The sequence below is a fragment of the Lucilia sericata genome, unplaced genomic scaffold (assembly GCF_015586225.1).
Source record: "Lucilia sericata isolate MDLA Ls3-8-SP2 unplaced genomic scaffold, ASM1558622v1 Contig001273F_arrow, whole genome shotgun sequence".
Lineage (NCBI taxonomy): Eukaryota > Metazoa > Arthropoda > Insecta > Diptera > Calliphoridae > Lucilia > Lucilia sericata.
The window spans coordinates 5379-77467 of NW_023995224.1; the positions used below are offsets into that span (position 1 = coordinate 5379).

General features: G+C 30.8%; 3 protein-coding genes across 3 annotated transcripts in view; 2 read left to right on the plus strand and 1 right to left on the minus strand.

Annotated features, from left to right (window-relative positions):
- LOC119610771 (dynein heavy chain 8, axonemal-like) overlaps positions 1 to 6754 on the plus strand; it is an 11954-nt gene extending 5200 nt beyond the window's left edge. Inside the window, exon 2 of the mRNA XM_037966120.1 lies at positions 6360 to 6754. Within this exon, the coding sequence (XP_037822048.1) occupies positions 6360 to 6613 (254 nt within the window). The 3' untranslated portion in view covers positions 6614 to 6754. The remainder of the gene's footprint in view (positions 1 to 6359) is intronic.
- Positions 6755 to 16098: 9344 nt separating this feature from the next.
- Positions 16099 to 58612, minus strand: LOC119610773 (serum response factor homolog A). Its single transcript, XM_037966123.1, has 4 exons — positions 57823 to 58612; positions 36658 to 36787; positions 25424 to 25546; positions 16099 to 17195 (listed from the first exon to the last, which is right to left on the minus strand). The coding sequence occupies exons 2-4, from the start codon at positions 36781 to 36783 to the stop codon at positions 16515 to 16517; spliced, it is 930 nt and encodes a 309-aa protein (XP_037822051.1). The 5' UTR covers positions 36784 to 36787; positions 57823 to 58612; the 3' UTR covers positions 16099 to 16514.
- Positions 58613 to 68451: 9839 nt separating this feature from the next.
- LOC119610772 (polycomb protein Scm) overlaps positions 68452 to 72089 on the plus strand; it is a 5887-nt gene continuing 2249 nt past the window's right edge. The window contains exons 1-3 of the mRNA XM_037966122.1: positions 68452 to 69644; positions 69709 to 70626; positions 71551 to 72089. The exon at positions 71551 to 72089 is cut by the window's right edge and continues 142 nt beyond it. Coding sequence (XP_037822050.1) covers positions 69132 to 69644; positions 69709 to 70626; positions 71551 to 72089 — 1970 coding nt within the window. The 5' untranslated portion in view covers positions 68452 to 69131. The remainder of the gene's footprint in view (positions 69645 to 69708; positions 70627 to 71550) is intronic.

A 72089-nucleotide genomic window follows, 5' to 3' on the forward strand; every position in this document is an offset into this window, starting at 1 on the left:
TACTTATACATATACAAATATATAGCAACAGGTGTATCAATAAATGAATAGGAATAAAAACCCGTATATATTCCTTCTGAAAACTCATGAAATGTATAATTGGATATAAATATCATAGACTGGTCCCAAACGTTATGTCTAAATTACAAAAATCGAATCAAACTTAAGTATGTTTAGAGCTCTGCTAAAAGTTTCCTTAATTTAAAATGTCAAACTGTCACTATATATTAAGAATATGTTTTCAGTTAGGTATATGCAGCAACTAGATTATAAATTAGTTTTTTTTTACCAGTCTAATGTAGACACTTACGTATGTATATGTATTAATAAAACCACACTAAATGTTTTTATGTATTAAAATGACACCCACACAGAGAACTAACATTAAAGTAGAATGTGATTTCTAATGTATGTTTTTATTTTGTTGCGTGTGTGTGTATATATGTTTTATTAAAGCCCTGTTATGTCACAAGAAAATAAACGATAATGTAAGTTCGAATAAAACTAAATAAATATATATTTATTTTTACATATAAACTCACACATGTTTGTATGTAAATATACATACATAAAGTTTTTATTGAATTTTTGTTAAGGTGGATTTAACTGATTAATAAACTAACATTTTGGTTATATAGTTTTTCAGCAAAATTGTGTTTACTGCAAAGATACTGAGCTTTATTATTTTTAATGCCATAAGTTTGTGCTAAGCTCTTTATATTAATTAATAGAGATTTTTTTGGTAAGAGTTAAAAAATCTTCAAAGTATTTTTGTTGTAAATAACAACCTAACATGATCTTCAATGGTGGTATATTGATTTTTTAGGTCTACAAAAGTATATTTTCTTGATCCTTATAAAATATTAAGACGATAAATATACATACATACGTCTGTTGAAAGAATAATAGGACCGAAACAGTTAGAGGCTTGAAAACTACAATTATTCCCTTTTGTTTGGGAATGGTTAAAATGTTCAATATTTTTCCTTGATTTCACCTCCCCCCACACCCCAAGAATGCTGTTTAAATACTCATAAATATGTATGTAAGTTATTACCCAGCAAAATCTTTGCTTACAATGATTACCATTAAGTACTTTATTAATGACTTACTTTGTATGTAAAGTCTAAAAAAAAATCAAAATAAAGAAACAAACAAACATAAAACAGTTACTTTTTCTTTTTTTTTTTTTTCTTTTTTGTGCACACGATATCAAATATCTATCTTTAGACAAACAGAAAATAAAATAGTATTTGTGTGTGAAAACTATTATTTGACGCACAATAAAACAGCTAAGCAGTGGTGTAGTGAGTGGAGCATCCAACTGGCAGACGGAAGGTATTGAGTTCAACCCCAGTCTGTGTCGACTTTTTATTTTTATTTTTTCATAAATATTCTATAAATAACTCTACTAAAAAAACAACTTATTTCCAACCAAATAATATTGACTTACTTTTGGAACATCTCAAACAAAAATAAGTACTTTTTCTAGTAGAAGTGTAAGCACTTTACTCGATAAATTCTGGTGATTTTTCTAGTGAATTTGTAAGCAAATATTTTGCTGGGTATGTAGCATTCATGATAAAATTTTCGACAATAATATAATAAACATCGGGTCATTTCGGAAATTATCAATGATCGGTACGTAATTATCCAAAATTGGTACTTTTTGTCATAATATTTAAAATTTCATATAAGGATGATTTGGACTCTAATTTGATTAGTCGAATGAGTAAGACACTATGTGACAAAAATACTTTTGGAAAGTGATAATGCTTTATACTTTGCATTGTACACACAGCTTAAAACAGAGCTATGTTGAAACCAAATCACAAGGTCTTTAACGTCAACGTCTCAAACTAGCCTGTAAGTAATGCTAGATGTAACAGACCTGCCAGCAATGAAAGCCTGTGCTGCAAACAATTTTCTTCGGGACGACGCGATCTCGGTAGAAAACAGTCATTGTTATTACAAGGTCTGTGAGCTTAATGTCTTAGACCTGTCTTAAGGCAATGCCCTCTTATCAATGGAAGCCAGGGTTGCAAGCACTCTTCTTTTACACGACGCGACCTCAATACAAATCCGGTCGAACAGTCTGAAGGCATTTCTAAATGTATACCAATAGTATATGACTGGGCTGAAAGAAATTCTTCATCAGGATGATGCGATCTCAGCCTACACTGACGGCTCATTATATTGTCTGATGCCTGCAGTTTTTAGGCTTTAAGTTACGCTATTGATAGAGCTGCGTGAAATATCTGAGAACAAAGTCTCGTGATGAGGTCGAAAGTTACTCTTAATTACATTCACTCACCGCATCAATTTATAAACAGTTTAGGTTTTAGGGAAAATGAAATTGCGCAATAAACAGATCGTCCTTGTCCAAAACAATTTCACAAAAGTATATTTATATTACTATGGCTGCGGTGTAGAATACGATCGACAAATAGGTGCCAGAAAAATCGAAACTCGGATGTGTTACTGTTAGATGTTGTTTAGACGAAGAAGATTACAATAGTTTAGACTGATGATATAAGACATATGAAGCCAATAGACCAGTCCATTGACTAGTTAACAGAATGTTCCACAGACTAGTTAATAGACAAGTCCATAGACTAGTGTATAGAATAGTGTAAACATAGACTAGCAAAAAGACTTGCCAATTAACTAGCCAATAGATTAGTCATTTGACTAGTCAATAAATTGTCAATATAGTGGCCAACAGAGTAGTGAATTGACTTGTCCATAGACTAGTCCAAATATTAGACAGTAGAGTAGTTAAAATAGACTAGATAAAATATTATATTCCATGAAGATTAGACCATTAGATTAGTTCATAGACTAGTCAACTGACTATATAGTCCATAGACTTGTTAATAAACTAATTAGAAGACTAGTCCATAGGCAATAGCTAAAAGGCCTCTCAAATTATATAAAACATCCCAGCAAAAACTCGGTAATGGGTTGAACTTACATAACTACTTACCGCCTGTATTACTTAGAAGTACTCTAGTATTGTCTTTATTATAATCTTATATAGAAGTACTTTATTTTCGGCTTTGTCATTTTGTTTAAAAATTTTATTTGATTGCGTGTTAAGAATTGTGTTTTACAACAAAGAAAACAAAATTTAGTTTGTATGTGAAAACCTCGCAATAAAGTGGCTAAGTAATGATGCAGTGAGTAGAACATTTGATTAACAAATCGAAGTCCCTGGATCGTATTTTCGCTGGCTCTTTTTCTTCTTCTTTGTAAGATAAATTGCAAGTTCTTCTTTAACTCCCTATTTGTAAGCGAGCGTGCAAGTACTTGCCTCCAATGACATCACCGTGTTAAAATAATGACTTAAAATGGTAATGAAGAAGTAGTGAAAAGTGGTTTTATTAGCTTTTTATACCCTCCACCACCATCAGTGGTGATAGAGGGTATATATAACTTTGTCATTCCGTGTGTAACACCAAGAAATATTCATCTGAGACCCAACAAAGTATATATATTCTGGGTCCTTATGAAATTCTGAGTCGATTTAGCTATGTCCGTCTGTCCGTCCGTCCGTCCGTCCGTCCCTCCGTCCGTCTGTCTGTCTGTCTGTGTAAAACACGCTCACGTTAAAACGAAGCAATATAATTTAACAAAATTCACCCAAAACATTCATTATTATCCGGTACAGTTTGGTATTGAAAATGAGCAAAATCGGCTCACATCGGGAAAAGTTATGAATCAAAATTTAAAACAACTCCGAAAAAAATAAGCATTTTTTACACATTTTGATGTAATTTTCTCGAAAACTATGCAAGATAATTTCATGAAAGTCATCATACATTCGTTTCTACACAAGGTCGTGATTCTTGCTGAAAATTTCCAGAATCGGTCCATAATTTCATATACCTCCCATACAAAAGTACATATTCCCGGAAAATGAGTTTTTTGTTAATAACTTCCGTCAGAATGCTGATATCTTCACAAAATTTTACAAATTAAAATCTTATGTCAATAGAATTCATCTAAAGAAAAAATTTTCTGGATCGGTTCATAATTGGACATAGCTCCCATACAAGGTCCCCTCCCAAAAATCACTTAAACGCGCATAACTCACTACTAAATTAAGATATCCATATAAAATTTGGAATAAGTATTGCTCATATGCACAGAAATATTACTGTGAAAGTTTTTTCCGATCGGTTCATAATTGGACATAGCTCCCATACAAGGACCCTTCCCGAAAATCACTTAAACGCGCATAACTCATTATTAAATTAAGATATCCATATAAAATTTGGTACAAGTTTGCTCTCATATACAAAAATATTTCTGTGCAATTTTTTGCGATCGGTCCATAATTGGTCATAGCTCCCATACAAGGTCCCTTCCCGAAAATTAATTAAACGCACATAACTCATTACTAAATAAAAATATCCATATAAAGTTTGGTACAAGTATAGATCTCACATATAAAAATATTACTATGAATTTTTTTCCCGATCGGTCCATAATTGGTCATAGCTCCCGTACAAGGTCCCCTCCCGAAAATCACTTAAACGCACATAACTCATTACTAAATTAAGATATCCATATAAAATTTGGTACAAGTATTGCTCACATATACAGAAATATTATTATGGAAGTTTTTTCCGATCGGTCCATAATTGGTCATAGCTCCCATACAAAGTCACCTCCCAAAAATCACTTAAACGCACATAACTCATTACAAAATATTGATATCCATACATTTAGCACAAATATTGCTCTTATATACATAAATTACACTATAAAATTGCTTTGCAATCGGTCCATATTTGGTCATAGGTCTCATACTAGGTCCCCTCCAGAATATCACTTAAATGCACAATATTCATTGCCAAATAATGATATAGATACAGAATTTTGAAATTTTGTCTTTATATACATAATTGGTCATAGCTCCCATACAAGGTCCTTTTACGAAAATCCCTTAAACGCACAATACTCATTACCAAGTAAAGCTATTGATTCAAAATTTGGCACAAATATTAGTTTGGTATACAAAAATTCTATTTCAAGATTTTTTCACGATCGGTCCATAACATGGGTGCGGTCGGTCCCATGCAAGTGTCCCTTCAGAAAATCACTTGAACACACATTACTTATTACTAAATTACGATATAGATACAAAATTTGACTGAAATATAGCTTTTATGTACAGAAATTTAGCTTCCCATACTATGTCCTGCCCCTAAAAACAATTTGTGTAGAACAAAATTATATATATGTATTTTGAAAATCCTTAAATCTTTCACACACATGCATACATGCACATTATTAAATATCGTTAAAGCATATCTAAGGGCGCTATAAAATATAAAAGAAAATGGGGTTTGTAATGTTCAGCAAATCTTGGAATTGTAACAGATTTAAGCTGTTTAAATCTTTGGGTTTTTCTATTTAAGACATGAGAAAACTTATTTTTACAAATATTTGATCAATTAAAAAAGTATTAATATAAAAGTAGCTGGTGGAGGGTATTTAAGATTCGGCTCAGCCGAATATAGCACTCTAACTTGTTAACTCATTACTTTTCAATTCCTGGGATGTTAACGATCGTTTTAAAAGCCGAAAGATAATTCTAATTCTATAAAATTACTCTTCAATTTTCCAAGCCTGTTCTAAATCGTTTTAAGTATGTGTCACTAACTTATCTAAATAAACTTGTAAGATTTATTTCAGGAATCTCCTGCCTAAATTAGGGAGGAATAATTTTAAGGACCAAAGTTTTATCACAAAAGTGAGATGTATAAGTGTTGAAAATTTTTGATTTTGTATCTTAAAATCCTTCATATCCTTTAAGAGCTTAGATTGCAACAAAAAGATAATAATTTTATATTTGCTTTTAGTTTTTTTTTTTTCATGTCACACTCTAATAAGTGTACGTGGGCATTGGATGCTTTTTTAACTGTCGATTTTAATTGCTTTTCTTTTCATTTTTTTCCTCTAGTATCATTTGCAAATGTATTAAATAAATGTATCCTAAGAGATTAATACTTTTATATGTATTGTGTTTTTGCATTAATATTCTAAATGGTCATTATTCTAAAAGGTTCTATTAAAAATCGTTGTATTTTTTAGTTGCTATTTATAAAGAAAGGAAAAAATGAATGAATGTAAGTTTTTGCGGTTAGTTTTGTTAAAACAATGAATTAAGGACAAATGCCTTAAAAACAAATGACCCACGTTATTAACGTTTGACTTATTTTTTGAAATTATTACTTAGAGAAAGTAATCGTACTTAGTGGTGTAAGAGCATTTCTATATTTATTTATAAATAACTAATATTTTAATGGATATCTTTAAGTTTCATTTACATTTTCATGTTTCTATTACAGGTGCTTCTTTGGATCGTCGCAGTGGAAAATTAATTGAATCGAAAATGAAAGTTTTATACGAACAAATGCCGGTGATATATATTTATGCTATAAATACTACCGCCGGTAAAGATCCCAAATTATACGAATGTCCCATTTATCGTAAACCACAACGTACCGATTTGAAATATGTGGGCTCAATAGATTTTGAAACCGATTTCAATCCCAAACACTGGACACTGCGTGGTGTTGCTTTACTGTGTGATATTAAGTGAATCCTAGAGTTTTGTATCTTATCCATCAAATGTGTGGGATTATTTGAAAAACGTGTATTTAAAATTCTGTTTTAACTAATTGGAACTAGAGTATATGTATGTATGTGTGTATCTTTGACTATTTATGTGTGTCCTTTTCATTTGCCTTTTTATCATGTTGTATCATTTTTCTAAGAATATATTATTAGTATTAGTATCCTTATATTAATTTCTAGTTTGTTAAATTAACTCCTGTAGGCATATTAATTATGCTTCCGTTTTCAGATGCAAGTTTAACATTGCTGATAATCTTTATGGAAATCTTTAATGAAATTAGTCTTAGTAATAGTATTATAGTGGGAGGTAAACATTAACATACCTACATATTAATAGTATAAATATATTTAGTAATAAATATTAGTGCTACTTAGTAGCATGTTAGTAGCATACATATAACGTATAGAATATGGAAATATATTAAGTTGGCCAATATACGTGTTATTATAGAATTTCAATCAGAGTTCTTTTCCTTTCAAATGAATGCCATTTTAATCTTATTTACATGTTCTTAGTTTTCTTCCTTTAAGTTATGTTCATGTGTCTAACAAAATGGGTAAGTATGTGGAAATAATATTGTGATTGATGTTCACAAAAATCATTTTAAATTGTATATTTTAGCAATTTTAACAATTACTTTATTGTATTATGTAAAGCATAATCCTTATTTCCTTTTAGGAAAAAAGATAGGTGCAATTATAGGACAATTATTATATTTTAAACAATAAACCATTTAAGTTGTTTATTGCCTTAATTCCGAAATATGTTAACAATTCGTTGACAAAATTTTGAATTTCTGAAAGATAGGTTATAGGGCGGCAAGGACAAATATGGACCTATCCTTATAAATTTTGGTAGACAGACATACAGACAGACAGACAAACAGATAGACAGACAGACAGACAGACAAACAGATAGACAGACAGACCGACGGAGAGACGGACATAGCTTAATCGACTGAGAAAGTGATTCCGATTCGATTAGTATAAGTACTTTAAGATGAGTGTAGGATCAATATTTTTGGATGTTACAAACATCAGCACAAACGCATAATACCCTTCTCACTATTAGTATAGTATTATATGAGTTATGATAAATTTTGTGGCTTTATTTGAAATTTATTTTTTTGAAATTTTAACCAGTAACAAGTAAGAATTTGTAGTCGAACGTGGCCGACACCCTACACCAGTTTTGAGAATAAAATTTGATTTATCATTCACAACAAAGCATTAATGTTGATTTTTTTAAATATTTTCAATTCGCCCCTGGGACTATAGAAAATCATGTACCAAATTTCCTTGAGTTATTGACAAAATTGTGACTTGCAGTTTATTAGAAGGTTTACATGGACGGACGGACATAGCTAAATAGACTCAAAAAATGTTTCTAAGATGTTTGACTTTAAGGTGGATGCGTTACAAACATACAAAACAAATCCATTATACCCTCCTTAAGTGATGTAGGGTATCATAATTTTATAAACTTGATAAAAAGTGAAGTAAATATATTTCTAGGGTTACTATTTCTCGAACAAACTAGTGTACGAAAATTTTGAAAAGACTTTATTTTAAATTGGGCAAGGCCGTTTATAGCACTCTTACTTGTTGAATTGTTTAACTTCTCTCTTTTTTGATAAACTCAATTCTTTAAAAATAAAAATGTAAATATCCATTCAAACAATAATTTAGATGTCTCTACATTATTCACACATCTATGTATTTTATGTTTGAGTGAAAAACGATTTCTTTTTTATACCCACCATCAAAAAAGATGGGGGGTATATTGTTTTTGTCATTCCGTTTGTAACACATTGAAATATTCGTCTAAGACACATAAAATTATTTATATTCTGGGTCCTTATTAGATTCTAAGACGATCTAGCCATGTCCGTCCGTCTGTCCGTCTGTCTGTTGAAAACACGATAGAGTCTGAAATTTTGCATAGATACATTTGGTTTATGCAGTTTGTTTGGTATTGAAAATGGGCAATATCGGTCCACGATTTCGCCTAGTCCCCATATAAGGTTCCCTTCAGAAAATGACTTTAAAGCTCATAACTGTCCTTGTACATGTGCTATGACTTATTATGGACCGATCTTGCCGATGCCAAAAAGAGAATGATTTCTATATTTACAAACATATTCCTGTTGAGTTTTACTCCGATCTAATACCAATTATGGATCGATCCAGAAAAAATTTCGTAAAGTGATTCATATAAAAACAAAACAGATTTATGTCGAACTTTATGAAGGCAGCATTATTTGTGATGATTTTATATGCGTTTAAGTGATTTTCAGAAGTGGACGTTATATGGGGGGCTATGACCAATTATGGGCCTATTCGGAAAAAAAATCGTAAAGTGATTCATATGTACACACAACATATTTGTGTAGAATTTTATCGAAAAAGCTTTTTTTGACAATGAAATATTTTCGTTTATGTGATTTTTGGAAGTGGACCTTATATGGGAGCTATGACTAATAATAGACCGATCCGGAAAAAATTTCGTAAAATGATTTATATGTACACAGAACATATTCATGTCGAATTTTATACCGATAGCTTTATAATACAAAGAAATATATGCGTTTAAGTGATTTTCGGAAGTGGACCTTATATGGGAGCTATGACAAATTGTGGACCGATACAGATCTACGTTGGTTGTATGATTTCTGTTCACACAATTTTGTGTTGATACTGATATATTTGAGGGAGTTATTAACGATAAACAAATTTCCGGGAATATATACCTTTGTGTGGGGGCTATGGAAAATTTTGGATCGATTGTAATAATTGATTGATGCCTGCCTTAAAAAAATAATGTGTGAAAAAATGCATCGAAATATATTTGTTAGTTTCTGAAAAAAACTTCTTAAGAATTGGGAAAAAACTTAATTGTTTTCGAGGTAGTCTGAAATTTTTACTCATAACTTTTTAAGTTATGAACCGATTTTGCTGATTTTCAATACCAAACTGTTTATCACAATAATAAATATTTTGAGTAAATTTTGTTGATTTCCTTTGTGTAGTTTTAACGTGAGCGTGTTTTAAATCGACTCAGATTTTCACAAGGACCCACAATATATACACTTTGTTGGGTTTTAGATAAATATTTCTTGGTGTTACACACGGAACGACAAACTTATATATACAGCGTTTGGCTTAAGTTGTTTTTTATCGTTTTGTCGGTATAGTCGGAAAATTTTAAATAAATTTATTTTTTTTAATTATTGGTAATTATGGTGTAGGGTATATAAGGTTCGGCAAAAGCGAATATAGAACTCTTACGTATTGTTGGAATTGTTTTATGTCACAATAAATCAGAAATTTTACAGATGACTTTTTGTATGGCAATTTTAACAAACATACTATCCCAGTCAACATTTGGAAAATCGTTTAATGACTAATCATCACACTGAATTTTCTTCAACTACATTTACACCCGTATTAAGTATCTCGAAGGGAAATTTTATTTTCACAAATTCAAAAAAGAACTTTTAATTTTGGAAATAAAATTTTCCTTTGCGATACTGAATACGTTTATAACAAGTAATCACTTCACAAAATGCTAACTGGGATAAATCGGCATGTAAGCGATGCGTATTCATTGAGATGAATAGAATTCTTTTTTTTATCACATGTGACTCCCTGTGGACATTTTCTATTTCCTATACTCAAGTGAATTGGTGTCATAATGGAAATTTAAACAAAAATTGTTTTTATAGCTGTCATAAACAAAATAGACTAGTATGAATAAAAGCAATATTAAACAAATTTAATTTAAGAAAAGGTCATAGAGTTGCTGTGTAAAATATGTTTGATACACATACATACATAGTTAAAACTGATTTTTTAATTAAGACATAATTAAATATAAAGAAACATCATTTAATTAAACATTCTGTTAAACAAAAATTCTCTCACAATTTATAATGTAAAATTAGCATCAACAAGGCACATTGGTGCTGGGCGATATGTAGGAGAACTATGGGCATAAAATGCGATCTTAGTCCTACTATATCAAATTGGCTTTATAACAGTGGAATTAGAACAATTCTAGCTTGTGCTTCAATAATCTGGTGGACTGTTTTGGACAAAAAGTCTAATATCAAACTACTTCAGGGCATTCAGCATACATGCTGCTTGGGTATAAGTTCTGCCATATGTACTACTTTAACCAAGGTTCTGGAAATGTTGCTAGATATTCCACCCATTGAAACATACTTAAGATATGAGGCGGCGCTTACAGCCAGACACAAAATATGTCGAAAACTTTGGATTAGAATAAATATGGCTATATTTACCGACAGCCAGAAGGCAATTAGGGCGATATCAGGTGATAGAATTATATCTAAGACCGTATTGGATTGTAAGAAAGCTTTAACTGAATACTCTCCCAGAGTAAGGTTTACATCATATGGTTACTAAGCCACTCGGAAGTAGTCGGCAACGAAAAGGCGAATCTAATAGCTTTAAAGGCAAGTGAGCTCGAGTTAACATGATGAACACAAAACCTTTCGACGCAACAAAAGCTGAACAAAAATATGGGTGAGAGGATCCCATTAGGCTTTTTGGAATAATGAAACGGTGGGTAGAACCACAAAGATCCTATGGGGTGAACGTGATGAGAGCAAGACGAGAAATCTCCTCAAAATGAACAAATCTGAGGTTATTATGATGGTATTCTGAGTGGACACACAGGATTACGAACACATCTATACCAAATTGGACGTGCTGATTCAGACGAGTGTAGAGCATGTAGAGAGGACAGGGAATCTCTGAAGCACTTTCTTTGCCACTGTCAGGCATTCGTCGAAGTTAGATAAAAGTACCTTGGAAGTGATGTTAATCCGTAAATAACATTCCGGAATTGGAAAATTCTTAGGAATTAAGTCCAGGAGTTTCTGATAATTGAAAAATATTGTATAAAAAGCTTAAAACAGTCACAAATTTTTTGATTGTTTATTTACAATTGCTGCAAAATGTCGCATAAGTTAGTTTTCGAAATTGTTTGTTAAAATAGGACCATAATTTACCTTACCCCATATAAGGATCTCTGCAAGATTTCTAGGTATCGAAATCTTAGTTCTGAATCCTGAAGAAATGCATTAACACACATTACTGGCTTAAACGTTCATTACTGTCTTATAAATAACTATACTGCGATAAAATTCGACAGGAAAAGTTTTATGGGAACATAAATCTCTACACTAAGTTGTATGATGATCGGTCCACAATCGATCCATATAAGGTTGCTTCCAGAAAATTACTTTAACGCTCCTTAAAAGCACATAAATAACTCTACAGTCATGAAATTCGACATTAACATTGTATGATGAGCGGAACACATGCCCAAGGTGTCGTAGATTGCGAACCCCTTATTGGGCCCCTGGTGGGCCCATTAGATCCTAAATCAAAACCTAAATTCGACAACATTTCCTCTTTATACATGTAAAGTTTCATTAGAATCGTTCAGAAGAAAACATTTAGAAGTTACGGAGTTATTTATCTCATAATTATTTCTATACCACTGTAAGACGGACAGACAGATATAAATACATATGTATGTATGTAGCTTAATCCAGTCTGTTATTTATAAGGACTTTTTCGAGTAAATAATCGATATAATTCTAGTTCACACAAAGTTCAAAAAACGTGAATTTTAAGTTATGTTTTTATTCAAATATGCCAGTGATATATGTAAGGGATCACCATAGCGAATGATTAATATATGAAATTAAATATCACTTATACTTACATATCATTATTATTTATAATTCCACAATAACACATACTTGCTACGTATTTGTAATATGTTTTATAGCTTTATAGCGTTTATTTGTTTTAATATTTTTATTTAGTAATTTTAGTTTAAAATATTTTACATTGATAAGTAAATAAATAATTGGAAATCAATAATAAATACATATATGTAATATGTTTATAATTATAGTTTTTTTTTATATATATACTGAAGTATTTATGTGTATAATATAATTGTTAGTTGTTAGTACATTTTTTAGTTGAAGTACATAATTTTGAATTTTTTTTTTCATTTGTTATTTGTTTTTGGTATTTTTGTTCTCAGTTTAGATAAAATATTTACATATTATATATTTAGTTTAAAGATTTTTTTGTTAAATAAATAATTTTTTTAGACAAACAAATAAATTAATTTTTGTTTTAAATAACTTCACATAAAATATTTTAAGCTTGAAAATATAACTAAAAAAATAGTTTTAGTAATAGATATTTGCATTGACTTTAAAGTTTATGTTTTTCTACGTATTTTTGTGTATGAACAATTTCTTTTAACGTTTGTTTATCTTTAATAAGTTTTATTTATTTATAATAAATATTTTTAATACATTTTTTTTTCGTTATTTTAACAAACATTTATTTTTTTAATGTATATATAGTTTTATTTGATTTTTTTGGTTTAACTGCACATTTACAAACAACAGCTTTATAATATGGAACATTTTTTTTTTATCTTCTTTGATTTTTTTTTGTTTTTCATAAATTTACAATAAATAGTTTTTTAATTGTAAAACATAAATAAAATATATTGAAATTTATTTTAAAAATAAATTCATAAGTTTTGGTTTTTTTCTATATGTAATAAAATATATATACTTATATGAAAATAGTTTCGTTTTAAGTCATTATTATTTTGTACTGTAGAAGTTATATTTTGTTTGTAAAGAAAAAAAAGTTTTAAAAAGTATTTTGAACTCATAATATAATAAAAATTAGAAATATTTTAATTAAAAAATCGCATTATATAATTATTTGGAAGATATACTTTTCTTATACCATTAGGTTAACTCCTAAGAGTATGCTCTAATTTTATACTTTACTAGCAGAATTGGTACTCATTAAATTGAGAATAATAATCACGCTTAATGATCATTAAATCATTTTAAATATTTTTTTTTAATAATAATCATTTTTAAACGAAATACGAAATTTTGGAACTTCCTTTTATATAAAAGCTGTTATTGATCATTTTTAAACTAAACGATATAATGAGTCTTTCTTCCAAATTTTTGTCCAAATAAACGACTAAGTTGTTGTGCGATCTTTATAAAATAGATATATTATTAAATATAAATTGTAAAATTAAATTATATTATATAAACAATTAAATAAATCATCTTAATAATTAACAGCTGCCCATGAAGAGTCAAATTCTCTTTTTAGAAGGATAAATTTAGTTATGGGTTTTTGGGATAGAGCTCGCATTCAGTAAATTAATATTAATTTAAGATGTATGTGTGTGTTTTTAATCCGCCCGCGGAAAATTGTTCTGTATCTACTGATTTAATTATGGTAATTATAGACTTAATATAAAACAAGTAAGAAATTATAGTCGTGCGAGGCCGACCATATAATACCCTACACCAGTTATAAAAATAAAATGTGATTTAGTGTTCATAATAAAGCATTTAAGTTGAATTGTACATTGCCAGAGATATACTTAAGCCATTTATTGTTGAATAAAATTGTGTACACTTAAGTCATATTTCGAAGGAGGCTTTATAGGATCAAATGAGACCCTATCATCAAAAATTCATCAGAGAAATAAAGGCTAGTAAAGAACTTGGTTTTGCAGCTTTTTGTCAAGATACGAGTATAATGAACATTATTATGAACTTAAAAGTCCTATTCGGGGGGTTCAGTTGTATGGGGGCTAGGTCAAATGTTGGACCGATCTTACCCATTTTCAGTAGGATTCGTCTCTAGTACAATAGAAGATCATTTGTGAAATTTAATTGAATTATCTACAAAATTGCGACCTGTACTTTGATTACAAGGTTTACAAGCCCTTTTCGGGGGTTCAGTTATATAGGGGCTGGGTGAAATAATGGACCGATCATAACCATTTTCAATAGGCTTCGAAAAGAAGCTTCGAAAAGAATATATACCAAATTTCATTGATTTATCTTAAAAATGCGATAAATCAAGGTTTACTTGGACGGTCAGACGGACAAACAGACAGATAGACAGACAGACAGACAAACAGACAGACATAGATAAATCGGCTCAGAAAATGATTCTAAGCCGATTGGTATACTTTAAGGTGGGTATAGGACCAATATTATTGTGCGTTACAAGCAACAGCTTAAACCCTATATACCCTCCAGACTGGTGTAGGGTATAAAATGGCAATTTCGTTTAAAAGCTGAAAGGTAAATAATGTAATCGTTTTATGTTACGGAAAAAGTGCTACTAATCTCTGTGGAACAGTAAAAGAGGAAATATCTGTTCAATATATAGAATTAATAATAATAGCTGCATCTCCTATAACACTCAATACTCTTCTTTAAACTCGATCCAGCACTCCCCTTTTGAAACGAAATTAGGGAGGGAAACCATTCTCTCAACATAAGGGAATGACAATTCTAAGAGTATCACAATGGTCCACAAGACCTCCGAGAGAACTCGCTAACTAGAGAGCAACCCACGTAACCTAACCTCACCTAACCATGAAATCTGCATATGAGGACTTGTTCCCTTCGAGCTGCGACAAAACATTTTTAACTGTCCGTGTTTAGAAGAATATTTTACTCTTAGTATAGATGGCAAAATGACACAGTTAAGAAACTCCCCGGAAGATGGGAATTTGATGCAAAATTTTGTGTCATAATATTTGATTTCTCATTAACATCATGTGCTATTCTCTCCCTCTCTCACATGAAGGGATGGAATTGAGGTGCTGGAGATATACTACATATATGTTCTTTACGATGGACTACAATATCTTTCTATTCTTCGGAATATCAAATATTATAACACGAATGTGATGTTCATAGTTAATTTTTTCATGAATAATCAACTCAGAAAAAGATTTATATTTGGGATTGGATCAATTATGGACCCAATGCAATGGAATTGTATCTTATAGTAAGGCATGTCCAATACCGATATAATTCTGTGGAGTTTTGACAAAACCACTTATATGAAAAAAGTGACTGTTATAGGAGAGCGAAAATGCGTTCCAAATTTCTAAACAAGTTGATTTGACAGGTGCCATATCTCTGGATCTAAAAGGCATAGTCTTAGCAGAAGCTGACTAATGAATTAGAAAGTATCTTTATATAACACATTATTAATAAGACGTTATTAAAGTACTTCTATGTAATCAGAACGATATAGAGTAGTCATTGAAAAGTATGTTAATAGGTAAGTGGATCTGGACACTTTCCACTTCTTAAATCCGAGGATAAAAATACTTTTTTAACACAGAAACTCGTTTAAATGAAATTGTCTTTTTTAAAATAATTTATTAAGAAAAAAAACTTCGTTTATTTTAAAAATATTGTTTTCGAAAACATTTTAAGAATTTTGTTTTTAAATTTTGATTTAGTGTGTTTTTTTTTTAATATACATAATTAGTAAATATTTAATTAGTTACATTCACCATTGACTTCGTTTTTTTGTTTTAATGCAATTAATTATATTTTTGATTTTTTTTTTCTTTCTGTTTTAAAACATGTATTCCCTAGTTATAAATATTTATATGTTAGTTATTATAATATTTTCATAATGTTGTTGTTGTACAATTACTACTTAACACATTAAGCAATACAATACACTCAAAAAATTGTTTAATCGTTTATTCGTTATTAAGCCTTATAACATGGTTAGAATTAAGGTAATTTTACTTTTTTTTTTTTCTTTAATAATAATTGTCTTTAAGAGTTTAACAATAATGTCGAGTATTTATGTAAATTTATAGAAGGAATTTAACTTTTTTACTTTATCAATAAAATAAACATACCGTTTGGGGAGTAGGAGGGGGTGGAGTTAAAAAGCGTTGTTGTGGTTGTGTTGTGTTTGTGGGAAGTTTTGCTCAAATAAATTTACTTTCTCGTTAAATGATTTTGATTTTTATGCAAATGATACAAATAACGTTGTATCTGATAATCACCAGAATTATCATTTACTTCATTTTTAAAATCATTTGCATTTGGATTCGAAGATATTGGATTTGCATCATTAAGATCTAGGTTCAAATCATTCTTATGATGATGAAGTTGATGATTATTAATCAATGTTAAACGTTTTGTATTATCGTTACTGTTGCTATTGATTGATTTCTCAAATGTTGCCATTTCACGTGGCTCATTTGCTGGGGAGTTATGCCCATCATTTGATTGTTTTATATGTTTCAAGGAATGTTTGTCATTATTGCCCAATACCCCATTAAATAACATTATGTCCTGTTCACCATTCTCCTCACCAGTCCCTTCGTCAGCATCTGAGGATGATGAAGTAAGAGCATCGTTAATGTAATTGTTATCGAACGATGTTGCACTGGATTCGTATGGCAACCAAGGATGTCGTTGCTGCTGTTGTTGTAGATAATCAAAAATTAATGTTGTGGGTATTAATTCGTATTCATAGGGTGGCAAATGTTGCATTTGCTGTTGCCGCTGTTGTGTTTCATGTACATCATCGTAGAGTGCTGCAGTCAGTGGTGAAGCATATTTGTTAGCCATACGTTTGCCCACATTTTTCAATATGGCTCGATTCAATTCCACCTTTGGCGTGAAAAGAAATAAATTGAAAGAATGTATACAAAAAGAAATTAAGTGAAAAAAGTTTTTTTTGTACCAATAGGGAAATTAAAAAGTTTTAAATACTTTGTTTGCTACATATTTCAATTTGTTCTTTAAGAAAAACAATGTAGACAAACAAAAAAACCACCGTAAATAATGTGCTTGATTGAGCATAATTTCTTAGCTACAGTTCAGTTATTTGTTATATTTCCATTTCTAAAGAATACTTTGTATTCTTCAAACAAAAATTTTATTGAAAATTTCTTTGTTTGATACAATCAATAGTATCATTAGACATTAAAATTGCCTTTGAATAATAATACATACTTAAGAGTTTACATACCTAAGCGACTAAGTTATACATGTAACAGCATCTGATACCCTACACCAGCATACATGCTAAACTTTTAAATCACACAATATCTATAGACTTTATTTAGGCTTAAGTAAATCATGAGTTTATACGTGTTGCTATTTTGTGAACAAATAATTTTCCAATTTAATTATAAACAAAGTAATATATATTTACAATATAAATTTAACTTGACTTTTAGTATAAATACTTATGTACGAAACGTACATATGTTGTAAATTTTTTAAGCTGTAGTAAGCACAACATTATCATTAATCATATTTTATTTAATTTTTTAAATTACATTTCATTTTCTTGGCCTAAAAATGTATGCCAAAACCAATTTAAATTTATAATCTTTGAATGTTTCTTTCGCAAAATGTTAAACATTTCAAAACAGGCACGTAAATTTGATATTTATACGGTAGACTTAAATTTTAAAATCACTCTACTGTAAAAAATAATAAAAGTAAACTTTTCAAACGTTTGTCGTTTTAACACTTGTAATTTTTTTTTTTCATTTAATGATTAATGTATTCAATAAATTTGTTCATATCATTATTTTAATGAAATTTAGTTAAATAAATTATACCAAAACAAAAATTAACAAGAAAGAATATATGATACCCTACACCTTTTTTAAGAAGGTGGCCAATTACACAGGCCGACCATATTTGGAAAAAGTTTAAACCCTGAGAGCAAGTTATAGTTTTCTAAAGGATTGAGCAGCTCTAAATCTGACCTGAGATTTTCTCCATTACATTTGGGATTTGAGATATCGTGCCCTGAAGTTTGAAAAAACACAATTTTCCCTTTTCAAGAGCTTTAGATGAAGTTATCTCGAAGATGAAAGAATATATGTCAGATATAAATACTTTATTTTAAAATCGACAGAATAATGTCAAAAAATTGCGATTTTATACTATACATCACTTTAGTGGCCCTACACCCATCTTAAAGTATACCAATCGGCTCAGAATCGATTTAGCTATGTCCGCGTCTCCCCACGGGGGCATATTACCTTGATGAAAGATCCCATCTTGGTGTGAATGCAATCCCCGGGAAAAAAAGGTGCTACCAGTACCTCTAGTCTGCCGGGACTATAATGTATCCTCGGCCTTTCCTTGAAATGATTTGACATGGGGTCGAACCAGAGAAGCACATAATCTGGTACTACGGGTGGCCAGTAGTAGCTGTGGATTAAACCCAAATTCGTGGGGAGAGAATGATAGTTTAATGACTGATATATCCTATACCTAATGAGTTGCCGGTATGAGCATGAGAATTGTCAGGTTATCGTTCAGTGGTTGCCTGTCAATCCGTAGAGAGATCTTTATGATCAAGGGAATGGAACTGATGCAAAAATTGGCGAAAGATTGGGAAAGTCTCCATATACTGGAGATTAGTACTGATGTAGTTTGCCTTTTACGCTTCGGGAAAGTTCTCGACCATCTCAACAGGATATATTGATTTATACAACGCGACTAATTGTCGGGGCAATTATTTGGTTCAATAGACTTTGGAAATCCCTACATTCTTTGTCATATAGAGGGATACTGATCAATTATTCTGGGTATTTTGAACTACCCAATATGTCTCTAGGAGCTGTTGTCGAATCAACAGGGCCTCGTGATGTGGTTGTGCGACTAATGGTTGTAAATACCAATTGAGCGGATCGTAAGAGAATGAGGACGCTACGACGTTTTTCATGACTATGGACCTGTTGGTCCAGTTCGGTGTTTTTCCCGAGATTACGGATTCAGCAGTTGCGATGTTGGGGGTTTCGTTAACCCCTCTCTTTTAATTCGACTGCTGCTTCTCAGATTGTCGCGGTAGCAACGTGGTGATTAGATAGCTCGATTACTTCAGCAAAGTGCACGTCTACTGGGCCGGACATTCCATATACCAGAATTGTCACCTGCGTGTAAGATACACAATAGGGCGGTGGTGAGTCGTCATAGAATTTCACCCAGTGGCTGAAAAAGACCACCGTGAAATAAGGCCAACACGGCAGGTGTTCACTTAAAGCATTTCGACATTCATTGTCCGTCCGTCTGTATTGTAAATATATTAAATATTCTTGTATCACTAGATCTGCAAAACTTAGATTTATATAAGTCTTAATGATACTGGCGATTTTCGTAATGATCGGGCCTCATTTGACGCACATTAAAATAACTTAGCAGTGGCGTTGTAGCTAAGACCGTGTATTTTATAAGTGTATTTTTATGGGAATTGATATTTGAAAGGAAAAGTATATGGAAGGACAATTATATAGAAAATTGAGTCATCTAGCATGATTACAGGGTTTATATGGAAAGACCGACATGGCTTAATCAACCCCAAAAATAATAATGAGTCTTTGAGAAATGGTCAAACTAGCAGTAGCGTGGGTGTTTCAACTTCCATTCAAAGTTAAACATTACTATAACTTAGATACTAAAATACACTAGCCATGTTCCTTTGATGAACTTTCCCCATCAAAGTAAGATCTCTATTCTGCCGGAACTATAAACTGGTGATGTCAAATTGATCCTAGTTCTTTCCTTGGATTGACTAGACAACCTATCATGCGGACCAGTAGGCGTCAGGGCAGAGTTTCGGATTTTGTCTCGGCCCCGGTTATTGGTGTGGTGCCTTATGGATGCTCGTGGTGGCTGTGATTTAAACCCAAAATCGCCGGAAGATAATGTTGGTTAAAACTGTTGGATACACGGTAAAGTCTATAATTCTTGATAAGTTCGGTGCTATTGCCAAAACAACAGATATCTCACAGAGGAGTGACTGTGGGACTAAGCGTTGAAAATGAGTTTGTGTTCCTCATATACCTTTGTTTGCCTAGTTATTTCTTTGGATTTGATATTTAATATGCATCCTTCTATCAACCAAACCTAACTATGTTTCTGATATATATCATTTTTCATTTTAATAAGCGATATGTTTGTTCTACTTGTTGGAATCTTAAGCAGACCTGTAAAAACTTTTAACAAACTTAACTAGCACGACAAATCAATTTGTGTTTGCAACAATATTTGTCTACACGCACGAGTTTTTATACATTCTGTTAAACATCCTATATATAATCAGCTTTTGTGTGCAGTTTGTGGTGACATAAAAAAGCAGTAAATTTGTGTTCACAACCCATAATAGCCTAAGTCAAAAATTATCACATTTAATAATCAGATTCAACAAAAACTTTCACCTTAAAATCGTAAAATATTTGATGTCACAATCTATAAGTTTGCGGTGCAAACTAGAGGATATAGATTATAGTAATTGTCTACAAATACATAATCCTAGTTGATATGGTTTGTCATTGAAAATGTTCTGGAATAGAGGTGCAACTTTATCTTAAACTTCTCAAAATCATTTTAAATTTATTTAAAGCTGCGAGACATATTTTACCAATTTAGCCTATTTGTGTGAACATTTTATTCTCAATTTTCAAACCACTTTAACCATCACACAATTAACCACCATCCTAATGAGTAAAGATGTATGTATATGTATGTATGTGGAAAAACATTATGCGGTTGAATTGTGGAAAATACTGTAAAAAGTTGTTAGTGTCACTTGCTTTATGCAAACAACCCAATTGATGTAGTAAATATTAAAAAAAAAATCTTGCAAAAGAATTCTTTTAAATGTGTTTACCAAAGGAAGACATCCACTGCTACTGTTGACTGAGCATTTTTCAGTAAAGGAGTGTTGTTTGAAGAAAAGAAAACACCAGCACGCTTTAGGTATGAAGGAAAATTTTTGTTGAAAAACAAACAAGAAATAAGTGATGAAAATATGTTTACAAAATATCTGTAAACAGGAATGGATTCATTTTTTTAATATTTACTTCTACCAATACACAAATACACATACATTAACGTTTGTTACAAAATGCTTTGAGTTTTCCTACTCATACATACATAGGCAGAATGAAAAGTACACATATTGTCTTTGATAAGTTTGTACAATGTACATATTACCAGTAGTTATGGGTAACTGTCTTGAACGATATAGTATTTATAACCTACACCAGAGATCAATATATCTTTGTTGGAATTTTGGACTAGAAAGTAGTAATTTCAAAAGGATTAAAATGTTGCATCAACGCTACAAAAGAAAATAGAGTTTGCGCTATATCATCTAACCTTCACCGAAAGCAACTTATTCATCTGTAACGATAATTGGCCGAAAAAAACGCACAAAATGAAAGCATTGTATCATGACAACGTTCGCGTACCTTTTGCAAAACCTTTTGGAAACTTCCTTATAATCCAGACCTTGTCCCGTTCGACAAATATTTGTAAACGATGAGGAGTTTATTTGGCATGGAATCCATATTTTGCCAACAATGGCCAATATTTGGAATGATGCATATCATACAAATGTTTAGAATTTAAAGTTGAAGTGCTTTACCTGAACACCTGAAGTGTTGGCCTTATTTCAGAGTGATACTTTTACAAACGCGGGGTGAGCAGATTAGACGACTCTTATATGGGGGTTTCGTTCTTCCGATCCATGTACAAGTACTTTGCTCAAGAACACGAGCTATCTGATCTTTGATCATTAGTGCACCATTGCTTAACTTCCGAGATGCAAATAAACACAGATAAGATAGCTTCTGTTGAGTTGGCAACAGTACCTAGAAACGTTATTGGTTGTAGCGACAGTGATCGTTGAAGGGGAGCTCAAGCAGACTTGCATGTCTGCCTATCACCCAGTATCCTGTTATTACTGCTATCAGCCTCGATATGCCCCGCCTACTTACGTTTATAAGGTATCTTGCGCATTTCTTATTGAAGGAGGGCCACAATAACTTGGCCCTTTTACATGTGTCTAGGTTATTCCACCTATTTTCAGCCTTTTGAAGAAAGAAACTGAGAATACTGCTCTATAATAAAACCTAACGGAGTTGTTACTGAAACAGCGTTGGAAATATTAAGAGCAGATCCCGTTCTGGCAAGTTTATCTGCCTGTTCATTAGTGCAGGGACCCAAGCAAGGGTAATGTCACACAGGCGACCCAGCCTTGACAGATCCTTCTTGCATTGTCTAACTAATAGTTAAATGGTAGTATAAGAGTTTATTGAGAGAAGTGCCGCTTGACTATCGACAAAGATTCTTATGTTGCCGCGAATATTGAGGTCATTTAGTACCCTACAGGCTGACATTATCGCAAACATTTCAGCCTGAAAGTCACAACAGTTGTTGGGAAGACGATGAGATATACTTACCCCAGTTTCTTCACAGAAGACACCAGAACACCGCAGTTCATTTTAGAACCATATGTAAAGATTCTGGTGGTATATTTCCTCGTAGGTTACCTCTACACCTCTCGCTTCTGGAAGGAACTCTGACTTTGAAAACTCTATCAAAGTCCGTGTATGGGTTGGTTCAAGATTGGAGGTGATAGGCTTAAAATTAATATGTTCTTGATCTCCAATTTCTGAATGTGTTAAGCCTCGCTGCGCTGCATGCAGATATGGCCATTATATGCATATCTATTGGTAGGGAAATTCTTCTTACTCACGAAGAACAATCTGGCCATTATATGCATATCTATTAGTAGGGAAATTCTTCTTACTCACGAAGAACAAACTGTCACAAATCTAGTATGAACAGAGTAAACCCTAGGTATACCAGGACAAGGAGGAGCAATTCAATGGCATCACTTGTATAAGATACTTCACATCCATCACCATTCATTCCACCAAACTTCTCATTCAGCCGACACACTTATTGGGAAAAAGTGGTCTCCCGTAGGTTAGTGGTTAGTGTTCTAGTCTGATAGGCCGGAGGTGGTGGGTTCGATTCCCACCTGGGGCACTGGTTAAGGAGCGCACAACAGGCCCGATAGAGGCCTAGGTGTATTTCTTCAGATTTGATGTATATACATCCTCCTTTCAAACTAACTAACTATTGGGGAAAATATCCGACACACTCACTCTAGGTATACGGATGGGTAAGGCCCTAACATATATCACATATTATATACACTTAACACCAACTCATTTCCAATGCTTAGCCTCACAGTCACTACTCTCTCTAGACTTCGAAAAGAGCACGTGCATCAGTCCTTTAACCAACATTCTCTACCCGCGAATTTGGATTTAAATCACAGCCACCACATGCACTCTGAAGGGATCTCTCCAATAACTGGGACAAGACAAAGTCTTAAACTCTGTTCTGCGGGCCACGGGTTCCCGTTGTACCAGATTATATGTTTCTCTGTTTTGACCTCATGTCAAATTATTCCAAGGAAAGATCGAAGATACATTTGATCATCACTAATTTATAGTCCCGGCAAACTAGAGGCATTGTCAGCATCTTTTTTTCCGTCATTGCAATAACACCAAGATAGGGGAAGTTTGAACAAGGTAACATGTCACCGGGCGGGTTTTAAAATCTAAAGATAAACATTTTTAAAAATCACGCATTTTTGAGGTAAAATACCTTTCGAACATTTGCAGCCATGCCTAAACGAATCATATATAAATGGATACCTTGACTATTTGAGCAACTGCTGGGTAAAATGGAAAAACACACACATGAATATGTTCTTACATTTGTATATGTTTATATTTCTCACACAAATTGTCATTTGTAGAGTGTGTTTACACGATTGAGTAATCGAGCACAAAAATTTAAATTGTATATAAATTTTTTATATGTGTATTAGTTGCTATAACCCTACAGTACGAAATGAGCTTTACCCCTAAGTGGATAATTATCATACTTAACTTCAAATCTATAACAAATTGCTGCTTAATAATAACCAACTTTGAATGTCCCACGATTTCTTGGAGACATTAAAGTGATGACTAAATTCCTGTCAGATTACTTAGGGACACTAAAATGACGATTGTAATACTCTATATAAAACAAAGAGTTTATATTTGACAAATTATTTGGGAAAACATACTGCCTAAAAGGGATACGTGGACTTCTTGAAAAACTACTGGGCAGTTTTTACTCTATGTGTTAGAAAATACTATTAAAGGTGTATTAAATATATTTAGTTAAAGGCGTTTTAACATATTAAGTTATACAGACTTGTGGTAATAAGATTTTAGCTGATTGTCTGTCTCCTGTATAAATTGTAATATATTTATGTATTTTTCCTAAAAATTTTGTTTCTACATAAGGTAAAATTAAAAAAAAAAATAAAAATGTTAAGAAGAGGGTTTGTTAAATAATACCTTTAAAAATACGCATTGGTTTCCTTAAACTTCTTGAGGTTAAGAATTTCTCATATTTTTTTTAAGGAAAGTAATTTTAAATTTAACAAAATCTAAATGACATTTGGTGGGTATTTAAATTAAGTCAAAACTTTAAGAAAGGCTTTAATTATAAAGTGAGAGAGATAAATATTGTTTCGATTTCTCCTGGATAATAACTCCCTGTAGTAATAGTAATCATTTCAAAACTTCATAATTTTCTTTAATTTTCCTTTAGAACTACATGTAGTGTAAATATTATGTTTTTTTCAAAAATTTTTCTACCCAAAGAAATTTTCAAAAAGTTTAAGGCATTTTCTGTTCAAATAATATTATTATTTTGCACAAAAAAATCCTGCAAATAACTACATAAATTTTAACTTACTTCAACTACATACTGTGTTTAGCATGTTTTTTTTTTTTTGTTTATAATAAATATTGTTGTAAAAAGTTATTCTTTTGATGCGATTTCTTAGTATTTTGCATTTATACTCATTATTTGAATAATTTACATTTTTTTTTTCGCTTTTTACCACAAAATAACCAACATTATACATTTTATTGCAAACATAAGAATAAAATGTATATTGTTTTTTCTTATTATTAGTATTTGGGCAAAAAAAATATTTCTTTTGTGTAACTTACCTGTCTCGAATTCTCTTTCATTTGCCTACGAGCTATTTCCAGTAACAAACGTTGCCTCAAAACATCCAGTGGATTTACAATTGACAACGATGGTTTGTTACGTTTCGAACGGAAGTAGTCATTCTGCAAAGAAAGAAAGAAAGTAAGAGGAATATGAATAAAAAACTGTGAAATTTTCTTAAAATTAAGTTTTAGAGAAAAAATATTAAATTACAAAACGGTTGAGTATTAGATTTTTACGGTGAATGGACGTTTGGCAAGTGTTAAATAAGTTTATTATATTTTTTTCATAAATTAATTTATAAATATTAAAGATTTTATTAAAGTAATAAGAAAATATTACAATACACTTTTTAATTAAGCATTACAGCATTCATTGTGAAAGTGGTTTGTGATCCTTGTAATGTTTAAGAATCGGTTACGTCGTTACGGAATCATATCAGTCCTCATCCCAGAAACTAGATGCAGGAGAGCAGAGGTAGCTTCCAACACGGTTTTCGACTGTTCTCTACCAAAAGGGCTGGATGTCAACGCAACAAATACAAAAACATGGTCACTATGTGAAAATACCACATAGATGATAAAACCAACAAAATACACCATTATTGGACTCTATGTATTAGAACTATAGGTTAAAAATTTCTATTGTTTCTATATAGCACTTCTATAGTTCCCCCGGGGCATGTTACCTTGATGAACTTTCCCATATTGATGTTATTGCAATATCGGAACTATGGTGGTGTCAAATGAATAATCGTCCTTTCTTTGAAATGATTTCACCTGGGGGTACCACTGGAACCGATAGCCCAAAGGGCAGAGTTTCGGACTTTGCCTTGACCCGGTTACTGGAGAGGTCTTTTCGGAAAGCACGTAGTAGTTCAAGTTTAAAGCCAAATTCGCGGTTAAAGGACTAATGAACGGCAAGTCCATAATTCGGCATAAGTTCGGTGCTGTGGACGAGACAACAGATACCCCGCAGAGGAGTGACTGTAAGACTAAACGTTGGAAATGAGTGTATATAATGTTTGACATATATTTTCCTCAATGAGCATGTCAGATGAATTAGAAGTGTGCTGAGTTGAATGGTAAAGGATGTAAGGTATCTTATACAAGTGACACCATTGAATTTTCCTTCCGTGTCAGGGTACTTTCAAGGTTTACACTGCCCATACCACATTTACCGCAGTGTGTTCTATGTGAGTAAGAACAAAGTCTTTGGCTTATTTGATGGATTTGCATTTCGGTCTACCGATTACGCCTCTAGACGCTGTTGCCAAATGTACAGAGTCCATCCCATCTGCGTGATTATAAACTGAAGTGATGTTTTGCTTCTCGGAAGTTACGCAACTAGGCAGCAACGGTCAGAGATTACAGTACGCTTCTAGGTGCTGCTGCCGAATCAACAGAGCCCATTCCATCTGCGTGATTATAAACTAAAGTGATATGAGAAACTCCAATATGACCACTTGGAATAATAGAACGCTGGATAGGACCACTAAAATCCTATAGAGTGATCCCAACAATAGCGAAATGAAAAGCCTTCTCAGTATGAATAAGTCTAAAACTAAGTATGATGATATTCCCCTAAGAGTGTACACACAGGTTTACGAGCACAAGTAAAGAAAATTTGACGAAAATTTCAAACTAATGTAGAGCATGCGGAGAGGGCGCATGTTCCAGATATTAGGAACACAAGTTGGAAAATTCTAAGGAACTACGTCTAGGACACTGAATTTCTATACATTAGACAAATTCCACAAATAGTTTCCATATAAAGTAAGGCACAACGGGACCTATATCGACCATTTACTCTTTCTAAAACATCTCTTATGTATTATAACGCGCCTACATCATCTTTGAACAATACTGCATAGGGTCTAGGGTGACCAACTCGATTTTTACTAAATAATTAAAAAATATTACATTTTGATGGACATTTGTGCATAAAAATTTTTATTTCATAACAAAATATTTACAAGACATAACTTTTAATTACTAATTTTAAATGAATCTTAAAAAATAATAATAAATATTTATATATATTTTTTTTTTAATTTCCTGTCAACCTTGCAACAAATTGACAAGATATTTAATTTCACTTTATTTTCATTTTGTAAGCAACAATTTCTTGTTTTTAATAATTTAATTTTCTTATAAAATTGTTTGACATGCTAGTAGTTGATAAAATTAAAAGTTTATAAAATTTTCCATTTAACTAAGGGTTTATGCAAAGTTAAACATTCAAACACATACACACAATACGTATCTACATTATGTATGTAGTAAATTTCTATTGAAAATGTTGCTAATATTGTTGCAAGTACTACTGTCATTGCTGCTACTACTACCACTACTACTAGGTGTTACTGTTGATGTTACTGTTAATGTCACAACAAAATACATAATTTTTTATAAGCTTCATATTGAAAACTTTGACACCTGTGTCATTTGCTTTTTTATTTACTTTTATATACTTCGGTACTTATAGTCAGTCATTCATTTGTATTTTCTTTCTTTTGATTTTATTTTTCTTTTTTTTGTTTCTTAGATATTAGTTTTTTGTTGTTGTTTTTGCTATTGTTGTTTATTGTCAGTTTAGCTGCATGAAATAAGTATAAATTGTATTTATTTATTTATTCAGACTTTATAATAACACTTGTCTTTTAACTTCATTAGAGAAAGAAAAACTTTTTTCAAGTTTATTTGTATTGTTTAATTTTATGGAAAAGTATGAAGAAAATTATGATTATACCCTACATCACTGATATTTCCAGCACCTGTATGTAATGGAACTACTTTTTAAGATATACAGATATACTTTTACGATGTCCGTCAGTCCATATGTCCACTAAACTTTTTAGCCATAGTACAAGTCTGTATTTTGAAAATACACAGAAGGAGGATGAACCCTATTAATTTAGTTAAAATCAGTCTATGCCCCGCTAGCCTTTTTAAGATTGTTGGACGATTAATCAGTAAACTGAGTCTTTTTTGACTCTTTTTGATGGCCTAAAAGTGATTAATATGATTGTATATACATTTATTTTGTAATTATATATCTCTCAGTAGGAATATCAAAAATGTTTTCTGTATTATTGCATTTGCTAGTAACAGGCATAAAAATGACTCAGAAAAGACTCAAAAATGATTAAAATATAATTCGAAAAAGACTCTAAAATGACCAGTAGTTCGACTCAAAAAAGATTCAAAAGAAGAGTCGCGGCATTTTCTCCTGACGAAAGTAACATTTATGATCAGAAAATAAACGCATATATGATATTTTTAATCGTGTAGAAGTATCATAAATGACTCGAATATGATAAAAATTCCAAGAAATGCTAGATGGATTTTTTCAGATAGCTTCGATATAAACATTATCACACTCACAATATGTATACAATTCTAGGATTAAATAAGTACGAGTTTGGTTTTAAATCGAGTACATTTTGGGATTAAATCAATTAAATCAATTAAAATTAAGTTCAGACTTATTGAAATAACCTCGTAATAAAATCGAACTTAAACCAAGTTCGACTAGACTATAGTCTAGTCTATAGACTAGTCTATAGTCTAGTATATAGTCTAGTCTATAGTCTAATCTACAGTCTAGTCTATAGTCTAGTCTAGAACTTAAACCAAGTTCGACTAGACTATAGTCTAGTCTATAGACTAGTCTATAGTCTAGTCTAGTCTAGTCTAGTCTATAGTCTAGTCTAGTCTAGTCTAGTCTAGTCTAGTCTAGTCTATAGTCTAGTCTAGTCTAGTCTATAGTCTAGTCTAGTAGTCTAGTCTAGTCTATAGTCTAGTCTATAGTCTAGTCTAGTCTAGTCTATAGTCTAGTCTATAGTCTAGTCTATAGTCTAGTCTATAGTCTAGTCTATAGTCTAGTCTATAGTCTAGTCTATAGTCTAGTCTATAGTCTAGTCTATAGTCTAGTCTATAGTCTAGTCTATAGTCTAGTCTATAGTCTAGTCTATAGTCTAGTCTATAGTCTAGTCTATAGTCTAGTCTATAGTCTAGTCTATAGTCTAGTCTATAGTCTAGTCTATAGTCTAGTCTATAGTCTAGTCTATAGTCTAGTCTATAGTCTAGTCTATAGTCTAGTCTATAGTCTAGTCTATAGTCTAGTCTATAGTCTAGTCTATAGTCTAGTCTATAGTCTAGTCTATAGTCTAGTCTATAGTCTAGTCTATAGTCTAGTCTATAGTCTAGTCTATAGTCTAGTCTATAGTCTAGTCTATAGTCTAGTCTATAGTCTAGTCTATAGTCTAGTCTATAGTCTAGTCTATAGTCTAGTCTATAGTCTAGTCTATAGTCTAGTCTATAGTCTAGTCTAGTCTATAGTCTAGTCTATAGTCTAGTCTATAGTCTAGTCTATAGTCTAGTCTATAGTCTAGTCTATAGTCTAGTCTATAGTCTAGTCTATAGTCTAGTCTATAGTCTAGTCTATAGTCTAGTCTATAGTCTAGTCTATAGTCTAGTCTATAGTCTAGTCTATAGTCTAGTCTATAGTCTAGTCTATAGTCTAGTCTATAGTCTAGTCTATAGTCTAGTCTATAGTCTAGTCTATAGTATAGTCTATAGTCTAGTCTATAGTCTAGTCTATAGTCTAGTCTATAGTCTAGTCTATAGTCTAGTCTATAGTCTAGTCTATAGTCTAGTCTATAGTAGTCTATAGTCTAGTCTATAGTCTAGTCTATAGTCTAGTCTATAGTCTAGTCTACAGTCTAGTCTATAGTCTAGTCTATAGTCTAGTCTACAGTCTAGTCTATAGTCTAGTCTATAGTCTAGTCTATAGTCTAGTCTATAGTCTAGTCTATAGTCTAGTCTATAGTCTAGTCTATAGTCTAGTCTATAGTCTAGTCTATAGTCTAGTCTATAGTCTAGTCTATAGTCTAGTCTATAGTCTAGTCTATAGTATATTCTATAGTCTAGTCTATAGTCTAGTCTATAGTCTAGTCTATAGTCTATTCTATAGTCTAGTCTATAGTCTAGTCTATAGTTATTTAAGACTCTTTAAACTGAGATCCCTTGTATGAAGGCTAGTTTATATAGTAAACCGATATTGCTCACCTTATTAATAGAAAATATTTGTAAAAAATGTCAGCCCTCTTAACTCCACCCGTCTGACTGTATGCTTTAAACACACGGACCGACAGATAGACTGAAATTTCAAATATCATATTATTTGTTCTCAAAAATTGTTTAGCTAACTTTGGATTTCTCAACTTCTTAGACTACTTCCTCTTAATTAGATAACAAAAAAACTCATTTATTTCATGTAAATATTTTCATACATTTCCACTTAATAATAAAATGTCAATATTTTTATGAAAAAGTTTTTCTTTAATTTGTTTGAATTAGATTTTGTTTTGTTTTGGAAATAATTTAATATTAAAAGTAATATGTTTGTTTATTCTTTATTAAAAAATTACATCACGATAACTAGCAATTAATAGATCAATCGAAAAAATTATTAGTTAGAAATTACAAGGACATTTTAGTAAATGTCAAAAAGTTTTCTTGGTATATAAAATAGTGAGATGTGAGCTCCATTTGATAACTTTCGATACCTTTAGAGGGCAAAAATAGGAGTACATGAAAAGAATAGTGTCATTCTGTTCCATTTGGCAACATATTCATTTCATTCGAAATCTTGTTTTCAGAAATATGTTCTAAAATAAGGCGATATCATACGTGACAAAAAACGCAACTGTACATGAAAATATGATATTATTGTTTCATTAGTCCTTGAATGTCAAATAATGTTAAAAATTGCAACCTGTACAAAGTTTATATGGAAACACGGACGGTCAGATGGACGGACATCGTTGACACAGAAAGTGATTCTGAGTCAATCGGTATACTTTAAGGTGGGTACAGTACTAATATTTTTGTGCGTTATAAACATCAGAACAAATGCATGATATCCTTCCCACTATAGTGCTGTAGGATATAATGAATAGGAAAGTATATTCGGTCATATCCGAATGCTCATGTATAAGCAATAAAGTGGGCCAAATATTGACCAACCCTCATAAAATTTGGGGTGGTGTTTATGTTTATATTAACTTAATTTTGATAATCATAATACTACTAAAAATTACAACCTGTACTTTGATAATAACGTTTATATGGACAGTCGGACGGTAAGATGGACGGACATCGTTGACTCAGAAAGTGATTCTGAGTCAATCGGTATACTTTAAGAAGGGTATTGTAATAATATTTTAGTGCACAAATTCATAATATATGTACTTACCACTATAGTGCCGTAGGATATAAAGAATATGAAAGTGCGTTCGGACATGACCGACCTATATACATACATACATGTTTAAGCATTTTTTTGATGGACCTCTAAAGATTTGGGGCCTCAGTGTCACAACCGTTCGGAATTTCTATTTACTCTCTAAGGCAAAGTTGTAGCTCTTGTCACAATGAACAAAAATTTTAAACATATAAAATCAAAAAACTTCATCTTAATCTTCATATTTTCATTTCAAGTGGAAAGTTTTACATTTTGAAATTGCACTGCTTTTATTAACGACACCTGTACGTATACGTGTTAATGATTTGTTAATATTGCAAATATTAAGTATACTCCAAGCACACAATTTTTGTAAAATAAAAGTAAATATATGTAAGTAGCAATGTAAATATTAGGGAAATTTTGCGTCAAGTGGCCCAACTCAAAAAATCGATTTGGATGAAATTTGTTAGTTTTTTATTTTTTTTTTAAATTTTTTTCCAAAAAACTTCAAACTCCAATAGACGTTTGTCTGTGAAATAGACGACCATAACCTAATTTAAAATAATTTTAGTAGTTTACAAGTACATACATATATGGTTCTATTCAGTAAGTAAATATTATGATCCAATTGCTAAACTTAAAGAGGAGTGTGGGTATAAAAACCCCTCTTAGAGCATTGCCTTAAGAATTTTGTTTAAATACGTTTTAAAAATCAATCTAACACTAAATCAATGTCACTAATTAAATCAATTGTCTGTGGATTTTACTTTAATCTTTAAGCATTCAAATGTAAAATATTCACTTTAAATTAAAATTAGAATTAACATTAAAATTCCAAAGAAAAGAAACGAATATAAAAAAAACACATTAAAGTAAAAGCAATATCAAATAACGTAAATTTAAAATATAAATAAATTCCAAGTATATAGTTTAATTAGTTTCCAATAAATGTTTTTATATAACAAACAATTTTGAGTAATAATTACATTAATAAATAACTTTTAATAATAAATAAATATTAAATTTATGCAAATTACTTTCAACATTTTAAATTGCAAATAAATATAATAATTTGTTAGCCCATAAAGTTATGTGTGAGAGTTTTTTTAATTAATTTTAAACGTATGCTGATTTGTTTAATAAATGATATTATGAAATAAATTGTTTTAAATGACAAATAATATCCAGTTAGTATTAATCGGATTAAATTAAAATAATTTAAATTTTAATGATTAATTAATATTTAAATCTTTTGCAAACTTTAAAATGAGAAAATTTGTTAGTTAACTAAGTAGGCTAGATAAAAAAGAATGATTTGTTAATAATTTAAATTTAATTATAATGAATTTTGTTTAAATGAATTTTAATTATTACTGCCTACAAAGTAATAATGATGAATAGATGATGAACCAACAAATATTATTAAATCATTAATAAAGCTGAATACTTGTTTAGGCTTTATGGCAATTAAGTTACGAAATAAGTATGAAGTTCTAGTATGTAGGTTATATACGACCTGTTTTGTGCTTTAGTGGAGATGTTTGGAAGCTTTTATAGGAGCTAATATGCAGAAAAGTAATAATTGGTCCATTCAACGTATATTTGTGAATAGTTATTATATTAATTATATAAGTACTTATTTATAAGCAATTTACCAATTTACCCAAAGTAATTCACTACATGGTCAATTACAATTACTTGTAATGTGTAATTGAGAAATAACCAATTACAATTACTTGTAATCATAATTGAAGTTTTGCCAATTACAAATTAATTACAAATAATTGCAATGGGCTAAACTTCAATTGCAAGTACAAGTAACTGTAATTGGTAAATCTTCAATTACAATTACTTCAAACGTAATTGATGCCTAGTAAATACTTGCCTCCATGTTAAAACAATGAGTAAGTAATGAATTTAGTTAGTTAGTTAGTTAGTTAGTTAGTTAGTTAGTTAGTTATTAGTTAGTTAGTTAGTTAGTTAGTTAGTTAGTTAGTTAGTTAGTTAGTTAGTTAGTTAGTTAGTTAGTTAGTTAGTTAGTTAGTTAGTTAGTTAGTTAGTTAGTTAGTTAGTTAGTTAGTTAGTTAGTTAGTTAGTTAGTTAGTTAGTTAGTTAGTTAGTTAGTTAGTTAGTTAGTTAGTTAGTTAGTTAGTTAGTTAGTTAGTTAGTTAGTTAGTTAGTTAGTTAGTTAGTTAGTTAGTTAGTTAGTTAGTTAGTTAGTTAGTTAGTTAGTTAGTTAGTTAGTTAGTTAGTTAGTTAGTTAGTTAGTTAGTTAGTTAGTTAGTTAGTTAGTTAGTTAGTTAGTTAGTTAGTTAGTTAGTTAGTTAGTTAGTTAGTTAGTTAGTTAGTTAGTTAGTTAGTTAGTTAGTTAGTTAGTTAGTTAGTTAGTTAGTTAGTTAGTTAGTTAGTTAGTTAGTTAGTTAGTTAGTTAGTTAGTTAGTTAGTTAGTTAGTTAGTTAGTTAGTTAGTTAGTTAGTTAGTTAGTTAGTTAGTTAGTTAGTTAGTTAGTTAGTTAGTTAGTTAGTTAGTTAGTTAGTTAGTTAGTTAGTTAGTTAGTTAGTTAGTTAGTTAGTTAGTTAGTTAGTTAGTTAGTTAGTTAGTTAGTTAGTTAGTTAGTTAGTTAGTTAGTTAGTAGTTAGTTAGTTAGTTAGTAGTTAGTTAGTTAGTTAGTTAGTTAGTTAGTTAGTTAGTTAGTTAGTTAGTAGTTAGTTAGTTAGTTAGTTAGTTAGTTAGTTAGTTAGTTAGTTAGTTAGTTAGTTAGTTAGTTAGTTAGTTAGTTAGTTAGTTAGTTAGTTAGTTAGTTAGTTAGTTAGTTAGTTAGTAGTTAGTTAGTTAGTTAGTTAGTTAGTTAGTTAGTTAGTTAGTTAGTTAGTTAGTTAGTTAGTTAGTTAGTAGTTAGTTAGTTAGTTAGTTAGTAGTAGTTAGTTAGTTAGTTAGTTAGTTAGTTAGTTAGTTAGTTAGTTACGTCTTCTTCCGGACTGTTGTGCGCTCATTTACCATTGTCCCAGATGGGTATCGAACTCACCAATGGAGGCCACATAAGTTATGAAAAATGGTTTCATTAGCTTTTTAACTCATTACTTTTCAACGTATGTTTTTGTTGGGGTTATTTACTTCGATGCAGCCTAACATTTCACATTAGCCTTAAATACATAAATGTTATTTATGACTAAAATACTTTAAGTACTGACTTAAGGTTTGTAGAAAATTAAGCTCCTATTGACATATTTCTTTTTCCCGAAAAATGTCAATATATTTAGGATTAATCGTTATCCTTAAGTATACAAGTCATAATTCAAGGCTAAAAGGTTTCCAATATATTTAGCAAATTTTCTAAAAACATCTTGTATTACAAACATAAAAATAAATCCAGTAGCCAAAATTTAACAGTTTGTAATATATTTCTTGCAATGTGTAGAATAAATTTGCTGAATAAAAGGTTAAATGTTTGAGGAAAAGTACAAAATTTGTGAATTTGTATAGCTTAAGAATTTAAAATACAGTTTATTTTGCCGGACAAAATATGTGTTTATAATTCTAACTAATGTTACGATTAAGGCACAAAATTGTTAAGTGTCTACGAGTAAAGTTAAGCTTTACATATGTTAGTACTTTGGTGAACTCATTGCTATTACTGTTGCAAAACAACAGTTACCATAATAACATAAATTTAATATTGCCAAACATAATTTGTTTCACAACATTTGCATCACAACATTGTACCTTTGCGAATGTTGCTTTAGTGACAACTTCACATATTTTAAAGATTTCACCTTTGCATTTAAACTCGGTTAAAGATAAGAGATGCATTATACTAAAATTTACTGCAACACATTAGAAATACTATAAAATGTTATGTCTTTGAAACTAAACCCCAATAAACAATAAACAAGTTCTTTGTTTTTAATACATTTCTATTAGAGTTAAAATATGTATAATCGATTTTTATACTCTACAGTACTAAAGGACTATTATGACTTTGTGTTGCTATTTGCATTCTACTCAATAATATCGCCTTACTTCGATTTAGCGATGTCCTTCAAGAACAATATTGAAGAAAAATAGGATTGGTCCACATTGGCACATATAAACCAACTTCTTTAAAGGGGCCTTTGTATGGAGACTAGGGTTAAAAGAGGCCCGATCATTACAAAATTCATCAGGATCTTTAAGGCTAGTATAAAACATAGTTGTGCTGCTTTTTGTCTAGATAAGAGTATATTAAACATAATTATGAGCTCAAAAGCCCTACACGTGAAGTTCAGTTGTATGGGGGCTAGGTGAAATAATGGACCGATGTTAAACATTTTCACTAGGCTTTGTTTCTGATACAATAGAAGATCATATACCAAATTTAATTTAATTATCTTCAAAATTGCGATCAGTACTTCGATTACAAGGCTATCATTTACGGATGGACGGACGGATGGACAGACGGACGGAAATAGCTAAATCGACACAACAAACTGTAACTAAACTAATGAAAAGGATGTCATTTTGTCTATGGCTATGTACTTAATGAAGTATTAAAAACTTTTTGTCACTTAAAACTTTTTTCAATACAAATTTATAATAAACTCAATTGAAACTAGCCCCCAACAGAAAATTCCATATTTCTTCATAAACCAACAGTTCACAAAAGCACGTAAAGTTAATATTCATGATTTAAAAACCGTAAAATAATAAATAACTATACATAGTACATACATATTGTTGATAAACAAATAGTCCATCAAATGATTCATTTTATAATATTTATTTAATTCTTTGCGATTCAAAACGATAAATACCTATGAATGGAAAAATATTTTTTTTTGACAAACAAAACTCAATTCCCCATAAAAACCGCAATTTTATTCATATGAATTTTTCCCCCTTTTTCACTTTACTCTACATTTTATTTTTATTATTTACACATTTATTAACATGTATGAAGGATATTTTTTTGACAAATATGGCAAACAAGTAACATGCAACATACCTGTAACAATTGCGAATCCATGTCATCCAATGGATAACCAGCGTAACTTCCTCTCTGTGCGGTATAAACGAGTTTTGTAGCACACAATAGTGTTAAGACTGGACACAGCCACGTTGCGGCTTTCATGGTGCTAAAAAAAGGATAAAATAAGAGTAAAAGAGAAAATATATAAAAATTAACGTAAATAAACATTGAATGTATTTTTAATATTTATACAAATATAACAAAGACTGCATATAATAATGTGTATGTATGTGTATTTGTGTTTTTCTTTTCTGTGTAAACAAAAAATATTTATTTCAGTTCTATTTAAATAAACTCTACTGTTCATGTTTCCAACTGCTACTGTTTGCCACATGAATGACAGTCAACTCAAAAAAGAGTTCGTTCGTGTATGTTTTATTTTAATTGTTGCATTTACTTTGCTGTCACAACATGTTTGCGTAGCCACAAGTGATGCGGAAATGATATAAATGCTATTGCTGTGTTCATGCAAAAAAAAAATGTCAAATATGCAATGATGATGAATTTTGAAGGAAATACTATTTTTGCATACTTTAACTATTGATATTATATGATAAAATATGTATACATGTGTGTACTTTCATCGCGTATATGATTTTTGAATTTGAAAATATATTTAATACATTTTTAAATCGATATTTTATTAGATATTTTCTTCAATAAAAGAGGTGCTACTCCCCACTATAGCTAGTTAAAATAAACAAATCGATATAAAAGTTACTCTTTCCAAAATTTCCTGCCAAACAAATCTATCTGTAACAAATGATAGATTTTTATGTAAATTATTTAAATTCTACTTACAAACAACTCACACACATTCTAAATCTTCTACTTTAAAATCTAAGCACAAAAGATGCTTGTTTATCATAAAAAAATATTATTAAAAATCTATTACACAAAAAAACAATTGTATATATTTTAATAAATTCTTTTTTATCTATTACCGCTCAACAGCTGCGACCTTCATTCATAAACATATACATAAGTATGTTCACGTTCGAATACCTATTCCCCGTCTATAAAACGGTTTATTTGTATTTTTTTCTTCTTTTAGTCCAATTTCTTTTTTCTGTCCAATATTTCTATATAATGCAGTGATAATGTTGTAAGTATTCATGGCAACCAACAAGCATTACAAGTATTTACCAACGTATTAACAGGATTTTTCAAGTGTCAACCACAAGACTACTAATACAGTTGAACATTGTACAATAAAATTGTACATAAAATCACAAAAGAACATGTGTGTGTTATGCCATGTATGTTAGTATGTATGTAGTATGTTCGTACACTTATTTTATGCTTTAGTTAATGTTTACATGGAGTAACATAGAAATCTTAGGAGGATTATTTTCAATATAATACTAGCACTTTTATCATACTTATAATGTGTGTATTTCCACGTTTTATGATTATTATCATTATTATTAAACAAATATTTATAGACAGTTTTGATGGATATACGTACGTATATTTTGTACATTTGCAGATGAACGTTTATCTAAGTCTAAAGATTTAAGATTAAGGAAATTTTTAAAAAGTTCAACACGTATACTCTCTGGACTATCGAACAGTCTAAGGTTTGGAAGACACTGCAGTCTATGGCGTGAAGTAAACAACATTCTTATTGTACCCACCCTATAGCCTATTCTGTAGTCTGGATTAGACTAACAGTATCCTATAGCCTGGACTATAATGTAGTCTATAGTTTTGATGTTAGTGTAGTCTATACTATATACTATTTTATAGTCTATAGTCTGGACTATAGTGAAGTTTATAGGCTGAAGAAGCCTATAGTCTAGGACTATAGAATAGTCTATAGTCTGGACTATAGAATAGTCTATAGTCTGGACTATAGAATAGTCTATAGTCTGGACTATAGAATAGTCTATAGTCTGGACTATAGAATAGTCTATAGTCTGGACTATAGAATAGTCTATAGTCTGGACTATAGAATAGTCTATAGTCTGGACTATAGAATAGTCTATAGTCTGGAATATAGAATGGTCTATAGTCTGGACTATAGAATAGTCTATAGTCTGGACTATAGAATGTACTATGGAGAAATCTCTAATCTGGAATATAGAGTAGACTATAGTCTAGTACTATAGAATAGTCTGTAACCTAGACTATAGAATGGTCTATAGTCTGGACTATAGAATAGTCTATAGTCTGGACTATAGAATAGTCTATAGTCTGGACTATAGAATAGTCTATAGTCTGGACTATATAATAGTCTATAGTCTGGACTATAGAATATTCTATAGTCTCGACTATAGAATAGTCTATAGTCTGGACTATAGAATAGTCTATAGTCTGAACTATAGAATAGTCTATAGTCTGGACTATAGAATAGTTTATAGTCTAGACTATAGAATATTCTATAGTCTGGACTATAGAATAGTCTATAGTCTGGACTATAGAATAGTCTATAGTCTGGACTATAGAATAGGCCATAGTCTGGACTATAGAATAGTCTATAGTCTGGACTATAGAATAGTCTATAGTTTGGACTATAGAATAGTCTATAGTTTGGACTATAGAATAGTCTATAGTTTGGACTATAGAATAGTCTAATATCTGTATGATAAAGTAGTCTATAGTCTGGAGTATAGAGTAGTATATAGTCTGGACCATAGAGTAGTCTATAGTCCGAACTATATAGTTGTTTTTAGTCTTGACATTTGAGTAGTCTATAGTCTGAGCTATAGAGTAGTAAATAATTTGGACTATAGTATAGTATATAGCCTGGACTATAAAATAGTCTCTAGTCTGGACTACAGAGTAGCATATAGTCTGAACTATAGAGTAGTCTAGAGTGTAGACTATGCCGGACTATAGATCATTCTGAGCTACAATAGACCAGTCTTAAGATACTTCTGATAGTTTCCTATAAGTTTACATTATAAAACAAACAATATTCCTTATTTTAGAATTTGTTGATATTCTAACCACAACATAGTTCTCATGTGGTATCCTAGATCAATTTCAAATCTATATTTGTAACTTAACATAATTAGTTTTTAATAAAGTTTAAATATGAATATTAATTATCCTATTTTGTGGTTATACAGGAAATTTCTTTTAATTACATTTTACAACCACAAAACAATTTCTATTCCTTGACCTACTCAAACTAACACTCACAAAATCTTTATACCTTTAATAGAAAAAGTAAACTTAAATTTGATTAAATGAAAATTTGTTAAAATAATATTGACTTTAGGAAGATACACACACAAACTAACATAATAAATACAATACAAACACATATACCTTCATTTATACTTTGATTTTACGAATTGTAAGTAGCTTCCTTTTTAACTAACTTTTTTACGATATCCCTCCCTATAACCACAAGCTGTTAGGATTGTGGTTTCTTACTGGTTTTGTTGCTATTAAATATTTATAAAATATTCTATCACATTTTGTTTTGTTGTCGAAACAAGCCAACTACATATACTCGCTCCATTTATATGTTTATGTTGTTCTAGTTGTTAAAATAGATAAAAGTACCAAAGTAAATGTACACATTTAGAATAAGAAAATAAACCGAAAAGAGAGCTGAATAATAAATTTATAACACTTAAATTGAATAAAATATCAATAACTGAAAATTAAATTATGTTACATCAAATTGTAGCTAACGAATCTAGGTGTTTAAAAGCTAAAATTATATTTTATTTTATTTGTCTATTTAAGGTGAGTAGCTGCTATTGACTTTGTTTTAGAATCAAAACCTTTTATGATATTATTAATGTTAACGCATCAAGAGACTTAAAAGGCAATAATTTGATAAAAAAAAGAGGACAAGGAAAAAATATTAATGTTATATTAATAGGGACATGTTCAACTAAGATAACTATTGGTGTTTTTGAGTAAATCGTAAATACTAAAACATGTCTAGATCTAATAAGGACCCAAAATATATATACTTTTGCAGGTCTATAACCAATATTTCGATGTGTTACCAAAGGATTAACAACACTTTTTGATAGTGGGTATAAAAAGGTGTTAATTATTCCTAAACGGTCCACTAGGCTCATTACAGTCTGGAAAACATATTAAAATTAACATGTCATTCTATAAAATGTTAGTAGATAAAAACAAAACTTGCCAACTATAACTATTGGCTGATACCTTTATGTCTATGATGTATTCTAGGGGGCCTTATTCATAAACATTTATCAACGTTTTATAGAACAAATTTTGTATGGAAACAGTAATAAAAGCTTAAGTCTAAGTAGGTATTTTATGACAAAGCATTATTTTCTTTTATAATTGTATTATTATATTACTATTATTCTTTGTCTATATATAATTATTTTCACAGAGATTAAGACTAAATTGCCATGATACTAAGACTTTCAGTAAACGTGCTACTAACAAACACATAATTATGTTAACACCAAACCAACAAAATTTACGAATGAATAAAAAGTAGTCATTAAGTAAAGATATATATTAAAACATCATTATTTATTTCGAATCACCATTATAAGGGGAAGGGATTTTTTATTGTAAAATTATATCAAAACTCTAAACAAACGAAACATTTTATTAATTTAAAAACTAAAATTTCCAGCAAATTTTACATTTAAAATACACCTTAAATGTCATAAAATTTAATTTTAAACAAATAATTTATATACTCCAGACTTAATATTTATGTATTTTTTTAAAAAACATATGTCAAACATCTTAAAATTACAATAAACATTTAATAAGAACCAATAAATTTATAAAGTTTTTTTATTGCTTTTTCATGACCATAACATTTTATAACTAAATATTTCAGTTCTTAAACAATTTATTAAAGTTAAAGTAGTCATTCATCATATTGAAAAAAAAGAGCACGTGTTTTATTTTAAGTTTAGTAAAACTGTCGAAATATTTCGTATGAATATATTGCATTTAACGTACTTTATAGTCATCATGTCGCATGAGTATTATTAAATTAAAAATATTACTTATACGTAACGTATGGCGTGTATGTTTGAAAAATTTAAATAAACGTGAGAATTTTAAAATGAGGAAGTTTTGTGTTTAAAAGTGTTTCGTTTAGCAAAAAGATAATGATTATTTTTTGGCACTGCTTTATCGAAATTGTTTAATAAAGCAAACTGTTATAATGAACATTTCATATAAAAGATAGTGTTATACTGAAACAGAATATTATTTATTTAAAAAACTGTTTTACTTCGGTGTTACTTTTTATATAGAAGAAACTGTTATACTGAAATTTCTCCTTATAAAAAATGTCCAATTTCCAATAGAGATAGCTGTAGATATGATTTTTTAATAAACAAAACTGTTATACTAAAAATTTTCGTTAGTAAAAAAACTGTTATACATGTGTTTTCTAGTTGTTGTCGTTTTCTAGATTTTTTTTCTAAAGAAATATATGTTAGAAATTAACTTGCTTGTAAAAAAGTAACTGTAAACCGAAATTTCGGTAGAAAAACTGTTATACATGAGAGTATCCATAAAAGCAATTGATAAACTGAACTTTTCTTATAGAAGTTCAGAGTTTTATATAAAAAAAAACTAAATTTCTATAGAAAATACAATAATAATTTGTTGCCTTAAAAGAGAATAGTACATATTTGTAAAAAGTGCAGATGAATGTGCAGATGATGTTAAAAGTGCAGATAAATAAAATTAACTGTTATAACTGTTTAAATTTGTCTATGGAACAAACTGCCATAGAAAAATTAACTGTACCAAACTTTTCATATAAAAAAACTGTTATACAATAAAGGTTCATATAAATAACTGTTATACTGAAAATTGCCTATATAAAAACTGTTAGCATGACATTTTTCTCTACTAACAGCAGTAAAAAAAATTCTTTTAAAAAAAATTTTCTATAGAAAAAACTGTTATACATATGTCTTATTTTGTTTACTGGTTTTTTGATTTTTATCTACAGAAATATATGTTAAAAATTAACTTGTTTGTAAAAAAGTAACTGTTATATCGAAATTGTTAAACTTAACTTTTGTTATAGAAGTTCAGAGTTTTATAAAAAAAAACTGTTCAGAAGAACAAACTGTTATACTTAAAATTTAAAAAAAATTAACTGTTATACTGAAATTTGTCTATGGAAGAAACTTATTAAAAAACTGTTATAACGAACTTTTAATAAAGAAAAAACTGTTATACAAAAAATGTTGAAATAGGTAAGTGTTATACTGAAAATTTACTATATACAAACTGTTAGAATGACTTTTTCCTCTAGAAAAGCAATAAAAATTATTTCTTAATTAAAAAAACTGTTATACCAAAAATGTTCTATAAGAAAAAACGGTTATACTGTTTATTATAAAAATTAACTTAGAGTCGATTAAGCCATGTCCGTCTGTCTGTTTGTCCGTCTGTATGTCCGACTGTCTGTTGAATCAATTTTCTGGAAACCCCTGATATTTTTAGGATCTTCAACAATTCTATCACACATGCTTTTGAGAAGTTTCTTATTGGAAATCAGCAAAATATGAAAATTTCGTACAAAAATTATAATTTTTTGCATGCTGGTGCAAGAATACAACAACAAGATTGTGTTTGCTTGTGAATACGTTGCGTAAGAAACAACTGCTATACATGTGTGCTATTCTGTTTGTTATAGAAATTAACTTAGAGTCGATTAATCCATGTCCGTCTGTCTGTCCATCTATCTGTTGAAATCAATTTTCTGGATACCCCAGATATTTTTGGGATCTAAGTCTTCAATAATTCTATCATACATGCTTTCAAGAAGTTTCCTATTTTAAATCAGCAAACTCTGAAAATTTCGTATAAAAATTATAATTTTCTGCATGCTGGTGCAAGAATACAACAACAAGGTTGTGTTTGCTTGTGAATACGTTGCGTTCGTTTGTTAACAATTGAAAACAGAAACAACGTTTATCAAATGTAGAAATCGGTTGAAATCAGGGATGGAAATAATTTATGAATGATTTTTTTTTTTTTTTTTTTTTTTTGGGAAAAAATAAAAAAAGAAAAAAAAATAAATAAAATTTTAATGAAAAAAATAATAAAAAAAAATAAAAATTAAAAAAAATTTAAAATATTTTTTTAAATTTTACTTATTTTTTAAGATTGTTTGGAAAAGTAATCAAATGTTATCATGTTTTTCGGTAACTAGGTAAAATATTGACCCATTTTAACAAATATTTATATGGTGTTAGTTTGATTAAATTATTAACTCGTTTCCATAAAATTTTTTTTGAACGTTTATAGTTTCGTTTTATAAAATGAGACTCTATGGCAGGAGAAACGATATTTTTATAAGTTAAAAACGGAACAACATCCCTCATCTTTTAAATGATACGTATATAAAGAAATTTAACTATTGAGTGTTTGGTTAATACTGCATAGGGAGGAAAAGTTTAACAATTTTTCAGACGTGACTAAAAACAATTTGATGAATTAATCGCTTAAATCGACAATATGGTTTTCTTACAGAAGGCGTTATACGATCTATGCAGTTAACGTCATAGTCATTCATATATTTTTATTTTACAACATAAAAATTTCTTTTTGAAAATTTACCATTTATTTACAACATCTTATCTCATTTTAAGTGTATAATTTTAAACTCTTTGACGTCTTAATATTGATAAATGTGCAATAAACATAAAACATCTGTTCATTTAACAAAGTTGTAAAAAAAGAAGCAATAATTTCTACTTAATTTAACAGCTATAAAAAGTTTATTTACTTATTAATCAACATTTTCAACCAACCCAAATATTATTACTAAACTCAACCCATTTTTAGAGTATTCACCTTTTTAGATGTTATATTCGCGCAATTGTATTACTTTAATAAAGACTCATATTTCTAAAATTTAAATTGCTTTTGTCTTCATTTGCTAAAAATTAATTAATTTAAAATAATAAACTTTAAAGTGTGGGTGTGTGTCATTTGACATTTGAATTGAAATGTTACTTAAATATTATTCAATTGCCAGACACTAAAGGGAAAGGGGAGTCATAAATTGACCATTTAAAAGAAATTTTTTTACACATCATTTAGTTTACAGCTTAAATGCTCTATTTGTATGTGTTTTGTGTAACGTATAGAGAACTTACTTAGATGACAAGTGACGATAAATTTGAATGGTTTTTGTTGTTTATTTGTTATAATTGTTGTGTATTTATTATTGTTTATGAGCGAAAAACTTGACAGTTTGTCAAATGTTTGATGTACAACGCAATGTTGTAGAAATATAAATTCAAATATATTTGAAATAAATGTCACAACTTACTGTGTAGAAATATTGTCAGTCAATTGTAAAAAGTCATTTATCAAATAGTGACGTAGTTATTAAATAAGTAATACGTTTAATATTAATTGCTTATTTTAACTAAATTTTTTTGGACAAGAATTATTAGCTTGTTTAGTGCTTATGTAGGCATGAAAAACTACAAAATATTGGTAAAATGAGGTAAGAGATAGATAAGAGATAGATAGGCCGCCAACGTTAATCATATTGTGTGATAAGAACATTATAACATAAGTAGGTTTTTAAAAACTGGTGTTATTTTTAAAAATCAATATGTTCGCTTTTTTTGATTTTTAAATGATTTTGATTTTTCTTAAATTTTTATTTTTGTTTGAACACGTGTTTGTTTAAAATTTTTTAAAACTTTCGAAATATTTCAAATGAATATATTGCATTTAATGTTCTTTATAGTCATCATGTCGCATGAGTATTATTAAATTAAAAATATTACTTATACGTAACGTATGGCATGTATGTATGAAAATATTCAGTAAACGTGAGAATTTTAAAACAAGTATGGATTAGGGTCGGCCATGGCCGACTAGTAAGTATGTTAAAAATGTGAATTATTTTCTTTATAATAAAGTATTTAGTTGGTTTTTTCCCTAATTTCGAAATATTTTTTCAATTTGTTGACAAAATATAAGAGATTTTCTTCAATAGAGTTTATATAGCAGTACGGAAAAATATCGGCCTATCCTTACAAATTTTGGTAGAGGAATTTACGTCTTCATTAAAGTTATTTGATTTAGACTTTTATAGAAATAAGTTTTTTGTTTTGAAACTAGAATATTTAACATAATTATAAGCTCAAAAGCCCTATTCGGAGGGTACGGTTTATGGGGGCTTAGCGAAATAATGGACCAATTTTAATCATTTTCAATAGACTTTGTCAAAAGGCTAGGTCAAATGAAGAGTATGTGCCACATTTCATCAAATTATCTTTAAAATTGCGACCTGTAGCGTGCGTACAAAGTTTACATAGACACCCAGACAGATGGATGGACGGACATAACTAAATCGACACAGAAAGTGATTCTGAGCCGATTGGTATACTTTAAGGTGAGTATATGACCAATGTTTTTGAGTGTTACAAAAATCAGCACAAAGGCATAATATCCTCCTCACAATAGGGTATAATGACAAAGTGTAGTATTTAATGAAGTTCATATCAAAAATGATGCCCGACAGAGTTTTGCCCTTATATAGGTATAATCCTAGACTGGAAATTGAAATTTTAACCATTTTCAAAAGAAGAGTATGTGCCAAATTTCATCAAATTATCTTTAAAATTGCGACCTGTAACGTGCGTACAAAGTTTACATAGACACCCAGACAGATGTCTGGGTGAATCGGCACAGATAGTGATTCTGAGCCGATATGTATACTTTAAGGTGACCAATGTTTTTGGATGTTACAAAAATCAGCACAAACGCATAATATCCTCCTCACAATAGGGTATAATGAAAAAGTGTAGTATTTAATGATGTTCATATCAAAAAATATTGAGAATATTTTTCATGCCCGACAGAGTTTTGTCCTTATTTAGGTATAATCCTAGACTGGAAATTGAAATTTTAACTATTTTCAAAAGAAGGTCAAAAGAAGAGTATGTGTCAAATTTCATCAAATTATCTTTTAAATTGCGACCTGTAGCGTGCGTACAAAGTTTACATAAACACCCAGATAGACGGATGGACGGACACAGAAAGTGATTCTGAGCCGATTGGTATACTTTAAGGTTAGTGTATTACCAATGTTTTTGGGTGTTACAAACATCAGCACAAAAGCATAATATCCTCTTTACTATAATGGTGTAGGGTATAATAACAAAGTGTAGTATTTAATGATGTTCATATCAAAAAATATTGAAAATATTTTTCATATCTAGATGTCCGAAAGAGTTTTGTCTTTGACTGGAAATTGAAATGAAGACTCCATATAAAGGATAGGATCATTAGAAGAACCATAGACACGAAATGAAGCCTTAGGGCCGGTTTTATACTTCATACTAAGGGGAAAAATTTGCTTAAGTTTAAAAATTTTATAGAAATTTTCCTTTAGTGCGAACTGTAAAACCCAGCCTTAGTCCACACTGGTTTTATAAAAACGTGATTAGAGTAATTCTAACTTATGCTTCGATAATTTGGTCAACCTCATTGGAGAAAAAATTGTCTGTTTGTCCGTCTGTCTGTCTATTTGTCTGTCTATCTGTCTGTCTATCATCTGCCTGCCTGTTCGTCTGTGTGTTAGTTGAAATGAATGTTCAGTCACCTGATATCTTTGTGATCTACATCTTTAATAATTCTTGCTTTCCAGATCATCAAAATTTAAATAATAAAAATAATTTGGTCATCCTCTTTCAACAATAAAAGTCTGTTTGTTTATCTTTCTGTCTGTCTATTTGTCCGTCCGTCTGTCATCTGCTTGCCTGCCTGCCTGCCTGTCTGTCTGTCTGTCTGTCTGTCTGTCTGTCTGTCTGTCTGTCTGTCTGCCTGTTCGTCTGTGTGTTAGTTGAAATAAATATTCAGAAGTCCCCTGATAGTGAAAGGTGAAGGGTATATAAGATTCACCACAGTCGAATAATATGCTTGTTTCTAATTTAATTTCAATGCACAAATTGTTTAATACAAAAACAAACAAAATAAGATTACTTCTCTAACATTTCCAAGCAAACATACACACACCCTTTCATATCTCATTGGAAATCATTAAAACAAGTGTTTATTTAACACACATACTTTTTGCTTTTTTAACAACAATAATTTAATTTAACACTGATAATAATGACAATGATTTCATTTCCCCTTTAACAAAACAGTGTCATATGAATATGGCATTCTAATAAATGAAAAGAGTTCATTGTCAAGGTTTTTCGTAGAGGGATGAAAACAGCTGGAAATGTCTTGTATGATTATTAGTTTGAGTGTATGATTTTTTAAAGATTTTGACATACATTTTTTTCTTCCTGGTGATATAGAATATTTAAAGAAAAGAAAAAAACAGCATTTCCTTATTCCTTTACATATGAGAACATATGTAAGTATGTTTATATATTAATGTAGAAGTATGTAGTGTAAAAGTATATTTAAGTAAATATTCAATTCTTAGCAGAAACATGACTTCCTGAACGGATATGGACCAGAAGTAGCAAAGAACATATATGAAGGTTATTTCATTCCTCATTTTTTTCATATATTAAATAAGTTTATTTTTAGATTTTATGTTTATTTTGGGTTAAGTAAAGTCTCAAAACTTTCAAATGTTTATTTACATTTTTATGAGTAATGTTAAATTATATAGAAAATTGTATTAAATAGTAAAAGATTTACGATGGTCAGGAGTAATTTATTAAAAGGTACTTTAATACAAACAACAATGATCATATTAGGGGCCTACCAGAAAATTTGAATACAATATTATTTCAACTCATCAATTTAAGTTTTTTTAGTTTTCCTTTTGTGAAGTAAGCAGTGTAACAATAATTCGTTATTGACCACCTTTTTCTTGCCAACAAGCAGTTCAAATTCCTTTCTAAACAATTTATGTATTTTATGCATACATTCATATGTTTGCAGATTTCTCTAACAAAACTATTTATTTAGTTAAACAAATAATTTACATACTTATTTATTTTCTAAACAATATTATTTTCCTTTTAATAGTATAATGTAGTTTAGAAGAGATTTTTTTAAAGGGTGTTATTTACTTTAGATTTTATACTCAAATTACATGCTTTTTTGCTATTTGAAAAAAATAAAATCTACATAAAAGTTTATATTTCTCTTATCTTTGCAAAAAAATATGTTACAATATGTTTTTTCCCATTCAAACTACTTATTTGAAGAATTTGTACATTTAAATACAAAGATATAAAGTTTTCTTTGAGTTTTCAACGAATCTTTGTGCATTTATCTAATGCAAATAAATATGAGTAGTTTATCTTTTAGCCGGAAGACGTACATATGTATGTATATGTCAAATTGAGAAATTTACAAAAATTTGCTTTTGAAGAGCTGAAAACGTTAAGCATATTCTAGAAGCTTTTCTTTTAAGAAACCATTACTCAAGATGGAAAATGTACTATTAAGAGTGATTAATATTGTTATCAGTTATATATCAAAAAATGGCTGAAACGTCAATAGGACAATAACAAAGAGCAGTGAAAATATGGAATGTCAATAGTTTTATATTGAAATATTTATAACCTACATAAAAACTATAGTAGTCAGGGTATTATGCGTTTGTACTGGTTTTTGTAACATCCAAAAATACCTTAAAGTATACCAATAAGCTCAGAATCACTACCTGAATCGATTAAGCAATGTTCGTCTGTGCGTCCGTCCGTCTGTATGTCTGTGTGTCTATGTAAACCTAGTGCGCACTCTACGGGTCACAATCTTATGCAAATGTTTTGCTATTGCTTCATTAATTAATTTTCCGAAATGGGATGAAAAAGATGTCAATTAATCATCGCCATGTTAAAGTGACAGGTTCCCTCCATATAAAGTGTCGATACCAGAACCGGTCCCTATAACTTTAGAACTAGAGCGTGGTATGTTTCTTGACAGTTACCTTCCCCGCAGGGATACTAATGTGCTGATGTTTGTAACACTAAAAAATATTTTTTCTTAAGTATACCAGTGGGTTAAGAATCACTTTCTGATTCGATTAAGCTATGTTCGTCTTTGAGACCGTGTACATACTATTCTCTGGATCCAATGACATACTATTCTCTAAATCCAATGACGAAAGCTGTTGAAAATGATTGAAAGTCAGTATACAACCGTATATGAACAGACATTATTTGGAACCTATGTAAGCTTTAACACAAATACTTTATTATTGAAAATGAATCACATTTAATATACGCAATTGGTGTAGGGTTCATTAGTCGGCAACGCCCAACTATTGTTTCTTACTTTTTTTATATTGTTTCTAATCGATCGATTTTAAATCATATCACACAGGAGTTTTTTATTCTTTATAACACCATTTCCCAATTTTGAGATTGACGATCAAATGATCACCCTAAAAAGAAATTCTTTGTTGTGGTCCACTTTAACCTCTTTATATACATATTTATGTAGCTTCATAACTTCAAAATGAGATTTTCACGACAGATGGCACTACTTTTGAATGCAGTGTTTGTCTTCAATAACCTATAAGTCAATTTGAAGGATACCTATCTGCAATTTATTTTCATGATTTCTTATAGATCTGATAAATTTGATGCCATAAGCATTAAAACCGAGAAAGACCTTGAAAGGCAATTTTGCATGTCGGAAATGCTGCTCCTTGAATGCTACAAAAGAAATTCATTTTGGCACTGCAACATTTCCGGCGTTTGAAAATTAATCTTTTATACGATAACTTAAAGAGTATAGATCGTATATGGTCAAAACGGAGTCTCTTCGATTCTACTTAACAGTTCGCGCGTAGTGAACTACTACGTAAACCAAGGAGATCGTATGAATCGAAAATAAGAGAAATTGAGTACCATAAGCATTAAAACTGAGAGAGGCATTGAAAGATGATGTTGGATGTCTGAAATGCTGTTTGAAAGCTATAAAAGAAATTCATTTTGGCACCGCATTGTGGATATTTTACGATAACTCGAAGACCATTAAACCCATAAGTCCTTGAAAGAAAAATTTGTATGTCTGAAATGCTTTGAGTAAGAGATTGTATGTGAAGCCTGCCTCGTCAGGCTAAACGATAACCGAGCCAAATATTAATGGCACTAAAATAATGTTCTATATTGTGTGGGATCAAAAAAGTTCTATCTGTAGACTCTCTACTCAAAGATCAATATATAAATATTCGCAATTACCTAGAAGTACTCATCCACTTTGACTTAGCTTCTTGAAAAACTTTCACGAGATCAGATTCGGAATAGTTGAGAGTTAGTCTACAAGTGTATAAAAGGACAATAATGTGCCATTAAAAAAAGGTACCCTATTTTGAGCCCCATAGCACCGTTCTCCATTTTCAAAACTTAAACGAATACTGCTCGCCTGCGCCCATGTCCATGACTATTTAAAAAGGGTTTGTATGTAATTACTTTTTGGTGCCTACGTTTTATACTTCAAAATCTACTAAAAGCGGAAATTTATATAGTACCTAAAAATTGGAACTGATTAGACTGTTAAAAGAATACTATTTTCTACCATTTGTTGATTAGACTGTTAGAAGAATACTATTTGCTACCATTTGTATTTCCAATACATATTTATTATCTTTCCGGAAAGCACCACAAAACACCCACTACAAATAGCTTGTGGGTTAATAAATTATTCAACAATTTTTAAAGTTTTACCTATTTATTAATTACCATTTATGTATGAACGACTATTTGGCATTTTAAGCTGTAATATTTTTAAAGAATTTTCTAATCTTTTTGCAACAAATTTGAACATTTCATACATGAAAAAATTCGTTATTTTACAACTTGTGTTAAAAGTTTTTCTTTTACGCTTAAATAGTTTTCAGTTTATTTTGACGTTTCAGTAATTTTGAGCAATTCCGAGAGAAAGAGAAAAAAAGTTAAAAACAAACTTAATGAGTTTTTTCTTTGGTGCAATTAAAGAGAAAAAAGCATTTTATTTAAATAGCTAAATTAAAACTGAATAAGGTGTAAATGAAAATTATGTTCAGTTTTTTAAGGTATTTGAAAAAAAAAATTATTAAAACTTTGCAAAAACATAAAAAAAGTATAATAAATTAAAATGCAAATTAGGATGTAAAACAAAAATTTTAAATTATATTAATGAAAAAGAAAACAGAAAACTTTACTTTTTTAGTTTATACAAACAATATATAGAACCCGTTTTGTTTGAACAACTTAATTTTTTAGTTGAGAATAACACTTGTTTGTTTTATAACAAAGAAGTCCATAGTTAGTATATAACTTGAACAATTTTTTAAATTAAATTTTACTTCCTTAAAAGCAACAAAGTTTCTCTTGAAACTACCGAACTTAAAGCTACTTAAATAGTATTACAAACTTTAACTACATTTCCAATTAATATAAAGATACTTTCTTTTCATAAATATCATTGTGTGTAAAAGCAACTGTCAAAAGCATTCAAAATATTTTAAGAAAAAATATTTATTTTCTAATTAGGTCAACCACAACAAAAGTTTGTATTTTCAACTAAAAATACCAAAAAAAATTATTGTTATAAAAACCAGCATATTTTAATAGAAATATTAAGTTTAGTTTTGTTTAGAAATACTTTTTTAGATTATAATAAAATAAAATGCATTTTAAAGAAGTTATAATTTTCTTAAGTAGTTATACTATCAGTTTTCTGAGTTGATGCAGCAATAAACATTTTGACTTAGTTTTCTGACTTTGTAAGATCGTTATGAAGTCCGAATGCTTCAAATACGTACCTAACATAAAGGCCTATCCCACTTTTTCAACAACAGTGTAAGCTAGCTATGGCTGAAGTTGGCCCAAGAACAAGTACTTTACTTAACTATTTTATACTCATTGCATTTCCGATGCTTCCTGTCCGACAATCTTCAGATCATATATAAAGCATTTTTCTTTTACAACATTCCACAATCAAACTGATGGGATTAATACTAGTTTCATGATCTTTTGACCAACATTTTCTTCCTGCTATTTAGGTTTAAACCACAGGCACTACGTGAACTCCGCAATACCAGATCTTATAGTTCAAAATCCGAGTCAAAATACTTAAAACCATGACTCCTATCGACAAGACTATAGGTATCGGTAACAAGTCTTTTACTCTGAATTACAATAACAGCAAGGATTTGAAAAGCGACCTCATATGTATATTGTGAATCATTAAGAATAGCAAAGTCGATTTAGCGATGTCCGTCTTTTTGTTTGTCTTTACTGTCTTTAGATCTGAACTTGAACTGAACTTAAACTGAACTAGAACTGAACTAGAACTGAACTAGAGAACTCTGAACTAGAACTGAACTAGAACTGAACTAGAACTGAACTAGAACTGAACTAGAACTGAACTAGAACTGAACTAGAACTGAACTAGAACTGAACTAGAACTGAACTAGAACTGAACTAGAACTGAACTAGAACTGAACTAGAACTGAACTAGAACTGAACTAGAACTGAACTAGAACTGAACTAGAACTGAACTAGAACTGAACTAGAACTGAACTAGAACTGAACTAGAACTGAACTAGAACTGAACTAGAACTGAACTAGAACTGAACTAGAACTGAACTAGAACTGAACTAGAACTGAACTAGAACTGAACTAGAACTGAACTAGAACTGAACTAGAACTGAACTAGAACTGAACTAGAACTGAACTAGAACTGAACTAGAACTGAACTAGAACTGAACTAGAACTGAACTAGAACTGAACTAGAACTGAACTAGAACTGAACTAGAACTGAACTAGAACTGAACTAGAACTGAACTAGAACTGAACTAGAACTGAACTAGAACTGAACTAGAACTGAACTAGAACTGAACTAGAACTGAACTAGAACTGAACTAGAACTGAACTAGAACTGAACTAGAACTGAACTAGAACTGAACTAGAACTGAACTAGAACTGAACTAGAACTGAACTAGAACTGAACTAGAACTGAACTAGAACTGAACTAGAACTGAACTAGAACTGAACTAGAACTGAACTAGAACTGAACTAGAACTGAACTAGAACTGAACTAGAACTGAACTAGAACTGAACTAGAACTGAACTAGAACTGAACTAGAACTGAACTAGAACTGAACTAGAACTGAACTAGAACTGAACTAGAACTGAACTAGAACTGAACTAGAACTGAACTAGAACTGAACTAGAACTGAACTAGAACTGAACTAGAACTGAACTAGAACTGAACTAGAACTGAACTAGAACTGAACTAGAACTGAACTAGAACTGAACTAGAACTGAACTGGAACTGAACTAGAACTGAACTAGAACTGAACTAGAACTGAACTAGAACTGAACTAGAACTGAACTAGAACTGAACTAGAACTGAACGAACTGAACTAGAACTGAACTAGAACTGAACTAGAACTGAACTAGAACTGAACTAGAACTGAACTAGAACTAGAACTGAACTAGAACTGAACTAGAACTGAACGAACTGAACTAGAACTGAACTAGAACTGAACTAGAACTGAACTAGAACTGAACTAGAACTGAACTAGAACTGAACTAGAACTGAACTGAACTAGAACTGAACTAGAACTGAACTAGAACTGAACTAGAACTGAACTAGAACTGAACTAGAACTGAACTAGAACTGAACTAGAACTGAACTAGAACTGAACTAGAACTGAACTAGAACTGAGCTAGATCTGAACTAGAAGTGAACTTGAACTAAACTACTGAACTAAACTAGAACTGACCTGTGTAATTAAAAATAATTTCACTAAGGGTGGGGTTATCGAAACGCTCTACAAAGTCCTTAAGATAGGTGTAGCCCTATATAAAGTTTTTCCGACCAGCACTTTTCATATTAAAAAGCGAAAGTGGGTGTATTTTGTCTTCAACATACATTCAAAACTTAAACTACAAAAACTTTCTCTCATATCGAGTGAAATTTTATTGAAATCAAATTTAGAAATTACCTCAATGAGTCCGTATATATTCAATATTCTCTCAGTCGCAGTCGTTATTCAAAATTGTCTTACTATTCATTGCATGTTATGCTCATTATAATATTAAAAAAACATTTACTTTGAGAGTATTATTTTAAAATATTCCTTTATTTAATTGGATTATTCCACATAACAAAATGTCTGGAAATATAAACACGTTTTTATGTTAAAAAGAAATACACAGCTGACTTTAATCTATATTTTATAATAAAAATAATAAACAAAAATATGTAGATTACCATTTTCCCATATCAAGATCATGTTAATATGTATTCAATGAAAAAAATGAAATAAAATTAAAATCGATCATGTTCGCTGAAGTGTAAAACAGTAAAAAATTTTAAATAAATTATTAAAAATAAAAAAATCAAGCTAATAAATAAATGTTATTAATGGTAAATAAACATCTTTAAACACATAAGTTATAAGCAAACGTTATATATTTTAGAGAAGCTTATTTTAGGAAACAGGATACACTCTCTATCTTCCACCTCTCAAACGAAAAAAAAACATATTAATTAATTAAATGTAAACATATTTAATATATATTTATGTTATGCGCGATTGCATCTACCAACAAATTGTTTAAATATCTACATAAAAAAAACTCATATATAAAACTTACAATAAGAACATTATTATATTGTGCTTTTAGCGTTTGAGCAAATGTGAACGAATATTTTTTTATCATGAAATTAATCAATCACTACGTATGAGTAATTTATTTAGTTATTTACTCACATATCACTCATACGCAGTGATAATTTAATATGACACTTTTTCATATAATTCTTTTTCCTTTGTTTACCTTCATTCAATAACTAATAAACGCATATTAAATTATTCAACTTGTAATTGGTTTATAAAAATAATTTTGGAGATTCGATAAAAAGTATAACACTAGCAAGCAATTTTTAATTAAAATGTAGTTATTGCACGTGGTAGGTTTATTTATTTTATTTGACTTTAGGACGTTCTTTCAGCTTCGTGAGAAAGGTATATATATGTATATGGTTGTCATTCCGTTTTCACAATACAAAATATATATGTATTTTTTGGATCCTTATAGATAGCGGAGTCGATTAAGCCATGTCCTTCCGTCTATCGGTCTGTCCGTCTGTGTGTCTGTTGAAATCAATTTTCTGAAGACCACAGATATCTTTGGGATCCAGATCTTCAGTGATTCTACTAGACATTATTTCATGAAGTTTTCTATATAAAATCAGCAAAATCCGTCCATAAATAACGAATCCGAGACAACCTCTGAAAATGTCATCAAAAAAGAAATTTTTTTGCATGCTTTGACAAAAAAGCTACAACAACAACAATATTGGAAAAAACGTATGTTTGGATGCGTGTTGGTTTATTGCTTTGTCGTATGACTAATTGGCTTTATAAAAGTGTAATTAGATCAATTATAGCTTATACTTCAATAATCTGATGGACTGCATTGGACAAAAAGTGTAAGCGGCGCTTACAGCCGAACGGCTCTTTACTTTAGGCGAACTGACCAAAATCGGTTATAGGACACGTCATCAATGTCTACAGGACAAATTGGAAGGTTATACACAATCATCGGACGTGCATGATCGCATACCAGATACAGAATATGTCGGAAACTTTGATACGCTGATCCCAGATAGAATGTCTTGGTCAAGCGGAACATTAGCAAAATACCAGTAGGAATCCGCTGTTACACGGATGGCTTTAAATTTAGTGGATAAAGTGGGGTTATATATTGAAGACCCCGTTTACCTAATCATAACACAAGCTTCCAGATAGAAGTCCGTGCAATAACGGAATGCGTTAATTGGATTAGAATAAATATGTCGCCCTTAATATATTTACCGACAACCAGAAGGCAATTAGGGCGATATCGGGTGATAGAATTAAATCTATGACCGTATTGAATTGTAAGAAAGCTTAAACTAAATACTCTCCCAGAGGTAAGGTTTACATCATATGGTTGTCAGGCCACTAGGGAGTAGTAATAGCTTTAAAAGGAAGGGAGCTCAAGGCAGTTAACCTGACAAACGCAAAACCATTCGACGCAACAAAAGCTGAATTAAAAATATGAGAATCCCATAAGACCTCTTGGAACGGTGGGTAGAACGACAAAGATCCTATGGGGTGACCCTGATTATAGTCAGATGAGAAATCTCTTCAAAATCTGCATGTCTGAAGTTAGTATGATGGTACGTATTCTGAGTGGACGTTCGGATTCCAACGAATGTAGAGCATGTGGAGAGGATAGTGAAACTCTGTAGCACTTTCTTTGCTACTGTCAAGCATTCGTCGAAGTTAGATCCAAGTATCTTGGAAGTGATGTTATTCCGGAAATAACATTCCTAAAGCTATGTATACACGGTTGTCAGATCTTACAACGTTGTCAGTAAAATGTGCAGAAAATGTCTAACAACGGCGTCAATTTACAAATTTTATCTTGCAATATTGTCAGTAATGCTTTTTCCAACAACGTTGCAAAAGAAAAATTGCAAGTTCACACGATTGTTGGACATTTTCTGCACATTTTACTGACAACGTTGTAAGATCTGACAACCGTGTATCAGAGGTTTAACTAACACTGATTGGAAGATGCTTAGGAATTACGTCCAGGAAACTGAGTTTCTGAAGAATGTTTTTTTTCATGAAAAGGAATACACAACAGGCCCGATAGTGGCCTATGTGTATTTCTTCGGATTTGATGTAGTAACCTAGGAAAAATATATAATGAAGATGGTAATTGATAGAAAAAAAAACAGATATCAGTTTCGGTATCAGCAGCTAAAGATACAAATCAGTCGAATTGGTTTCAAAAGTTTTTACAAATCTTCATTTCATTGGTCTGTGTTATCGGCTCATGCAAGGCACATTTTCGAACAACTTGTTTATAAATATCGACATCCAGATAAATTTCAAATAACTTTATTATTTCGTTCAATAATTGGTTTTTAGTTTCCATACAAAACTAAAAAAACAGTTACAGTTATTATTCTAATTAAGAAATCCTAAAAAGTCACGTTGTATTTATTTTTTGATCTAATTAATAAAAGAGTTTGAAAATGAAATAAATTTCCACTCGCACTCTTTCATCCATTAAACAAAATATTCCAAAAGATAAATACACAAACTCAATTTATTTTAAATCAAATTAATTACTCTAACAAGTATCTGCAAAACAACAATGAATACAACAAAAAAACACTTTAGGGGAAGATCTTAATTACGATACTTACAAATAAATTGCTGTTTTAAATTAATCCAATAAACGTTAAAAATAAGACAGCTACAATTCAATTGCGGCCGGGATGTTTCAAGTAGGTGGTTTTATTTATTTTTTTGACACTTATGCACAAAAAAGAAGGACCTTAAATGTTACAAAATGTTGTTAAACAGGTTATAAATCAAAATGTTAATTCACAGGCAAACAAATTAAAAAATTGTTATTGTCTGTTTTCGATTCGCTCGTTGTTCGAAATAAATTGCACACACGTTTGTTGTTAAAATTAACAAATTTATTGCGACAGCAAAAGATACAAATTGCCTGCCAGTAAAATTACAGAATGATATTAGAAAACAACAACAACAGATTATTTGGAAATACGGTTTCTTTTATAAAAACTCACAAATAACACGCACACAATGGACTACCGCAAAATGTTAAGGTTCGTGTTGGATTTTTTTTTACACTCAATTCCTGAAGGGTCTAAAAAAATATTTCATTAACTTTAAATAGGTGTAAGATAAAAACCACCTACAAAACTAACACAATAAATCCAAATTTGTGGACTGTTTATAGGACTGTTATATTTTTAAATATTTTAAAAATAACTTTTAATTCACACACATACACGCTATACAGGTCACGTTATTAATAAATTAGTTTAGTTTTTTTCTTTTTCACAAGCTAAGCGCGTAAAATATAACAATTTATTTTTATTATTTTTTGGTCACTTTTATTTTCTATTTTTTTATAATCCTGCCGCGATGGTATTTGAAAAAAAACGAACGCAACAGGCTGACAACGTAAAGATAACTCAGGTTGAAATGCTTCGGCGACTACGTTTTATATTCAAAATCAGTAAAATGTTTAACCAAAAACAACAAAAAGAAAAACACAACAGCAACAAGAACTAAAAGTTGTGAATGCGAACAGCAGCAACAATAACACCAACAGCAACAACAACAAGTACATTAACAGAAGAAACACATTTTAAAAACTTAGAATTCACAAACGAATAGCAAATGTTTGTTGTAGAGCATGCGTTCTTCACTGTATGTGTTAAAGGAAACGCACACATACATACACACATACGTTTACATCGCACTATACAGTATTACATTGATATAAGTAAAACATCCTGTTGCGTATGAAATAGAACATGTTTATTTTTTAAGTTAAATGTTGCTAAACAATGTTGCAAAACATCATTTTTGGTATGGAGGCAAAATATTGGGTAAACAGTGGTTGCAAGAGATTTTTTAAACACTTCGAAATATTAATAGTAGAAGGCCTTTTCTACGTTACCAGGTCCATTTTCTTCTACAGATTTCTAATACGACGGAGTATTTGTTAGAAGTATTAGTACCTTATTATACCCTACACCACTTTATTGGGGAGGGTATATTGGGTTTGTGCTTATGTTTGTAACGATTTAGCTATGTCCGTCTATCGTACATCATATTCTATTGTCTCAGTGACGAAGCCTGTTGAAAATGGTTATGATCGGTCCATTATTTCACCTAGCCCCCATACAACTGAACCCCCGAAAAGGGCTTGTAAACCTTGTTATCAAAGTACAGGTCGCAATTTTGAAGATAATTCAATGAAATTTCGCACATGATCTTCTTTTATACTAGAGACAAATTCTATTGAAAATGAGTAACATCAGTCCAATTTTTGACCTAGCCCCCATACCACTGAACCCCCCGAATACGGCTTTTAAGTTCATAATTATGTTCAATAAACTCGTATCTCGACAAAAAGCTGCAAAACCAAGTTCTATACTAGCCTTCATGACCCTGATGAATTTTTTGACGATATGACCTCATTTGACCATAGTCAAAGCCTTCATTTGAAACATGACTTAAATGTACACAATTTTATTTAATAAAAAATGACTAAAGTATATCTGAGACAAGGTACAATTCAAATTAAATGCTTTATTATAAACACTAAATCATATTTTTTTATAACTGGTGTAGGGTATTATATGGTGGCCCTCGCTCGACTATAACTATAACTGCGAGTTGTAGCATGTGTCAAACTCCAGGTTGTGCAACCATATAGTAAAATGTAAGAAAACCAAATGTCTCTTCGACATGGTCGTAGAGCCCATACTGTTGCTAATAATAACAGGGGGCCTTCGAACCACTCTATCGAAGGATTTTTTTGTCATTATGCATTGTTTACTTGTTGCCCTCAAATCAGCAATTAGACCCCGTGCAATCGGTATATGACATATGACACAGTCAGGCCACTCTACCATAATCAACCGTTTGGGATATTGATTACTACATCTCCAAACCATCTTTTGAAAGAAGCAATGTCGATTCAAGTCGATTCAACACGATCTAAATGTAATAACTGGGCACTAGCCTTTCGAGTTCCATGTCAGAATACTGAACTTACCCAGTAATGACTTTTTCAAGAGCTGTAAAGACGAAGATGAAGATGAGAGTATCACTCACTTTTCTCTTTAAGAGTATCACAAAGGGATCAACAAAATAAACACAAATATGTCCCCAATGATAACAACACATGTACAATCTGCTAACCTAAACTACTGATATTCTTACCGAATCCTTAGTCCAGTTTCAAGTTCATCCAGTTACGGAGGATCAATCACATGCTAAGGAACAGGTATATATGTATACTACGTGATTTTCTATATAACTATCAGGCAAAAGGTGTTTCGAGGTAAACCACAGATTATCAATTTGTGCCCTTTACTCTGGGTAACCACGAATAATAGCCTCCTGAAGACCCTAATGTCTGCAACGCCATGTCATAAGGGAAAGGATTCAAATTACTTGTGTAGAAGGGCAGAAGAGACCCTAAACACGGTTGAGCATTTTATAAGGAAGACGAAAATTCTTTACAACCATTAACCTTGTTTCCTGTACCAGTGACCGACAGAGTTAAGTACTTAGAGGTAATGCTTGACCGCCAGTATGCCGATATCAGGCGATAAGATTAAATATGAAACCGTATTGGACTGTAAGAGTGCCTTAACCGAAAAGTCTTCCAAGGGTTAGCGTTGCATTATATGGATACCAGGCCACTCGCAAATAATCGATCACATAAGGTCAAATATACTTGCTATAAAGTGAAAGAAAATGGAAGAAGTTAGCTTAATGAATGCAAAACCGTTTGACGTAATGAGGGCTGAATAAAAAACTTGTGTCACTTGGAATAATGAATGAGGTCGAGAAGCCTTCTCATAATGGGCAAATTTGAGTTAATAGATTCAGACTCTCAGTGCACACACAACTATACAATGAGTCAATTCTGACGAATGTAGAAAAACTGGACAAAATGTTTCTAACATTGCCAGGCTTTTGTCGAATTTAGATCCAACTATCTCGGGAGCGATGTTAATCCAGCGAAGTTCTGAGTGAATGAGAATCTATAAAAGATGAAAAAGGTGTTTCGAGGTAAACCACAATATATCAATTTGTACCCTTTACTCTGGGTAACCACGAATAATAGCCTCCTGAAGACCCTAATGTCTGCAACGCCATGTCATAAGGGAAAGGATTCAAATTACTTGTGTAGAAGGGCAGAAGAGACCCTAAACACGGTTGAGCTTAACCGAGATAGCTAAATGTCAACTCGGCAAAGACTTAAATCAATCTTTTTACAAGAAAGACAAAAATTCTTAACAACCTTGAACCTTGTTTCCTGTACCGGTGACCGACAGAGTTAAGTACTTAGGGGTAATACTTGACCGCCAGTATGCCGATATCAGGCGATATGATTAAATATGAAACCGTATTGGACTGTAAGAGAGCCTTAACCGAAAAGTCTTCCAAGGGTACCAGGTCACTCGCAAATAATCGATGACATAAGGGTAAATATACTTGCTATAAAGTGAAAGAAAATGGAAGAAGTTAGCCTAATGCATGCAAAACCATTTGACGTAATGAGGGCTGAATAAAAAACTTGGGTGATAGAATTCCATAAGGTCACTTGGAATAATGGATGAGGTGGAGAAGCCTTCTCATAATGGGCAAGTTTGAGTTAATAGATTCAGACTCTGAGTGGACACACAACTATACAAAATTGGATGAGCCGATTCTGACGAATGTAGAGAAACTGCAAACTTTTTTTCTAACATTGCCAGGCTTTTGTCAAATTTAGATGCAACTATATCGGGAGCGATGTTAATCCAGCGAAGTTCTTAGTGAACGAGAATCTATAAAAGATGAGTTTTTCATTTTTTTAATTTCTGGAATGGAATATAGATCCAAATCACATCCAAACTAAAATTAGATGCAACTATCTCGGGAGCGATGTTAATCCAGCTAAGTTCTGAGTTAATAAGAATCTATGAAAGATGACTTTTTAATTTTTTTAATTTCTAGAATGGAATATGGATCCAGATCACATAAAATTAATTTTACGCGGTCCTGATTAAATGACAATTATAAATGGAAACCTTTAGGTACTTATTCGTTCATAAAATGGTACTTTTTAAAATTTTCTATAATATTAGGCTGAAAAACGATAAATTAAACATGTACTCCAAAACCAATGTGCCAATAAAATAGTATCCTGTTGCATATGTCTCAATAAACAAACAACAAGAATGTATCGCAACAATGCTGTTAAACAAAATTCTCCTCATCCAATGTTTTTTAAACAAAATCCAGAATTTATGAATGAATTTCGTCCTCCTCAAACACATATACAAAACTCAACATGTAGCAAATAAATGTGTCTATAAATATGTTTGTATATGTGTGGTCCGCATTTAATTATAACTTATCATAAATTTGCATATTAATAAAAAAAATATTTTTATATAAATATGTTTATATGTGTGACATATAAATTAAAAACAATATGTTATTTTTGTGAACGGTCAAGTATTTTAATACATACATGTATACAGGTAAACAATTCCTATTAAAAATTAATTAAAATTTTGTAATCGTCATTTCTATCTCACATATTGTTGCATGAGTAAAATTATAAACATGTGACATTTTTCATTAAACAAGTTGTTTTTTTTAATAATTTTGTTTAATCATTTGGAAAAGTTATTAATATGTTATTTTGTTCTAAACATGTAATTTGTTTATCTAAATAAAACTGTCTGTTATTTACATCACATGACATTTTTTAAATTAATGCCAGTAGGTGGTGGTTAAGGTTTATGGAGTAATTTAAATGGACATCAATTGTTTATGCTCTATTCTCTAGATTAATGAGTGGGATATATTTTTATATTTTTTAAAAACAATGTAATATGAAAGCATAAAGAATGCATTTATATTAAAGATTATAGTATCCCAACAAAAACTTGAACGACTTGTACTTAGCCAATAACTTACTACTACTTTTTACTTCCTGGCATTTTGTTTTCGAATTTTTTTTTATACAAACGGTTAAAATAGTATATTTGTGTGAAAAGTGAAGCATTGGATATGAAGCAAAAACTAGGTAATTTACTCCTTATTACCAACTTATCATGTTAAGTACTCTTTTAACTCCCTCTTTGTAAGCGTGCCTCCAATGTCATCGCCCTGTCAAACTAAATAATGACTTAAAATATTATTATGCAAGTAATTTTTACCACTTACTTGGTAATGAAAGTTTTTGCTGGGATATGTTAGTTAGTAAAACATACTTAATAAAAAACTACTTAGAATATTACAATCTCCCCACATTATTTTATTATAGAGGTATACGACTTATCTGACTATGCTATTAACTATACTATAGCCTGTTATATGGACTAGTCTATAAATTATTCTATTCTATTATTCTCTTCTATTCTATATTCTCTTGATTAATTAGTTGACTAGTATATTAACTAGTTTATGAAACAGTCTATTGACTAATTTTCGAAAAATTTTTAGGTTAGATTAGGTAAGATTGAAAAGGGAATGTATTTTACATATCGGACCTTTACATGGAAAAAAAATTGCTGGAGAAACTTATTTAGCGATATATGAAAGGAATTATCGTCTAATTATTAGTAACTTAGTTTTCTGGATAGAGTTCCTTTTCCAAGCAGTGTTAGAGAGCGTTATAATATCTGGAATAAGACAGCTTCCAAGATATTTAGATCTTATTTCGATCAAAGTCTGGCATTTGTTCCAGCGTTGTCCTCTTCATACTAACCTATCACTCCTGAGGTGGCTTCTCGTGCTTACTCTCTTTAGGATTGCTACATAGGATCTTTATGGTTTTACCTATGTTTCATTATGCCAAGTGGCCGTATGGGATTCTGTTTCCCATGTTTTTATTCGGCCGTCGTTGCGTCGTACGGAGTACTATCCATGTGGTATTTCCAGTCTTGCCAATTTGACGTTTTTCCCTTCAAATCTGAAGTTTTTTTGAATTGGCAATTGCGGGAAAAGTGCGTTTTAGAGGTTAGTAGAAAATTTGGAGATTTTTAAAGAACGTTTAGAGATTTCTGGCGTTTTACCCAAGTCAAATCACATATTTGTAATATTTCAAATATAAAATGGAGTAATTTCAAATGACTATAGTCTAATCTTAGGTCTAGTATATAATCTAGTCTATAGTATAGTGTATAGTGTATAGTCTAGTCTATAGTCGAGTGTATAGTTAGTTTATAGTCTTGTCTATAGTATAGTCTAAAATCTAGTCTATGGTCTAGATTATAGCCTAGTGTATAGTCTAGTCTTGAGTCAAGTCTATAGTATAACCTATAGTATAGTGTATAGTCTAGTCTATAGTACAGTCTATAGTCTACTCTATAGTACAGTTTAGACTAGACTATATCCTTGTTTATAGTCTAATCTTTCTAATCATCTGAAGTCTAATCTAAATTCTAGTCTGGGTTATAGTCTAGTCTACAGTCAAGTCCCAAGATCCGGGACTCAATATAGGCAGGAATTTCGTCGCTCGCCCAGTCTATAATTTCATATTGTAAAATTAAATCCAGAAGAAATTACACGATATAAAATTATTATTAATATTAAATTTAATGAATGATCAACTCAAGTTAGCGTGCACAAATATTAATCATTTTAAAGGCAAATTTAATAAGATATATACATATTTCCTTAAGAAACCATCTAAATATAGATCATTAATAACCTCATTTCATTTAACTTTAGATACATTAAATGAGCATTAAATTGTTAACGCATTCTATTCGATTGGCTTAATAATGTGGTATCCTTTATTATTTATATCTCACAGTTTAGTTCCTATATAAACTAAATGGAAACTTAACATCAATATACTTTATAAATATTTTACCAAAACATTTTTTTTTTATGGATGAAAAGTGAATATTTATTAGTTTAACGAAGTAAAAGAAAAGTTACAAACTATCTAAACTGTATTATCGCAATAACTGTGCTTGAGGCAGCAACAGAGTTTTAATCCATAACTTATAGAAGATTGCATGCAATTTGACGTAAATAAGATAAAGTTTTGACAGATAGTAAGAGTTAAGTGGAAGTAAGTTATTAAAAAGGATACTTGCGTTTGTTGTTATTAGACGGATCTTTGAAAAATATTAAGGAAAAAGAGATAAAATACATAAATGAATGTTGACATTTATGAATGAAAAGGAATGTTAGTTTTGTTTAATTTAATTAATTTTAAAGGAATTGTTGTGCTGTGCTTAAATATTATAGAAAAACATTTTATAAAAAAATTTTTATATAAACAACCAAGTCTCCGTCTCTAGATTTAAACCTCTAGAAAAATTTTGGACGTTAGGACCACGTTAACTGGTGGCGCCACGTTGTGAAGTTAAAAATGGTTTTTGCAAAAATTATATAGTGTAAACCGTATTTGGGCTATAGTCTTAATGGGAAACCCTTCAGACAGCCGTTTCAAAACTCCAGCTACAAACTTTTAATAATTTTGTTAAGCAAAATTTTAAATTTTGAGAAGATCTCCATGTGTCTTATGGACAATAAAAAAGTGAATAAAATAGTAAAGGAATTAGGTCGATATCTCCCACAGATTAGGGGTAGCTGCGATTTAAAATTTGAGTATTTCACAGAAAACTATTTTTTGGTAATAGCCTTAATTTCTGACTTTATGTATTTTATATTAAATCATTTCAGAATATAAAATTTCAGATAATAGAGAACATATGTATATCTGAAGTTTTAGTAAAATCGAGTAACGTTAACCCATAAACTGTGAATGTCAAACTTAAGCTATGGAATATTGAGATATTTTATTGAAATCATAGTGAAATATTAGCTTGTTTTTAAATTAAACTTAAAAAATATATATAATGAAGACCCGTTTTCATGGTGACATTGAAAAAATCGAAATTAACCCTTAAACGTAAATATATTTTCATAATAATATATGTAATGTTCGTAATATAAATACATACGAAGTAAATATTGCGAGCAAATTGTGGGTGAGAGAAAAAAACGGTCTCAGATTCGGTTTCATAAGCTAAAAATACAATAAAATCAGTCGAATTGGTTTCAAAAGCTATTACAAACCTTAAATTCGTTGGCCTGTGTTATTATTTGAGATCCCAGATTTTAAAATCGTCAAATCAACTAAATTAAAAATCAACGACTTATAACTTATTTTAATATGTATGTTTATAAAATAGAATAATGTCCAGTAATCGCGTTACCAACAATTTTTGCAAAACAGGGCCATCTATTGTTTGTTGTATAATATTATATTAATGTTTTGAACTACTCACCGAAAGATGACACTACCAGTCTCAAAACCTTCTATGCCGATATTGTAATTTTAACTACTTAGATATAGATGGCACCACCACTTCATTTGTACCACCTCGATTCAAAATCAAATAATTTGAATTCTTCTTCGACATTTATTTAAATAACAAATTAATAAATCGTACTATATGTACTTTTATAATAGCATTTTATATAAAAGAAAATTAATGGGTCGATTATGAACAACCAGCAGAAAGTAAGATGGAAACAACTGTTTCACTTTGTTTGTATGTGTTTACATAAAATTACATCCCTAATCTACGAAGTGGACGTTCCACTTCGTACTCTTCTACACCAAATTTTGACAGATCATATTACTTGTTTACTCGTGTAAAGGGGGCTTTAGTTGCCAAAAAAAGTTATCGATATTGTGTCATCTGTGATTATTTTTACAGAGTTGCAACTAAAAAATGTAAACAAACAATTAAAAATATGGATACAATACTAAATTAAAGTAAATTTGCGAAAAAATTATAAAATTAATTCAGAAATGTAGTTCCAAGCAGAGATACAAGCCGATGAGAAATGATCGGCGGCGGCGGCGCAACCAATTTGGGTCTGCGGCGGCGGCTTGTTACAGAAAATATCGGCGGCGGCTAAATTGTCGGCTCAATTTAACTTTTTCTTTAGAAATTGACCTTATAAGGTTTATTATATTGAAAAATCTTTGTATAATAGTCTGTTACATAGAAACCTGTCTCTATATAAGTTTTTTTCTGCAGAAAATGGACATTTATAGTAGTTTTCACTATTTTAATATTAGCACAATATTGTGTGGCAACTCTTTTCAATTTGCCATAAGAATTTAAAATAGTGCAAACTCCGTTCAATTTGGTGAAATTATGTTCTGAAATAAATGTGTGATTCTAATCTTTATCAGCGGCTACGTTTAAGCCGGCTTAGCTTTTGAGCCGAAAGAAGTCGGCGGCGGCGCGGCTTGCAAAATATTACCGACGATTTGAGCCGTCTCGGCTTGTATCTCTGGTTCCAAGCGGTAAAATCAAAATTCATTTTTTGTCATTTCAAAACCACTTCTGACAATGATTGCATTTTCTTACAACTAGTCTATTCGCTAGACGATAAAGCGGACTATAGACTAGACTTGAGACTAGAATATGTGCTGGACTATAAACCAGACTATAGACTAGACCATAGACTAGACTTTAGACTAGACTATAGACTAGGTTATGGACTCGAATGTAGACTCGAATATAGATTAGACTATAGACCAGACTGTAGAACATATTATAGACTAGACTATAGACTAGACTTCAGACTATACTAGACTAAAGACTTGCCTATTGTCTACTATGTGCATCACTTATCAAAAGTTTATAATTAAGAAAAAGTACCGATATTGTTGTGGGGTTACCGCGGTATTTTTCAAAATAAAAAGTACTAAAGTAATGAGTTTTCCATGCCTGAAGTATATATTCAGTATAAAATTGTGGGTGCTAAAGCATAACATATATCAGATTGGGCTTCAGCACCTGGTTTTAAAAGTTTTTCCAAATCTTGATTTCGTTGACCTGTGTTACTAATTCAGAAATATTCATTATTAAATTTTTAATTTACTTTACTGCGCATTACAATATTTGAAGACGGTTAACGGCGCCATCTAACGATAAGTAGCTGTACAAGCAATAACAGTTCCACTATAAAATGCAACTCCTCCTATGAATTTTTGGTGTTGTTAATTCTTTCATTAAAGAACGAAGATATATTGTTTAATATTTAAGATTTGATTTATATTTTTAAAATTTCAGTGAAACATTTTTGATTGTATTTATTTTTTGTAAAGTATTTTAATAACAAGTAAATAAATACAAGTTATATAAACTATATAAATAAATTTTTGTAGATGTGTAATTTTCTTAAAAATCGCTGCATTGGTTTCCCATAAACATTTCTCTAAAAGCGCTACTTTAACCACACTGAATACAACCCTAGAAATATAAGTGAAGAAAAAAGTAAAATGGCGTGAAAATTGTGTTGCTGCATATTGAAAATGCTCACAAAATTTTACAAAAATCAATTAAAATATCATAATAAAATAATTTAATTTTAAAAAATTAAAAAAAGTGTTTGTAATTTTAGAAAAATTTATTATTAATCAAGCTATATAAAAGAACTACGGTGAAAAAAGTCGTGAATATAATTACGTGACTGGAAAAAAGCAAAATGCAGAAACAGCAATTTATTGAAGCATTTCTCTTACCACAAACATAAGAGCGAAAGAGATGACAAAAATACACCAACAAAAATAACGCGTAAAGAAAAAATTGACATTTCAACGAAAACGAATTGAAAAAAAGAACGTTTGCGGTGACCAGAAAAATTTGTGAAATTTTCTAAAAGAAAAATAATAATAGTGAATAAATAAAACAAAATAAAAAAGAAAATATATATGAAATTATAGTTACTATAAAAAAGCGTAATAAAATTTAATTTGTTTGTGTATTTCAACACAAAAACAACATTTGTTTACATTCGAAAACAAAATTTGTAAGGTTCTAGATCTAGAACTTTTAGTGTTAAACCCAATTTGAAGTATAATTTCGTGTTTGTTTTGCATACGAATTATTCAATATAATATCGTTTAAAGTAATTTATAATGTCCGGCGGTGGACGAGACTCCACTAGCAGTAGTGGCACCAACAGTAGCAGTGGTAGTAATGGTGTCTCTTCCTCAGCAGTGGCTACCACTCCCACATCCACCGGCCAGTCAGCGAATCAAAGATCTCGGGGTCGTCCCGCTAAGCGGGCCACCTGTACCTGGTGTGGCGAATGTAAACAACCTTTGCAGTACGTATTGCCCACCCAAAATGGTAAAAAAGAATTTTGTTCGGAAACCTGTATAGCGGAATTCCGTAAGGCTTACAGCAAAGGAGCCTGCGCTCAGTGTGACAATGTTATACGCGAGGGAGCTCCTAATAAAGAATTCTGTTCGTTGATGTGTATGAATAAGCATCAAAAGAAGAATGGCTCCACCCGTTCCCTCAATAATGGTACACGTACGGATGGCGCCAATGTAGGCAAGAATATGGGAGGTGGTGGTTCCTGCACACCCACAGGACCATTTCAATATGAAAGTTTTCATGTTTTCGATTGGGATGCTTATTTGGAGGTATTTATTCATATAAATTTAACATAAACTAATAAAAATAAACTATTTAATACAAACTTTCAAGGAAACTGGTAGCGAAGCTGCTCCGGCCGATTGTTTTAAACAAGCTCTAAATCCACCCATGAATGATTTTAAGATTGGTATGAAATTGGAAGCTTTAGATCCGCGTAACGTTACCTCCACATGTATTGCCACTGTGGTGGGTGTTCTTGGCTCACGTTTACGTCTGCGCCTTGACGGCAGCGACAGTCAAAATGATTTTTGGCGTTTAGTTGACTCGAATGAGATTCATGCCATTGGTCATTGTGAAAAGAACGGCGGCATGTTGCAACCACCACTTGGCTTTCGCATGAATGCCTCCAGCTGGCCCGGTTACCTCTGTAAAATTTTAAACAATGCCATGGTAGCACCGGAAGAGATTTTCCAACCAGAACCGGCCGATCCGCCAGAAAATCTCTTTCAGGTGGGCCAAAAGCTCGAGGCGGTCGACAAAAAGAATCCTCAATTGATTTGCTGTGCAACAGTTGATGCGATTAAAGACGACCAAATCCATGTGACATTCGATGGGTGGCGCGGAGCGTTCGACTATTGGTGCAGCTACAAATCTCGGGATATTTTCCCAGTTGGTTGGTGTGCCCGTAGTTGCCATCCAATGCAACCGCCCGGTCATAAATCACGCATGGATTCCAGTTCGAGTAAACATCGTAGTCCACGTCAACGTTATGCTTTGGTCCAAGAAACCGATGCCATGGTCCCAGCCACACCCGTCACAGCTCACTTTCATACCAATTGTAAAGGTGGTCCGTTCATCAATAGCTCAAAGCTTCCATCAATGGTTACGGGTCCCACACATCAGACCTTATCGAAATTATGCCTGCAAGAGGTATTAGCAGCTAGTACGGATACACAACAATTATCGAAACTATTGTTTGCTTTGGATGGTGATGTCCATATTGTTACAGCGGCTGGGAAAAATTTTACGGTGAGTAGTAAATGTAGTGAAGAGATGTTGTATTATATCTATAAACTTTAGTTTTTGGTTTGTCGTTTGTTTTTAATCCATCTTTGAAAGAGTTGTTTTTTTGTTATTCCGCTTGTAATAGCTTTGAGTGCTGAAATTTTTCACAATTATTGTCTATTAATAATTTTTTTCTTGTATTGTATATGGGCTTACGATTTCACTTAGTTACCACACAAAGATCATGAAATTGAGGCTCATTTTCACTTTAAATGTTTTTACTTTTCTGTATTTACGTATTTTTAGTTTTAATTACGAGAATTGTGATGAAATTGCCATCAATACAGATTCTGTATGTGTATCATGTTAAAAAAAATCTCATTAATATGAATCATCTTTTTTATGATAAATCAAATGAGAATATGTGTAAACAAATTACTATTTCAAATTTAAGAAGCCTAAACAATTTTCGATTAAAGAGTTTGTTCCAGAATTAATGTTGAATGATATCTAAAAGAACTAGAACAAGTTCTTTAGATCCACAGATCTTAACACCTTTTCGTAAATAGAATTAGCTGCTTGAATTCCATTAAAAAAACTTGTTCCAGATGGTACGAAACGACATTTTACGTATATATTAGAATTACGTTTTATTTCTTCATTCAAACTATGAAATGGTGTCCTTGTACTAAATATCTTTAATTGTGTTAATTTTTATTTTCTGCACACAATTGTACAATTCCAAACAAAATTTTCCTAATTTCAGGTAAGAATTTAGAACAAAACATTAACATTCCACACTATTAGGTAAAACTAATTTGCATATAAAGAAATATGGACTTAAACACAGTCAAGTTAATCCCCTACACCTTTGTTGACTAATCTCATTTTAAACACAATAATTTCATGAAAAAAACCCTAAATAAAATTTTCTTTCCTTTACAAAAGGTTAAAATACCGTCACCATTACGCATGAAAGATGATGAAAGTTTGGCACAATTTATTGAAACATTATGTACAACATGCAGGGCATGTCCAAATCTAATTTCACTCTCACCTGATACAGAGGACTGTGAAAAATGTGCAAATACCAAGAAAAGGCAATTGACACAAACTGGGGATTGTTCGTCGGCAGCGGTACCAGAAAAACGTAGTAAAACACCAGCTAGTGCTGAGAAAATCAACATTAAACAAGAAGTGGCGACATCAACGACTACAGCCAATACAAGTGTGGATAATTTTGGCAATACAAGTAATAGTACACAAGCAACATCTACAACAACATCTACAGTCTCCACAACTTCATCATCACTCTCATCATCGTCTTCTTCATCATCGTTAACATCTTCTCTATCGACAACAAAAGCTAATCTAAACAATGCGATTAATCAGCAAACGCAACACAGTGGTGTGTCAACGCTAAAGCAGCAACAACAGCATCAAGCAAATCATACAATTATTACAAGTAGTAGTATTAACAGCAACAA

What these genes read in the sequence shown, in the direction of transcription:
- LOC119610773 (XM_037966123.1), bottom strand. Translation starts at nt 36,783, where the DNA reads ATGAAAGCCGCAACGTGGCTGTGTCCAGTCTTAACACTATTGTGTGCT. An exon ending in TGGATTCGCAATTGTTACAG is followed by an intron (nt 25,547 to 36,657) that starts GTATGTTGCATG and finishes CTTTCTTTGCAG; the next exon opens with AATGACTACTTCCGTTCGAA. An exon ending in TGAAAGAGAATTCGAGACAG is followed by an intron (nt 17,196 to 25,423) that starts GTAAGTTACACA and finishes TTCACGCCAAAG; the next exon opens with GTGGAATTGAATCGAGCCAT.